This window comes from Prionailurus viverrinus, chromosome A2 (genome assembly GCF_022837055.1).
Source record: "Prionailurus viverrinus isolate Anna chromosome A2, UM_Priviv_1.0, whole genome shotgun sequence".
In the NCBI taxonomy this organism is placed as follows: domain Eukaryota; kingdom Metazoa; phylum Chordata; class Mammalia; order Carnivora; family Felidae; genus Prionailurus; species Prionailurus viverrinus.
This window is the reverse complement of record NC_062562.1, coordinates 64,616,809-64,688,491: the sequence shown is the minus strand read 5'-3', so window position 1 is coordinate 64,688,491 and position 71,683 is coordinate 64,616,809. Positions and strand designations below refer to the sequence as shown.

Here is a 71,683-nt window from a genome sequence, read left to right as displayed (position 1 = left end):
TCCCATTCTATAGCTTGCCTTTTTCACTCTGTCCATCACGTCTTTTGAGGCACAGAAGTTTTTTATGTTGCTATGGTCCCACTTATCCACTTTTAATGTATTTTTTTTTTGCCCGTATTTTAGTGTTCAGTCCAAGGAATCATTGCCAAATCCAATGTCGTGAGGTGTTTTCTTCTAAAAGTTTTCTAGCTTAGATTTTATATTTAGGTGGCTCATCCATCTGTGGTAACTTTTTAAATACGATGCAAAGTCAGGGTTCAGCTTCTCTCATAGCGGATGTTCTGTGCTAACAAGCGGTAATCGTTATTTTATTTTATGTTTTCATTTACAAGATTTCATTTACAGCTTAAAGGAGAGGAAAGTTTAAAGATGAGATGGATGTCCTGAGGGACAAAGACCGTCTCACCCTGCCATATTTGTATCCACCAACACCCAGCTAAACAAACCTTCGTACAGAGTACAGATCGAAGTTGAGTACAGATCGATATGGGGCTGAAGAGAAACGCATGTGGTGTGTTTGTAACATAGTCTACTCTGCTCGAATGCCTTGCATTTGGACCAGAAACTTGCTCCTTAGCAGGTATTTCTGCTGGGTAAACACTCCCATCAACCTCGTGGGGCCGGGGCATGAGGGGGGAGTGCCCTTTTCCAGAAGGTCTGAAATGGGTGACCAGACTCAGTGAACCCAAGCCAAAGTCCTTGAGACTTGGAGAGGGTTGATGTGAGTTGCTGGTCCACAGCATAGCAGTGAGACCGGAAACAGGAGGGGGCCTGAGAGTGGACAGCTGTGAAGAAGCAGGAGCCCATCAGAACAGGCCAAGTGGTTGTATGCTGACTGCCGGAAAGCCCATTAATGCTGCGCCCTCGTTGGGCACCTCTCCAGGAAGGCGATGGGCACCAAGCCCTTGGATCCTGGGAAAGATGGCAGGGGCAGCTCCAGGGATCAGAGATCTGACCAAACTGGGCTCCAGGTCTGGGCACGGGTTCTCGAGAACCGCTGGCATGTAAACACGGCTGAAGCTGACTGCATACCCCCACTTTTCTCTCGGCCGTCCCGCTCCCACTCCTCAAATCCCCACTCAGTGACCCATTGGGTGGGGTTTGGGCACCCTTAAGATCATGACCTACGCCCTGAGGATGTATGAAACTGACATCCAAGTTCAGTGAAACTCTGTGGCCCAGCTTCGTAGCCAGCGTGCTGCCTGTGAACTCCTCCTGCATGATTCTGCTTCGGGAAGTAGATGAGTAATCAGAAACAGGACAGACATCAAAGTAATCATTGGCCACATGTATCTATAAGCCCGACAGGCACCTGAAGCAGGCCATATAATCCTTACCGGTGCTTCCTTACAGAGTGGCTGTTATGGTCAGGGTGGATATAGATACTGACGGTATCCTCAACATAGAGATGGGCAAGAACTTCGAAAATCCTTGAAATCGCACCCTCAATCTGCACAGGGCAACTGAAGCCCGGAGGTGCCCGGCGACTTGCTTGAGATCATGCAGCTGGCTGATGGCGGATGTCGCTGACCTGGGCCATCTTTTCTATGTCGTTTGTACTCCTGTGATTCCTTATAAGCCAACTAACTGGCAAGATGTAAGAATTTCTGAGGCCACTATAAAAAAAAAAAAAAAAGCATGCTTATGATAACAAACGCTCTGCTTAAATAATTGTGTGCTATTTACCTAAGTTGTAATTATTTAATCGACTTTAAAGCATTTTAACGGGGGAGGGGGCGCCTGGGTGGCTCAGTTGGGTAAGCGTCCGACTTCGGCTCAGGTCACGATCTCACGGTTCATGGATTCGAGCTGTCATGTGCTGACAGCTCGGAGCCTGGAGCCTGCTTCAGATTCTGTGCCTCCCTCTCTCTCTGCCCCTCCCCTGCTCATGCTCTGTCTCTCTCTATCTCTCAAAAATAAGCAAACATTTCTCCACAGCTAACTTGATGATAAATTATCTACCTATATAATAAAAAAAGAAAAAAATGGAACTGGAAGATACATGTCTCAAAAGTGAAAGACTGCCCAAGTGCCTAGAACAGTAAATAAAATATGTAAAACTAAAATAAATAAACAAACATTAGAAAATTAGAAAAAAAAAACCATTTTAACGGGATGGCTAGGCACACAAAGTACTCCATTGTTCTGCAGCCAAGCTACTAACAGAGAAGCACAAAGTGTCTTCAAAGTGAACTCCAGAATGGTCTAGAATGTTCAGAAGGGCTCTTGCCTATGACAGGAAATCAAGGGAGCTGGTTTGCAACTAATGACTGCAAGATGGGACTCTTCTTTTGAGTTAGAATAGCAGAAAAACAGCTGTATATGGAAGGATATGGATGGATATGCCAAATTCTCCCACCTGAACCACCCATGAGCTGTATGTGAGAAAGTGACCCTTGGTGGCGATACGAATTCTTGGGGCATACAGCTGGTATCTAGTCACGAAATCCAATTTCCCCAGCAGCGCACAGCATCTGAAACCAAATACATTATATTTTGATTGGCTTCCTCTCCTGACCAGCTCTCTCTGCCAGACTCAAAGGGGAAACTCCTCTATTTTATTCTAAAATAAGCTAAAGCAGGGGTGTCTGGGTGGCTCGGTTGGTTAAGTGTCTGACTCTTGATTTCGGCTCAGGTCACGATCTCACAGTTTGTGAGTGCGAGCCCCACGTGTGGCTCTGCACTGACAGCATGGAGCCTGCTTGGGATTCTCTCTCTCTCTCTCTCTCTCTCTCTCTCTGCCCCTCCCCCGCTCACATGTGCACTCTCTCTCTCAAAAATAAATAAACTTTAAAAAATAAAAAAATCAAAATTAAAATAAGCTAAAACAGCAGTTACGGTCGGACAGATTTCACAACCGCCCTGCTTGTGACCCTCTATCCACGGACAGCCCATCCCTTCCCTGTTTACACCTTCTTGAGCACCTTCAACGTGTAAACGTCGACAATTCAGTACACAATTGTCCATTCCACGCAAAATCCTCACATGCCTGCATATATGGCCCCAGGTCAGCCTTCTTTCTAGCCACGGCATGTCTCAGGGCTCATTCTGTCTGGGTAAAGAATATGGGGCAATTTTTCCAGGCGACTGTGGGTTTTTAATAAGTGTTTCCTGAAGTAGTGACAGATTGAAGGAAATGCATTTGTAGCGTTTTCCACTCATCTTCAATGTCCTAGGGAATCACGTCAGATAAGATGGTGGAGGTGTAAATGGATCCCTCCTTCTATCTTTCATGCCTACGAACTTCAGTTGACTATTTCTAACATGGGTTGTGTTCCCAATATGTGTCAGGCAATGTTTATACCCTTATGGGACATAGTGTCCAGACTTATGGGCAAACAGGTGTACAGATAAACAATTATGAAACAATTCATTAGGTAGATAGCTATAGGTACCAAGTGCAATAAAAATGACAAGGTCAGAAGAGTTAATTCCCAAGGGGGTTAGGGAGACCTGGGATATTACCATTGGCTCTTTAGGGTTACGGTGAGGGATTTGGCAGGAAGGGCAAGAGAGCCTGTGAAAAAGTGTGGAATGAAGGCTGGCAGCCTGCAGGGCAGCAGTGTGGGATGGCTTGGTGGCGGGCAGAAGATGAGCCTGGAAAGAAGGACAGGAGCCATGCCGTGCATGAGCTCCGCTGAGGGCGAAGGACTTCTTCTGGGGCTTCCGGGGCTCTCTCTGAAGGTAGAAGGATTTCTAGCAAAAAGTTTCATGGGCAGATGTGTATTTTAGGGCCAGCTTCTAGCACCACTGAGGAAGATGAATTTGCATCGGGCAGAAGGAGAGCAGGAGAGTGGGTGAGAGAAACATCAGAGGACCGTTACAAAAGCGCCAAGAAGCGATTGATGGCCTGGGCTGGAGGCAGATGAGAGGTGGGAGTGGACGGAAAAAAAGACACTGAGAGACATTAGGAAATGCACTCAGTGGAACCCGGGGCAGCCTTCGCATGAGTGTCAGTGTCCCGGGAGCAGAGGCGGGGGTTTGGAATGTAGGACCGTGCTCAGGTAGCCAGCCTAGGCGACTCCGTGCAGGATGACACGAGCACCCTCCACCTGCAAAGTCAGGGACAGAAGCCGATTTGAGAAGAGCGGGGATTGGGAGGATATCAGGCCAGAATATGCAGAGTTGAGTGGCGTGCATGACAGCCAAGTGGAGTCGTCCAGCTCAAGTCAGGAGAGAGACCCCGGGCCCCGACTAGCAGATTGGATCCCTGTTTTTGTGGCTCACGGGATGTCTATTCAAAGCATCCTGTACCCCAGTTCAAGGGAATCTTATAACACACATTTGTTCACAACACTGCCTCTGTGATACAGGGAAAAGTCCCACGTCCTTATGCCTGCCCACTACGGGCCCTCGGGAAGGACAAGGCAGCGCTACAGAATGGCCATTGCCCTCCTCCTGCCTCTAACTCTGGGGAGAAAATTTCCTTTATAGCCCATCCTAAGAGGACACATTCAGGGAGAGGAGTTGACAAAATAGGAGACAGACCAACAAGCAAGTTCCGCACTGTCAGCTCAGAGCCTAGCTCGGGGCTCGATCCCATAAACCGCAAGCCCGTGACCTGAGCTGAAATCAAGAGCCGGACACTTAACCAACTAAGCCACCCAGGTGCCAGAACCCTGCAACTGATCTCAAAGAAACTACCACTCATGGATTTTTAATAGTGAGTCAATGAAAAATAGCACAATGTTCTAAAAAGTCTGTTAAAACAGTCTCCTTACCAAATATCTATCTTCACAACTTTCCTGTACTTCAACCAAAGACACCTATTCCCACAGATTTGCAATGCAGAAGTAGATGCAAGAATCCAGCTCTCTTTTAGCAAGCTGGACACTAATGAGATTTGCAAAAATTAAAACAATAAAACACATTATTTTTTGGTTTTTTGAAAGATATAGTTACTTTTCATAAAAAGTGGGTTATTTGTGTTCATGTCTAATGGCTTTATTTCTGTGGTTTTAAAGTGAATTGGGGGCACCTGGGTGGCTCAGTCAGTTAAGCGTCTGACTCTTGATTTTGGCTCAAGTCATGATCTCATGGTTCGTGGGATTGAACCCCACATTGGGCTGGGTGCTGATGGCAAGGAGCCTGCTTGGGATTCTGTCTCCCTCTCTCTCTGCCCCTCTCTCATCTCTCTCTCTCAAAATAAATAAAAATAAAAACTTTAAAAAAATAAAATAAAATGTATTAGTGGGCACCTGGGTGGCTCAGTCGGTTAAGTGTCCAACTCTTGATCTCAGCTCAGGTCTTGATCTCAGAGTTGTGAGTTTAAGCCCTGTGTTGGCCTTCATGTTGGGTGCAAAGCACACTTAAAAAAATTTTTTTTTTACTTAAAAGTAAAAACAATGAATGAATACAGATTTTTAAATTTCTCACTTTTAATTTCTAATACAATAAATATCAATGACTTAACCCATGTGAATAAATACAGAACCTTAATCATTTTCAAGAGTATCAAGGAGTCCTGAGACTACCGTTCTGGAGAACCGCCAGGCCACACAATGGAGGAAGTCATCAGTTTGGGTCTCCAGTCCAGCCACATATGTTCCTCCCTTGCTCCGGCTCCCATGTTGCCTAGAAGGTTCTCCCCTCTCTCCCTTTAGCGAATTTCATGGCATTCTTCAGGGCTCAGCTCAAGGTCATGATCCCTGGAAGCACTGTCTACTCTCTCCTCTGTTAGAGCTCCTTAGTTACACCTTGTTGCATCTAGAACCCTGTCTCGCCTAATGCTGTTTATCTCTACAACTGGGACATATCACACCCTCCCCCCGCAGGAACCCAGCTGTGCTGGAATGAGCCCCTGCAGGTGTGTTAACTGAGTAACCAACCGGACCAGTTGGCACTGTGCCCTCAGATCTGTGCTAAACCCTGAGACACGCACTGGAGCTTGATTAAAGACAAAGATGGTGGATGTTCATAAATTCAGGCTGGAGGAGCTTACTCTCAGAAAAGCAGGCTGAGGACAGTCATTTTTCCTGAGATGGAACACACAGAGTAAGAGGTTGCTGTTTGGAAGGACTTCGGCAGTTCCGTCTGACTTAGGAGAAATCTGAACTGTAAGGTATCTTCACAGAAATGGTTTATTCTCTTTCAGTTGTGTTTAAAATGAGTGTATTTGATTAAATATAGTTCATAGTAATTTGCAATCAGAATCTCAATTATCTGAGCCTGGTTGGAGGCAGCCAACCACAGAGGCCAACGGTTCTGAGGAAGTCCCACCTCGGCTACAGTCTTCATCCTCCATGAGTTAGTGTGCAACCCTGGGCACCTGTCTGAATTCCAGTTCCTCATCTGTAAACCATACAAAAGAATACATACCCTGTAGGGTAGCTGGAGCGATCAGATGAAATATTACTTTGACCTCATGCACAGGGATGTTAAAAAGGTTTCGGCTTCCTCGCTTCCCTTCCCTTCTGTCTGGCCAGCCCCTCATTGAAATTGAAGTCTCTAATTAGTGGGTTCTGCATGCACTTGTGATGTTGTTTGAATCTTCACTTGGCAAATTCAGAGGAAGTGTAACAAAATGATTCAAGGATCCTGAGAATTGGGCCCAAATAGTGAGACTGTACTGGACACGAAAAGAAAATCTTTAGAAATTGACTTTGGAGAACTTTTTGTATTTTTTTTTTTATTTTGAGAGAAAGAGAGCAAATGGAGAAGGGGCAGAGACAGAGAGAGAGAGAGGGAGACAGAAACCCAAGCAGGCTCTGTGCTGCCAGCACAGAGCCGGATGCAGGGCTGAGACTCATGAATCGTGAGATCATGACCTGAGCTGAAATCAAGAGTTGGGTGCTTAACCCACTGAGCCACCCAGGCACCCCAACCTGTTTCTGTTTTCATTCAGGTTTTAACTCCACATCTTCATCTTACACAGTCTCTCCCAGCTTCCCTGATCTACAAGTTTCTTTATTTTCTCTGAGGCTCTAAAATGTGTACAGTCTATACTACACAATTTATCCCTTAGTGGGATATCGTCTCATTGACAACCAAGATTCTTCAACTAAAGTAGAAGAATGTGATGTGTTCTGTGTCCCAGTAGAATGCATGTGTACATGGAAAAATGCGTGTGAACCATTATCCATCCAGCTATCCATGTGTCCATTTGTCCACCCATCCACTCATCCATCCATCCATCCATTTGTGTGTCTATCCAACCATCCATCCATCCATCCATCCATCCATCCATCCATCCATGTGTCTATCTATCTATCCATCCTTCCATTCATTCATTATACAGATATTTTTAAATAGCACCTAATAGGTGCCTAGCTAGGTATAGGACTCTGGCTGATATTAAGATAAATAAAACATGATTCCAGACTACAAGGAATGAGAAAGAAACTATATAAATGGATCTTCTCATCACAAAAAGATAATTGCTATAATATTTTACATTAAAAAACAAACTAAGGCAATATCAGGAGTCACAGAAGTAAGGGGACTTATTTGACAGCTATATTGATAGAGAGACAAAGTAGAATCCAAAGTAGATGTAGGATGACTCTCAGCTTCTGGCCTTGTCACATGGGTGAGTCATGGTGTCACTGGCTCATCAAGACTGACTGAGGTTGAACAGGGTCAGAGGCCATAGGACACAGGGCACAGGTGCCTATTACATGGATAGCACATACAGCAGAAGAAGGGGAGCCATGATCTGTTTCAGAGGAATGTTATTTTTAATAATAATGGTGTCATTACGTATTGAGTGTCTCTAATGTGTCCGGTATTTATGTATGTTCTCTCCTTGAACGTCCTCAACAACCCAACATTTTTCTAATATGAAATGGGAGAGCATCAAGGGCATAAATCTCCTGCCATAAGTCAAGGTAAGTGCGGGAGCCTGTGTACCTCCCCAACCTGCACTTGAGGGGACACTGACTTCAACATAAGCCCATGAGTTGGCTACAAGAGTAGGGCCAAAGCATACAACCCCCCTTTCTAAGGGAAGAGGTCACAGTCTTCATGGGACATCCATGTGACTTTAGAAAGTTAGAGAATTAGGAAGATAAATATTCCAAATGAGGAGAAAGCTTTGACCAAGAGTAATCAAATACCCTGGTCCCACATTCAGCGGCCAGACCCCAGAAAGGGCAGTGGTGGGAATTCGGGGTCCCTCCATACACAAACGGCTTCTCCCTGTTTACCCCTGTGAAGTCCCTGTCCTGCCTCTCCCTGTAACCCTCTGCTTCAGCACCCACTGCTTTCTCCTCAGGCAGGAAGTTGAAGTGAGCAACTTCCTCCCAAGAGGTGCTTCTGATGGAAAGGCCACATCTCTAGAGGGCCTGGGAGGAAGGAAGGGGGCTGAAGCTTTCTCTGAAGAGTAGAACCTTCTTCCAGGAGCCCAAGACTCCAGGCACCCTCAAGGACAAACCATAAAGAAATCAAAGGAGCTATGGTCAAGCCACAGTCCACATGAACAGCATCACTCCCCACCTTAGCTAGTGTCACCTTTTAAGCAAAAGAGGCATAGGGCTTTGCAAAGATCCCCATGCTTTGGAAAAATACCAGGAGGTCTCACCTCCATGGTACAATGATGTCTACTCCTGAGCTCTTGGTTCCTTCTCCAGGGACATCCTGGCATTTGGGGGCATGGCGAAGCCTCCCACACAGGACTTTATAGACCCCAGGCTCTGGTTGGAGGGGCTGGAGGGCTCCCCCACTGTTCTGTAGAGCCATGAGCTGACTTCACTGCACAAAAGATCAGAGCCACCCAAACAGGCAGTGGCCAGACCTCCCTGGGTGACATGGAGCCCCATCTGTGTCTGCTGACAGGAATCACATGTGGGGGGTGTCTCCGCCAGACTTCCCCTCCAGAACACGGGGAGTAGGGCACACCACACACCTGCTAACCTGCCATGCACCTTGCAAGCTCTTCTTCCTCACATGCTCCTTTAGGAAACGAGTTTGCCGTGTCCCTGGGCTGTGAGTAAGGTCCAGATCATTTGGGGCCACTGCTTACCCCCCAGGGTGTGTGGACATCACTCACCTGTCCCCTTGTTCTCAGAAGCCTCCTTGAAAGTCCACAGTCCCTGTGTGTATTTCACTGCTATGTGTATAAAGCTGACTCCAGAGAGGTCCTTTTATTTCTCAACTGGTAAATTCATTATGAAATAATCCTTGGAGAGATACAGGCCACTGGTTTTCTGCAATTTGCAACACCACACTTTAACTTATGTTGAAAGCTGAGCCTTTTGGTCCTCTTGTCTTAGAAGTATATTAATATTTCCGTGACCTTTACTAGATGGCAGTTGAGACATATTCTTTTAAATAGCAAAACCCAGAAAACCAATAACCTAAAATACATATTACTGACCCTCATTTGATGAGCAAATTAGGAGACATAAGTCTTTTCCTAAAGTAAAGAGAAAGTCAAGGGAACCTGTAAAGTTTAAGTAGAATGATTATAGATACATGGATGGAATGGATGGATGGATGGATGGGTAGGTGATAGATTAGACAGCTAGTAGATAGATAGATAGATAGATAGATAGATAGATAGACGCACTTATGGATGGATGGATGGATGGATGGATGGATGGATAGATAAACAGACAGATGGGTAGGTGGATGGATGGATGGATGGATGGATGGATGGATGGATGGATAAACAGATGGATGCATGGATAGATAGATAGATAGATAGATAGATAGATAGATAGATAGATAGATGATAGATGCACTTATGGGTGGATGGATGGATGGATGGATGGATGGATAGATGGGTAGGTGACAGATTAGACAGCTAGTAGATAGATACATAGATACATAGATAGATGATAGATGCACTTATGGATGGATGGATGGGTAGGTGAGAGATTAGATAGCTAGTAGATAGATAGATAGATGATAGACAGATGCACTTATGGATGGATGGATGGATGGATGAATGGATGGATGGATGGACAGATAAACAGACAGATGGGTGGGTGGATGGATGGATGGATGGATGGATGGATGGATGGATAAATGGACGGATGCATGGATAGATAGATAGATAGATAGATAGATAGATAGATAGATACCAATATTTTCAGACAAGGATTCAGATTCTGATTTGCTGTAGCACTTTAAATACCTTTAAATTCTAGATTACTTTAGGTAATTTACTTGAGTTTTTAAAGGATTATACATTTAGTGTGTATCTAGATGACAATAAAGGTGAGAGCAGAAAGCCATCTGTCAGAGTGCCGGGCAGCTGTATTGCCATGGGGCATGCTAGCTTGAGCATGTCACTGACTTTGAGGCTGAATGCCCCTCCATTTGCATTGGTGTTGGTCATGGCGGTTAGTACCTCATAGGTCCAAATCTGCCCTTGAAACATGGTCGATGTTTAGAACCGTGAACCTCCTCCCAAGTCGTTGAGTGCCAGCATTTTCTCCCACCAGGTCCACGTTGTGGGCAGAGTCCAGTGTAAAGTGGATGGAAGCCCCTAGAGCTGAGCCCAAGTGGAGGCCACACCACCCAGAATAATGGAGAGCAGAGAGGACAGAAGGACTGTTGTTCCCTTAGAAACCAGTCTGCATCCTCCCCCTCTGGCATCTAAAGCAGTTGTGGATCTTGCCCTCTTAGTCTTGCTCCAATGCCTGAATGCGGCATCTGCCATGGCTCACAGTGGCCTCATAGCCATCTCAGGAAGGACCCACAAGACCCCTGGCTCGAAGCGCAGTGACTTAGTAACCCTCTCAGGGAAGACTTTTGCTGCCTTTGTCATCTTAAGTAATTGAGTATATTCAAGTGGCCCCAAACCATTAAATGCTGGGGGTGTTTACCCAACATGCCAGTTTGGGTTTGGACTCTCTGATCTGCAGAAATTATGCCACACGGTTCCAGGACCTCCTCTTTCCAGTTCGTCTGACTGGGTTTTCCCTGGCCCTGCTTTGACCTGCCCGGAAGCTCCCAACCCTGCCTGGGGGCCTGCCTAGACCTGGATCACCCCCCCTCCCAACATCGATCTTCCCTGCAGACCCCCTGGACACTAGGAAGTGTCCAAGGACCTTACGACCCTGGGGACCCCGCACCGGCCCCCTCTGAGCCCCCCAGCACATTGACGAGCCTCCTCTATGTTGTATCTTGTGGCGCTGCCCACAAAAGACACATGAAAATGGTCTGCCTACACTGGAAACATAGATTTCTACTGACACTTTATGGCTTTTATGTCCAAAGTGTGAAAGTGAGGCGGTAAAGCTGTTTTCATTTACGGTTGACAAAGTAGAAGCCGTGGGGTTTGCCCCAGAGACCCACTCTGGGTGGGCGGCACAGGAAAGCAGCCTCTTCCTGTTCATCATGACCAGCGGGTCCCGTGAACAGGGCGGCACGACCTTTCAGTGGTGGTTTTCACTAGAGTGTGAGGAACCAGCTTTGAAAGATGGGAGGTGCTCTGCAGAGGGCACTTGTGAGCGCATTCAAAACCAGCCAGAAGGAAAACATACAAGTGCTTCGAGAAGACCGCAGTAGAGCATCTAGATAGAAAGCACAAGGATTTGCTGTGAACACAAAGTCAGGAAAATGGGTCTGTCGGGCTGCTGTCCTTTTCTTCTCAGAAGCTGTGTCTCGGGGCAGGGAGGGGTCACCTGGAGAGTGTGGGAGCCGAGACTTGGAGCCCATTCAGGCTGATTCTGAAACCCCTCTTCGCTGAGACTAGAAATGAGAAAACACCACCTTCGAAGCAGATGTTTAGAAAATTGATGCTGGGGCGCCTGGGTGGCTCAGTTGGTTAAGCTCAGGTCATGATCTCACGGTTTGTGAGTTCAAGCCACAAGTCGAGCTTTGCGCTGGCAGCGAGGACCCTGCTTGGGATTCTCTCTCTTTCTCTCTCTCTCTCTCTCTCTCTCTCTCCCTGCCCTTCCCCACACACTCTCTCAAGATAAATAAATTAACTTTAAAAAACAAATTAATTAAAATTAAAATTGAAAATTGATCCTGAAAATACGTTTTGCAGAGAAACACACTGGTCCCTTAGTTAATTGTAGCTATTTATTTATTTACTTTTTTAATATGTGTATTTTAAGAGAGAGACAGAGTGTGAGTGGGGGAGGGGCAGAGAGAGAGGGAGACACAGAATCCAAAGCAGGCTCCAAGCTCTGATCTCCGAGCCCGACACGGGGCCAGACCCCATGGTCTGAGAGATCATAACCTGAGCCCAAGACCGGCGCTTAACCTACTGAGCCACCCAGGCGCCCCAGTTAATTGTAACTATTTAGCAGGTTTCTTCTTTAGCGGTGTATTGATTATAATGCAGAACTCTGTGATTCCCAGAGATGAGAATAATTCGGTCTGGCCTAGACTAAAGGGAACAAGTAGAGCTCATTTAGAAAATTTTCATTTAGGGGTGCCTGGGTGGCTCAGTCAGTTACGCATTCAGCTCTTGGTCTCGGCTCAGGTCATGATCTCTTGGTTTTGTGGCTTCCAGCCCCACATCAGGCTCCTCCGGGCTGACATCGCGGAGCCTGCCTGGGATTCTCTCTCTCCCTCTCTCTCTCTGCCCCTCCCCCCCCCCCCACTCGCACTGTCTCTGTCTCTCTCAAAATACATAAATAAACTTAAAAATGTTTTTAAAAAGAAAAATTTCATTTATTACAGCATAATCCTGGGTGGTCAGTTTAGGCCTCCACCAGGTAATCGGCACCTCTCCTGGTGACAACCTCCTCCCAGCAGCATCAGGGCGGGAGGGTGATGGACCACGAAGACAGTGGGGTAGTTTGCACTGCACTGCCCAGGCGTGGGTTTTCCTTCCATGGGTCAGTGCTCCCTCTGGTGCGGGGAAACACTAACGAGAAACACGTTAAGCATGTCTAATGTGATCTGTGACCTATCGATTTCCCCCAAGGGTTAGGCATCTCCTAATATCAGGGGGATCTTATATTCGAAACAGGAAAATCTGAAACTCTGTGGCGAGGGGAAAAAGCAGGTACGGAGTCAGGTTCTCAGACGGCAGCACGTCCCAGAATGACTCAGGAGGCTCCTTCGGCTCTCGGTTTTGAACGTGGAACCCTGACTTGAGTTTGTCAGCATCTCTGAGTTAATCTACTGATTGAATTCGGCCTTGGGCTTCCTGGCAGACATGGGAAAATGGAAGCACTTTCCATTTTAGCATTTTCCATTTAGGGTAACTATGTAATTTCACACCTACCTATATGACAAACCACCAAATTTTAGAAAAGGTTGAGGTAGGTGGCTTACATAATTCTCCTACTCGGACACCAGTTCTGCAGGAGGGACAAATATCTTCCTGGTACTAAATTCATAAAGGAAAAATTCTCGCAGTTTCTGTTTTAAGGGGTTTTGGAGAGTTTTAGGGATAGGGTCTTACAACTTTTCAAATTTTCCAGTTTTCAAGAAACACATGTCACTACAACAGTATAAAAATACAGAATTACTACTGTGTTTTACATCTCCCCACATTATTCCGCATAGCCATTTAAAATGAAAATGAGATAAATATGTACTATTGTAAAATATGCTTTTAAAATTATTTATTACTGTTTATTTATGAGAGAGAGAGAGCGTGAGCGGGGGAGAGGCAGAGAGAAAGAGAGAGAGAGAGAGAGAGAGAGAGAGAGAATACAAGCAGGCTCCAAGCTGTCAGCACAAAGCCCAACGTGGGGCTCAGACCATGGGCCGCAAGACCATGACCTGAACTGAAATCAAGTGTCGGACGCTTAAACGACCGAGCCACCCAGGCACCCTTCTGTAAAATCTGCTTTTTACAGGTACCAATAATTGCATGTATATCTTTCCAGGATAATATAGACGTCCACTGTCTTTTTAACACATATATTTAGTTTATTCATGTAGCACAATTTATTAAATTTTCTCTCAATTGGCATGAAGTTGTTTCTAATTCTTCTCTGTCATAAGTTGCCACACTTTCAATTTCTTTATATAAACATATTTGCTCACTGGCGTAATTACTTGCTTGACAAAATCCTAAAAGGAAAATTGCTGAGTTTGAACCTTGGCCACTTGGAAAACTCTGGAAACATCTTGCCGAGGGCCCTCTGGAGAGGGGCTTAGCTTTGTCAAATCCTACTTACAGAAAGCAAAGCTATGGGTCTTTTCTTACCAGTACTGATCCGTGGGTGGAAAATGAAATACCACATTTCTCTAACACTCCTGAAGTGTCAATATTTCTTTGCCCATTGGCCATTTATGTTTCTTTTCTTCTTAGTGTTTACTTATTTTGAGAGGGAGAGAGAGTGTGTGAGCAGGAGAGGGGCAGAGAGAGAGGGAGAGAGAGAATCCCAAGCAGGCTCCGTTCTGTCAGCGCAGAGCCTGTCGTGGGGCTCAATCCCACAAACTGTGAGATCATGACCTGAGCCAAAATCAAGAGTCTGACGCTTGGTTGACTGAGCCACCCAGGCACCCTGCCATTTATAGTTCTTATTTTTTAATGTACTTGTTAATGTCTTTTGCCTTGGTTGCCTGGTTTCTATTGGTGTAGTCTTTCTCGTTCCCCAAACATGGACTGTTTTTACAGTGAGGATATGAAATTTTGTCTGACATATTTTGTCAACAAGTTTTTCTTGAAAAGATTTTGGTGGTGTTTTTTTAAGTTAAAGTAGTTATTTTTTTTCTTCATAATTTCTGGCTTCAGTGGTCTTTGGAAAAATTTTCCTCCACCTAATAAACCAATTCTCCTGAAATTCCAGGCTGTAAATTACCCATTTGAAGCTCTATTTTTGATTTATGGGCACAACTTACTTTTGACTTATGGGTGGGACCTGGATGGATCTATTTTTCTGTTTTGATTCTATATAGTTGTCTCAATATCATCTATCCAAACAAATCTATCCTGTACTCGGGGGGTTAACATAATTTCTTTATCCATTTGTTTCTAGATTTCCTCTCCTCTATCATGGGTATCATACCCTCTATCATGGGTATCATACTTTTCATATTATCGAGCTTGAGTAATGCATTTATAATATTTTATAATTGTCATACCCTTTTCTTCTAAAATGGGCATTGTAGCATGCATTTTCTGTTATGGGTGAAAGATTTAAAATTTTTGAACATTCTCTGCCACCTAAGTTTTATGGAAACTTCGAGGTTCTCTGCGTTTGGTCCATCCCTGGGGATAGATAAAAGCCAAGAGAGTAATGTAGGGCATCCTGTGCTGTAAGGAAGGGAGCCAAGGGAAATGGCTCATCTAAGCAGGTGTAGATATGTTGGCTCCCAGTGCATCAGAATAATCCAAGACCAGAGTTCAGATCTTGAAGAGCAGGTGACTATCCCTGAAGCCATTGCCCTTGATTTTTATGAGTTTCCACTGAACTCTGACCAGGGAAACCCAAATAATACAACTTACCCTCACAAGCACAGGCTAGGAGTTTCTAGCAGCTGGTATTTCTATGTTGGCCTGGGATTCTAGATCTGTGGTGAGCAGGATTTTAATTGTCTTCATGAGAAAGCAGACTGAGCTAGTTTTTGTGCAAACAGAAGTGCTTCCTCGTCTCTCGTGCTGGCTGTTGCCTGAAGATGCTGCGGACAAAGCCAGCATCGTTCTAGAAGCAGCTTGGAAGGTGCTGGGCGCTCTGATAGGTGTCCGGTTACCTGCACTGTAGAGGATGGAAATGGTTATCGTAGCCTGCAGAATGCCAAGATCAGGTGCCACTGGTGCTCTGCCATAGAAAGGCCCAGAAGAACAAACAGGTGCCTCAGACTTTGAGCGATAACACCTCCTGACAAAGTGGCCTGCCAGGGATGTTTACTACAAAACATAATCTCTGGTACCTGCATTAATCTATTTCCTGGACAGGGCTAATCCTTCCCATTTGTGTTTGGGTGAGAATCTTCCAGAGATGAAGATTTCTGTTTTGGTCTGATTTTTTTTTTTTTCGAACATAATTGCTTGTTCTGAGAATAATTAGGCCACGAGATTAGGTTCAGGTGAAGTCATTCCTTTTCTGTGAAAGCAAGTCAACTTCCCAGGACAAATGGAGGCATGCCTTCCTGCCTGTTCTGGAAGGAACGGCAGCTCATACAGAGGGTCTGGGGAGCCAACATCCAGATCTGTGGAGGTCGACTGAGGCAATACCCCGTCCCCAAACAAAAACAGCCAATTTTGCCCTTTTTCAAAGGAATGAGCAGAGCTTATACACGTTTGCTTGACGTGCTGTCTCTTAGAAGCTCTTGGAAGAAGAAAGCAGGAAGAAACCCTGAAAAATCCTTCTGAAAAGCCTAGGAACATAGGGTGAACTCCCCCCCACCCACGCCCCACCTTTTTTCTGTTTCTGTTTGTTTCATCAAGTAGCAAGATATTTGTAAAATGCCTGCTGCGGGGGGTTGGGGGGTCAAATGAGCTAAGATTTGAGAGAGCACGTTATAAACTCTTGATAGGACCTATGGATATGGGTAGGCAGATATAAATAAACTTTACATGTATACCAATAAAACTACATTTGGGAGGCTGGAGGGGTCCTGTATGGCCCACATTCACTCTTGAGTGATTCTGGAGCTGGTGCTCTGTCTGGCCAAGGTCCACACACTGACCCTAAAGTGGATGGGACTGGTCACTGCTGTCCCTTGGGCCTCATGGAGCCTGCGGGGATGCTTTTTTTCTTTTTCTTTTTCTTTATAAATTTTTTTTTTGCATTTTATTTATTTTTGATAGAGAGAGACAGAGCACAAGTTGGGGAGGGCAGAGAGAGAGGGAGACACAGAATCGGACGCAGGCTCCAGGCTCTGAGCTGTCAGCACAGAGCATGACGTGGGGCTCGAACTCACAAACTACGAGATCATGACCTGAGCCGAAGTCAGACGCTCAACCGACTGAGCCACCCAGGCGCCCCTGCTTTTTTTTTCCTGAAAGAGAAATACAACAGCCAGGCAAGGGATGGTTTTGTCCTTTATCCTAGATCTTGTCCCCGTGTGATGCCCTCTATGGAAGGAACACCCCCACTTTCTCTCCCAGCCACTCAGTTTTCCCATTCAGAACATATGGGGTTTTGATTGGATAGTCTATGGTAACCAACTTTGTGATCTATGCTCTACAGTTACAATCACTGCATTAACTTGGTCAAGACATGAACCCTCTAGGTAGGCCTGGCATTCCAACTCTAAAGAGGAATCTTCTAGAAATAGAACCATTGCTACTGATGGCTTCCCGAAAACCTTGGCTGCCATCATGGAGTGGTGGCATTCCAAGCCCCGGTCAGGCAAGGAACTGAGGTTGGGGTCCAGGACACTCTGCCTCAGGCAGAAAAGAACACCAGACTTCATCAGACCTCTACAGACACACCCAGAACATGCCTGGATTTTTTTATTTCCCCATTGCACCATGCACAGTGCCTCCCCAAGGCTGAAGATTGTAAGTCCCATTCAGAGGGCAGGCATTTGTCAGTAGCCTACACTTTCCTTGTCCTTCTTATTGAAGGGATTGTAGGGTTTTACAGTTGTGACCATTCGAGACAGCGGTGCCTGGTGACGGAAGAGGTCAACTGCCATTTCTTTCCGTAAGATGCTGTGACAGGGTGGCAGGGGGAAAAAAAAGAAAGAAAATGACCTATACGATAAACATAAAAACACATAACCTTATCTATTTTCCAGTGAGACACATGTTCAGGGTGGAGAATGAGGGTCAGGAGAGCACACGGAGACTGGGAATGATTTATCCTTGTGTGCATCATTTCGTTTATTTCCTTTATTTGCCTTCGGTTTCATTTATTGCATTCTGTGCGTAACATTGCAATCAGTTTCATCGACTGAAAGTCTACTCTGTGCCTAGAATTACAGTAGGCACTAAGAATATAGAAAATGTAGTCAAAAGGAAGTAATCAAAAGTTACAACACGAAGCTTCTGTGCGGGTGAGGCTGGGACAACAGGAACAGAGAGGAAGAGTCACCTCTATGGGCTGGGGAAGGAAGTCCTCCCCACCTTCCCCTCCCACAGTCTATGTCAGGGAGGAGTTAAGTGGGTTGTGATGAAAGCAGGTTGGTGATGAAGAAGGGGTACAGGGAGAGTGGCGTGGGAGGGCACAGGGCTCGTGGGGAGAGGCTCAGGGCGGGGGTGGGACCGGCCACATGCAGGGCTGGGACTCGGTTTCCCCCTGCCAGCGGGGTTAAGCTGACTGCTCTCACAGGACATGCTCAACCTCACATGTGTCTTCGTTGGCTCATTTACCCAGCGGGGAAAAATGCTCTCTGTGTTGCAAGAATTGAAAGAAGATAACTAAATACGTACAACGCTACACAAACAACGCTTTCCCAATCAGTGTTCATGCCCAGAGGTGGTCTTCCCAGGGTGGACACAGGCCACGCCAACTCTCTTGAACGACTGCATACAGCCGGGGTCACTTTTGCTGCCGCTTGAATCACACACACACACACACACACACACACACACACACACAGAATGCGGTGTTCATACGTGGCAAAAGTTACGGAGCGCACAGCAACTCAACCCAAAGTGGCTTTTTTTTTTTTTTCAACGTTTATTTATTTTTGGGACAGAGAGAGACAGAGCATGAACGGGGGAGGGGCAGAGAGACAGAGGGAGACACAGAATCAGAAACAGGCTCCAGGCTCTGAGCCATCAGCCCAGAGCCTGACACGGGTCTCGAATTCCCGGACCGCGAGATTGTGACCTGGCTGAAGTCGGATGCTTAACCGACTGCGCCACCCAGGCGCCCCTTTAATTTTTTTTTCAACGTTTATTTATTTTTGGGACAGAGAGAGACAGAGCATGAATGGGGGAGGGGCAGAGAGAGAGGGAGACACAGAATCGGAAACAGGCTCCAGGCTCTGAGCCATCAGCCCAGAGCCCGACGTGGGGCTCGAACTCACGGACCGCGAGATCGTGACCTGGCTGAAGTCGGACACTTAACCGACTGCGCCACCCAGGCGCCCCCCAAAGTGGCTTTTTAAAACACGCTATGATTATCGTGAAGTCATGGTTTTTTATTGTGTCGTGGAAAATGGCTGCTGGGGTGCAAACTCAAGCTTCTGTGAAGGTGGCCTTGCGGCATGAGGGAACACACAGGGGACGCTGCCCTGTGACGGAAGCGGCAGGCAGGAGAAGCCCCTATGTACGTTCTCATGCTCTCCGAATGGGAGATTCACAACCCCCGTCTCATCCACCCCTGCGCTCTCCCGCACTTGAGTCTCGTCCACTCCTCTCCCTCCTTGCTGTTCTGCATCTCATCTCAATATCACTCTAAAATGCAGCTGGGGGCCTGTACACCTGGCTCAAAACCTGTTACCGGGACCACATGGACGTCAGCCCCTTGGCATTGGCATTCAAGGCCTAGCTCACTTAATCCCAACCTGGCACAATGGTCTCCCACTGGGAACTCTGCACCACGAGGGGTGCATGGCCCCTCCTCTCCTGGTGGTCTTAACCAGCCTGCCGTCAGGGGGCAGGTGCATTTTGGTTGACTGGTGATGTCTGCATGCAGACTGCAGGAGCGTGAGGGAGAGTGGGTGGGGAGGGTGCGGGAGGCAGACTGGAAAGGGAGACTGGGTGTTTCCCTCTGAAAGAAGCTTAGAAGGGAGAGGAAGGAGGGCAGAGAAATGCCTGCTCAGAGAGGACATCTTTGATTTCTATAGCACAGAGGTGGCTGGGGTGGGGCGGGGGTGGGGGGAGGGGGTGAGAGGGTGGAGGGAGGAGCTGGGGTGGGGAGCGGTGGCTGGGTTTCTCCCCAAGCAAGAGTGGGGGGGGCAGGCTAGAGAGGACCAAGCACTCTGAGGGAAAGATGAAGCTTTTGGAAGAAAGAACTCGTCTTGGTGGGGGGAAGGAGATGGAGGCCCTGGTGGGAGAAAAGGCTCTGACGCGGGAGTGGGGGAGAGGCCAGGGGACCGGCTCGCCTGGGGGTGGGCTGCAGGCGCCCATGGGGCAGCGGCAGAGGTGGGCTCCAGGCCGGCAGGGAGGGTGCATGCCGGAGCCCGGGTCCAGGAGTGCCCGGCACGTGCCCGTGTGCACGCGGCCTCTCAGAAACAGCAGAAAAGACGCAGAGGGTCAGGCAGACGCTGTCAGGAGGAAGTCAGCTCACTCAGTTCTCAAGATACTCATCAGAGACCCGACCCGGACTCGCACTTCCACAAGAAAGTTCTAGCAAAGTTACAGGACATATGGTGTCACAAAATTGAGAGGACATATTTCATGACGGAGAATCTCCAAGGTTCGTTTTTCTCTGATCACGGGTGCCTCCTCATGTTACAGAATGCTTTCTATCTTCATTTATTTATTTTTATTTTTTCAATGCTTATTTATTTATTTTGAGAGGGGGGGAAGGGGGGGAGAGAGAGAGAGAAAGAGAGACAGAGAAAGAGAGAATCCCGAGCAGGCTCTACACTGTCAGTGCAGAGCCCAACATGGGGCTTGAACAGAGATCAAGAGTCAGATGCTTAACCCACTGAGCCACCCGGCACCCCAGAGAGTGCTTTGTAAAATCTGAGCACCCCACCATGCTTCCACACTGCCAAGCCCCAGTGCCTGCAGGTACAGCCATTAGGGGTGGACACAGGGATGGAGATTTGGGCACCTGGCCCAACAGGGGTTGGTCGCTTCCTTGTCACCCTTGGGTGCTGCCACTGTGTCTCCAGAGCCTCTGTGCACCCCAAGAATAAGAACCCCAGAGAAGCTGCCTCGGAGGGTCCTCGGTCCCCACTCTGAGACAGCAAGATGACAGTGGTGTGTGTGCAGGATATGAGGGGCGAGTATGGGGGCTTCCCGGGGGGGTCAGCAAGGGGCCTAAACCTGGGCTGGAGGGTGTGGCCGAAGACTCAAGTTCTTTTCTCAAGTAGGAATAGCAGTAGTAACATTAGCAACAGCAGTAGTGACATTAGTAACAGCAGGAGCAGCACTGGTAACACTAGAAATAGTCATAACAGTAGCAGTAACAGTGGAGGATGGTTTTCCACTTAGAAATACAGGCTTCAGGGCACCTGGGTGGCTCAGTCGGTTAAGTGTCTGACTTCAGCTTGGGTCATGATCTCCTAGTTTGTGAGTTCGAGCCCCACGTCATGCTCTGTGCTGACAGCTCAGAGCCTGGAGCCTGCTTCCGATTCTGTGTCTCCGTCTCTGTCTGCCCCTCCCCTGCTCATGCTCTGTGTCTCTCTGTCTCTCAATGGTAAATAAACATTTAAAAAAAATAAAAAAAGAAATACAGACTTCTTTGGGACATAGTAGAACACTGGACAGCTAGAACCTGTGGCTGTGGAAACATGCTATACCAACAGGGCGTCAGGGATGCGGCCCGAGATGTTTGGGTAGAGAATGTTGGGTAGAGATGTTTGGGTGGATCCTGAAGGAAGAAGGCCAGAGATGAGGAAGGTTGGCATTGCCCTGGGAGAACATCATCAGGCCTCTCCTCCGTCATTAACCGCTCAGACACGGTGTGTTTTCCAGCCTTCTGGGAGCTACGTCTTTACGACAGACATTTGGATGCATTTAATTGCGCCATTGCTTCCTTGGGCCCTTCAGTGAAATAAAATTACACTAATTGTCTCAATTTCTGTCAGTCCTGCCTTTGCCACTGGACCTGTGACCTTTGAAAATGTGTCTTGAGAGAAAACTGGTTGGATGCAAAACACTAGCCTAGAAAGCCAATGTCCTCCTTCAAAATGCATCTCGTCAGATGGCCCAGAGCCTAAGCAATCAGCAAACCCAGAATTTAGATCAGTTGAGGAAGCCCTGTGTCAGCAGGCACGTCCCCCACTTGGTCTCTGCCTGAGGAACCGGGTCCTGTGCACAGGGTGTGGAATGATCTGGGTGCCTCAGACACAGGGCCACACGAGGCTCTCCTGTGGTCCATGGTTGTGTAGTGAGGGCCTTCGTGTGTGGGATCCCTGGAGGAAGCCAGCCTTGCCACACACAGCCTGGCCCCCCAAACATCTATGAGACCAAGGGCCCTCGTCCAAAGTAACCCTTCCTCCATGAAGCCTTCCCAGAATTCGCCTAGAACCTTGTGTCTGCCTCCCTTTCCTCACCCATAAAACGGGAAAACAAGAGCATCTTCCTCACAGGCTTTCTGGGTTGGGGAGGTGGGTCAGTTAAGCACAAAGCACTTGGGTAGCCCGGTGGAGAGGAAGAGCTCACCCACGTCAGGGACACGATTGTGGTGACACTTGTCATCCTCGGACTCCAGCAGTGTGTTTCTTGCTCACCACTAGCCAGTGAGCTCCATGCAAACTGGGTCTAACTCCTGTGACTTCCTGGGGACTAGCACACAGCCATACCAACTGCCCACCTGGGCCCAGGAGTCCCTTTACCCTTGCTGCCTTTCAGAACAGGTAAGAAACCCGGGAGGACTCCCACCTGAGGGTCACCTCCCCAGAAAGCCCTCTCTGACCGCCGAGCTAAATCAGCACCCTGTCCAGGCACTGGCTACGGCGTCTCCCCGCTTTTTCTCCTTCACTGCACTCGCTGAACTCATCTTATTCCCTCAGTGACTTGTGGGCATCTGTGCCCTCCATCGGTCACACCGGCACATAAGGTCCTGAAAGCGAGCCTCGTGTCTGTTCAGCCCATGCGCTCAGCGCCTCGAACAGCGCCTGGGCCCAGAGCAGATGCCCAATAAATGTTTGCTAAGACCAAAAGGAGAAAAGGCACCTTCTGGGGGGGTAGCGAGGGAGCACCACCTCCCTCCGCCTCCAGGGCACACAGGGACCTACTGGGGTAGTTTATTTCTTTGCGGGAGCCAGCGACTGGACCTGGTTAAGACCTCTGAGTTTGCATTTTTCAAAACCGTCATCTTGTTTGCAAGGCCGGGACTTCCATCAAATGTTTTCAAATTTGAGTCATAACGAGCAGCAGCGCGCAGCTCCTCTCAGGCAGCTCCGAACGACGGGGTCGGCGATAACCTTCCATCTAACATCTCCGGCTTTCAATTTGCGAAACGGTGTTTAAAACTGTATGTCGACTTTCAACAGAATGTTGTCTCTTCTGAAACAGAAGGCAGCGATTCGGGGGAAGCGAACGTGCGTCTCACGGGGTGTGTTCCATGCACCCAGGCGTGTTCCGGTGTTGATGCAGGAGGGTCGTGTGTGTGCAAAGCTGTGAGTCCAAGAGGCAGGCTTGCTGTTTACCTAACGTGGCGGGAGTGTCTTCCTACAGGGCTCCTTTTTGCCACCACAGCAGGGAAATGAACTCTTCTGTCTTTTGGATTTGACACCCTGATGTAAATTTGCTCTTTGTAGTTAATTGTTCTTTAGCGGAACGACCATAATGAGGACCCTCCCCCGCCCCGCCCGGAGTATCTGAACGCCCTGAGTGATGGGACTTAATACTCACCGGTACACTTCTGAGTCTGGCGATGGGGCCGTTGATGGAATATCAGAATTTGCTGGGTGGCTGGCTGTGAAATGAACCTTACTGGTGTATCCTGGAATATTGGCAGAGCTGAAGGAAAGAGTTAAAAGGGAGGGGGAGAGAGGGAATGAAAACAGGCATTTGTGAACGAGTCCTTGTCACCAGCACCCACGTAGAAAGGTGCAAAGGAAGGTGCTGGAAATCGGGCCGGCAAACAGGAAATGCTGACTTGGAGATGCCCTGATAGTGGCCCTACTCTAGGACCGCAGAAACTTCTTTCCAGCCCGTGTTTTCCTAGTCTTTGAACTTTGCATGTATTTTACAGACGTGATTCGTGGCCGAGCTGTCTCCCGTTGAAGGCAGACGTTGGTTCTTTGCAGGACAGCCGACCTGTGCCCCACACGTGACTCTGTCGTGCTGACTCCAGCACTAGGAGACACATGACCGTGATTTGAAAATAATATGTTCTTGTCGCTATTATACTGCATTCCTGATTTCATGTAATTTCGTTTTCTTTAATTTATTTTGAGAGAGAGGGTGAGTGAGCAGGGGAGGGGCAGAGAGAAAGGGAGAGAGAGAATCCCAGGCAGGCTCTGAGCTGCCAGCGCAGAGCCTGATGTGGGGCTTGAACCCACGAACCCTGACTTCATGACCTGAGCTGAAGTCAGACGCTTAACCGGCCGGGCCACCCAGGTGCCCCTGCACACAAGTGCCTTTAAGTAAATTATTTGCTGAGGGAGAGGTGAGGCTGGAGCGGGGCTGTGTGGGTGTAGTTCCCCCTTGCTGCTTAAGACCTGTGGCCTTGGCCTCAGGAGCGAGGGACAATAGGGAATTTAAACTGTATTTCAAGGGGGTGCCTGGGTGGCTCAGTTGGTTAAGCATCCAACTTCAGCTCAGGTCATGGTCTCACGGTTCATGAGTTCGAGCCCCGCGTCAGGCTCTGTGCTGTCAGTCTGTACTTAGGCTCAGTCTGTACTGAGTCTGTACTTAGATCCTCTGTCCCTCTCTCTCTGCCCCTCCTCCACTTGTGTTCTTTCTCTCAAAAATAAATAAAACATTTGAAAAATAAGTACATAAACTGTATTTCAAGGAGCAAGAACCTACTGTGTGCAAACCTTGGCTCTCACTCAAACAGGACATGATCTTTGTGGACTCGAGTTCCGAGCATCCTTTCAGGGCTTAAAGGGAGGGAGGAAGATCACCACCGCTGATGTGCCGGGAGCAGGGACAGGGCCAGACAACAGGTTGCCCTTCTGCTCACTCGGCTTTCCCATCCCCGGGCCACTCTTTTGAGAGTGTGACATGACATTGGCGCGGTCCCTCATTCTAGATGGATGCACAGACGCAATGCAATGCCGAGCCTCTGTCCCGGTCAAGGGAGAGGTTCCTCCGGGTGCATTGCTTGCATCTGGGGCCTTCCCACAAACCCAATCAACCAAAGGAGATGTCCAGGAACCATTTGCCTGAGGAGAAATTTTCAAAGCACGGGCCTTCAGGGACGTTGTTTCTTACAGTGGCAGGGGAGGGGGCAGACGGCGGAGAGGGGGCGGCGACGCAGGTGTGTGCCCGAGAGTCAGGGCCCAGATTCGAACCCGGGGAATCGGCCCATCAGCTCGCAGGTCTGGACCGGAGACGTGATCTCTCGGAGCCTTACTGCCTCCGCCACGAGAGGGGGTGAGGATGCCAGCTATGGACGTGTTTGGTGGGGAAAAGGTAGCAGTTCCCAGTGCAGATGCTGGGTGTCCCCCCCCGGAACCCCTGGACATGGGTCGTGGTGTGGCCCCTTGGTATCTCCCCTCTAACAGAGTGAAGGGAATTTACGTCGATGGCAATAGCAGAAGAAACCGTACACGTTACTGGTTCCTGGGAGACTAGGTAAATGAGGTGACGGAAAAGCACGGGGACCCAGGCCTCCCTTCCAAGCCTGACGTGCCCCTTAACCAACTGTGAGTTTTTCCTCCAGCGAGGGAAGCCCTCTGGGCCTCAGCCCAGTCACCTGCAGCAGGGATAGGACACTATTCACCTCTTTAAGGCTCCTCCGGGATTCAAGGGATTCAATGAATGTGAAAGCAACCAGAGGATCTTCAGCACTTAGGTGGGGCTCAACTCATTTCAGTTGAAATACAAGATTTTAAAGCAATGAGAAATTTCTAAAATAGGAGCCCGGTAGGTGGAGCCTATGAGGTTTATCCAGCAGAGGCCAGCTATATAGATGTTCAGACAGTGGTTTCCAAATGTCCCCACATACTGGAAACTCACGGGGATTTTTCAAAGGTACCCATGCCTGACTCCCAGCCCCCAGACGTTCTGATTTCACTGGTGCGGGGTGGAGGGGGAGGGTGGGAGGTGACTTGGGAATCGGGATCTTCAAAATCTGTCTAGATAATTCTAGACAAGCTGTGCATGGAGGTTTGGAAATCCCTATTTCAGAGTTGCATTTTCAGGTCTGTTGGAGGGACTCGGGTGATCAAATCAGTGTTGCCAAATTCTAGGAAGTGCCCTTTAGGATTTGCTGGAATTTTCTTCACGGGTAGCTGTATGTCAGGGAGAGGTAGCAAAAACCGAGGCAGAATTATTCATGCGTACGTCTTTCCCCCAAACCTTCTTTAAAGCTTCCATGCATGTTACAGAGGAAATCCCCTTCCTCTGTGTGAGATGTTTTTTTCCACTGCCCCTAAAAACACCTGCAGAATTGAAATGGCTCTAAAGTCATAGCCCTTCCATTAGAGCAGTTAAGAAGTCAAAGATGGAAGGGAACGGTTTTGTCAATCGAAAGAAGAACTTGATAGAAAACATCATACAGCTATGTGCCTCGTGGCGCACGGGTTATTGACGCCAAGTGGTATTAGACATTACATTATAATAATGACATAATGTTACGTTACATCACATCCACTAACAACAAACCATGAGCCAGGAGGCTAAATTAAAGAGAAGCCACTTAGGCTTAAGAAAAGAATTCAGCTGCTCAATACACTGCCAAATATTTGAAAACGAAAGTCCTCACCCACGCCGCTTCTAAATCTGCTCAAATTGCCCCTTTTCAGGGATATCACAAGGGGACTTTTTTCCCACCTTGAGTGCCACATGTTGACCTTCTGGCAAGAAGAGAGTCGCCTCCGGGGGACCCGGCCCTGCTGCTGACAGGTGACATGATTATCTAGGGGCAGGAGACATCTGTTCAAGGTGCTACACTATGCAGGCTTTCGCGTGGACTTCTGGGTTGGTTCCACGTTCAAAGACCCCCTTCTGCCACTTAGGGAAAGCAGAGAAAAGCAGGAACTCATTTAAAAATAAGAGAAGTAGAGGGGCGCCTGGGGGGCTCAGGTCATGATCTCACAGTTCGTGAATTCGAGCCCCGCGTCGGGCCCTGTGCTGACGGCTTGGAGCCTGGAGCCTGCTTCGGATTCTATGTCTCCCTCTCTCTCTCTGCCCCTCCCGCCTTGTGCTCTGTCTCTCTCTCTCGCTCTTAAAACTAAATAAACATTTTAAAAAAATCAAAAAAGAATAAAAATAAGAGAAGTCTTCATTTTTTTTGTCTTTCTCCACAACTTCTGGTCCTTTAAACACCTTCTTCCATACCCCGGAATAAGCCTGGATTTTGTCCATTAACGGGCACATGTGAAGAAATTATTGCCTAAGTTTGCAACTAACTGCTTTGGCTCAACCTGGCATGATAAAATACAAATTAAATAATTTTAGAACGTAAGGAATTTAGTGAGCCTCTTAGAAAAGGAAGCACGGATGGTGTGTAATTAAAAGTTAAACAGGAAATAAAGAAAACACAGGGACAGCATGCTGTATGTGGCACACAGGCAGGGTGTATGTGGGTTGGGATTTCAGCGCGCAGACAGCTTCTTCCCCGTCCACAGACAGGACCAAAGCCCTGTGAGCGTGCGCTGTGTCCCAGCCACTGTTTTAAACGCTTGTGCAAACGGACTTAATTCTCACCAGACCCTGCATTGTGGATCCTAAGGATCATGCCTATCGTATGGATGCTGAAAGTGAGGTTTTAGAGAAAGTCTAAGTCCTGTGTCGTAGCAGGTGGCAGAACCGGCTGGACCCAGGAGCCCCGGACGGATTGCTGGGAGATGCCCCTGTGCCCTCCCACCCAGGGCCCCCAGCCCAGGTGGGAGAGCTCAGCTACCTTCCGCTGCTGGGCATTTATTCAGGGTGTGGGTGCACGTTCAAGTTCAAATCGATCCGACAATCTTGCCCTGAGAGCCGTTCTGTGTCAGGCACACATCCAGGCAGAAATCAACCAGGCCCATTCCTGGCGGCTTTCGCATCAATGAGAACACTTTTAATGCACATGTAGAGGTTGGAAAAACCCGAGTGGGGCAAAGACCACCGATGAAAAGTAAGGCAGGGGTGGGGGTGCATGTGAGAGGGAGACAGAAGGCAGCACAGGGTCAGAGGTCAGAGAGGCTGGCCGTGAACTTCGGGGCCGCCCCTCCCAGCCATGTGACCTTGGACCACTGAACTGAAGCTCTCTGAGCCACACTGTGCTGTGGTCAGGGGACTGTAGCTCCCCTGTAGGGGGCGGGGCACGGTGCAGCGGGAGGGGCGGGGGCTGGGCAGGGTCAAGGCTGGGCCCTCAGGGAGGGCTGAGAGAAGGCGGCTGCAGGACCAGGATCCTTTTGGTCACGGGGCCGTGTTTCTCAGAGCGTAACACGTCATGGCCCCAAGATCTGTTCAGCAACTGTAGTTTTATCATTATCCTCATTAAGTGCCTATACTTATTCTTTCTCTGGTCTTCGAATCTCTCCAAATGGAAGCGGACACAGAAACAGCCGGAAGGCTTGGTTTGTCCGCAGGCTGGAGCCCCGGAACCGCTACTTCCCTGGAGGCAGAGGGCGTGTCCTTGTGGGAAGAAGGCCCCCCCACCAGCTCGCCCCGGGGGTGGGGGTGGGGGCTGAGAAGGATCTGCTCTTGGCCCCTCCCGAGATGACTGACCTGCGGCTTTGTCACATCCTGCACTCAGGCCTCGGCCTCCTCATCTGTGAAATGGGGAGAGAACCTGTTGGCACACCTCTGGCCTCCCCACACTAGTTTGAAAATCAAATGAGAGCATAGACGGGAAAGCCCTCCAAAAAGGCAGAAGTGTCGGCCGGCCAGCGTAAGGAACTACTATTCATAGCCCCATTCTCTAACCTGGATTGTGGTAAGGCTTTGGGGGTTTTTTGTTTGTTAAAGGTGCCACACGCCACGGCAACAGGCAGGAAGGCACCACCCGCCCCCCCCCCCCCACCCTCTTCCATGTCAGACCTTGGCCAGCACCTGCCTGGGGATCCATTTTGGACAAGTGCTCGTTATTTGCAAAGGCTTCATCGCAGGGATGATTGGGTGAAGGCACAGTAAATGTGAAACCCTGCAAAGTTCTGAAATGAAGGATTACAACCTAGTGGAAGACAGCCCAGTCGGGGTGCGGTGGGGGGTGCCTGGCTGCTTTAGGAAAATAGGCCCGCGGTGTCCGGAAAGCATCAGGCGTGGGGGCGGAAGGCACGGGTTCATGGCCAGCTCGTCTCCAGTGGGCTCTCCCGCCAGGGCACGCGTGTCCCCTCCCCTGCGCCTCAGTTTCCTTGTTGGTAAGACAAGGGGCTGGACCAGGTGAGATGCAGGACAGGGTACCCCAGGAGCTCCAACAGCTGGTCCACTGCAAACCCATTTCCAGCCGCTCTCTCCATTTTCTCAGGAAAGGGCAGGATTTTGGATTTTGGATCCTGACTTCGCACAGATAGGCTGTTCCATAGCACGCCCATAGTTATGTGCTTCGAGTATGCTTTTATAAGACAGTTTGGTCCTATTTTTTATCATCACTAATTTTTCTGTATTTTTTTTTTTTCTGTAATGATCAGATCTGGTTCTACAATAGCTTTAAGCTTTTTTTTTTTTTTTTTTTTTTTTTTTTTTTTTTTTTTTAACGATGAGTACAATCACCAGCAATTTGAAAACCCCGGCCATGTCAGACGGCTTGGTAGCCAGGAAACAAAATCAATTAATGAGGGAAGTTTGACAAACCTTTGCTCTTTTCTGGGAGACTGGTGATGCCAGCAATGGAACCACCTGAACTAGGAGTCGGTGGCCTTGACTGTCTGAAACGTGGTTTCATATTTCCACCATGACTAAGTATCACGAATTGTGGGGAGAATCAAAAAAATAATATCAGGAAGACATTTTTCTTTAAGAAAGTTTATGATGAGAAAGTAAAGGAAGAGTGATACTTGCTTTTGAATAGGATGGCGCTTCCATATCCTCTACTTAGCACAAAGTTAGTAAGTTTATGTGTTTCTGGGTTTTGGATTTTATGCAAATGGCATCATATTGAATTGCCTTTCGGCTCAATGCGGTATTGTAACATCAATAAAATGTTTTATGGGGCACCTGGGTGGCTCAGTCGGTTAGGTATCTGACTCTTGATCTTGGCTTAGGTCATGATCTCAGGGTTCGTGAGTTCAAGCCCCGTGTCAGGATCCGTGCTGACAGTGGGATTCTCCATGTCCCTCTTTCTGCCCCTCCCTTGCATGGTGTCTCTCTCTCTCTCTCTCTCAAAATAAATAAATAAAACTTAAAGAAATATATTTTGTTTAGACATCTACATGTATGTAGTAAAACTAAAAAACAAAGTAAGGAAAAGCACAAAGACTCGTGGCTTCTGGGTTGGGAAGCGAGATCTGGGTGGTGAGGCTGGGAGGCACCCACACATGGCTTAGAAGACATTAGTAAAGTACTAAAACAGTCAAATACTATTTCTTTAGCAAGGCAGGAAAACACAGACTTTTATTTGTTATTTCACTTTATATGTTACCTATGACACTACATATTTATGTATCTATTAATATTTCATAATAAAAGTGAAAACCATTTCTTTGTGTTAAAAGGTTAAGAGGACCTTAAACATGGAAACCGGATTCGAAACAAACTTTGCGAGCCTGGTGGCCCTCTAGTGGCCAAATTGGACAAGTGCAACCAACGTCTTCAATTTCTTTTCCGGGAGCCACGCATAATTTCACTTCCTCAGAAACAGAAATCCACAGCAAGCCGAGGTAGACCGGCCCAAAGTTATTCAGGCTAAATAGGATGTTTTACATCAAATTCTTACAATACTTGCCAAACCCCTCTTCATTCTCTTGGAGGAATGACCCAAGAGAATATGTTTGGATTCTTTGGCCAGCATGTCTCATAAAATGTTGCAAAAGTTAAAGGCACATTTCAAAAGAAAAAAAACAAAATAAATCTTTAGACCTGTAGGATATTTTTAAGGTGGTTTCATCTTCATATCCTTTTAAAATCTTTAGAATTACTATGTTTAATAGCAGTAACTCCCTTGCAAAATTTATGGAAGAATCACACCAACTGATCCTTCCTCAAGACTCAGCTCAGACGTCACACGCATCCCGTATGTCTCATGAGTGAAAGTGACCTCTCTGTGCTACTGAGCTTCGAAAACACTAAGCTAACTTTTGGGGGGACTTCTTTCATCCTGCTTTTTATCGTAATTATTTGTGTACAGCATTTATCTGCCCTTCAGATTCTTAAGCTACGTGAGGGCCAAGTCTTTGTCTTTTGTATCTTTATGTTACCACAGTTCTTAACACAGTGCCTGGAGCATTTTACAGGCTCCTTTGCCTTTTCCTTTGGGTGTGTTATGTAGAGAGTTAAGTGAGATAAGTTACACAACTATATTTTAACACCAAAGTTAGATTCGAAACATACTTCATAGTTTGCCCAAGTGGTCAAAAACTTTACATAGTCCGAAAAGGTAACAGGGAAATTTAAGACCATTGTGGGAGACGGCATTGCTTAAATTTAACCTGCAACAGAGTAAGTTCGAAGGACAGCTGATGCGAAATGCAACTTGTCTCATGGGCGCAACTGATGTTCAAAAAACAAACAAGGAATCAATTAACATTGAAAATACTGTGGTAGTTCACACTTTGGCTTTGCATGAAATCTGCAAGTTTGTCTGTGTCTCCCGGCAGAAACTGCTGGGATAATATCCATGGCAGTCAGCAACTCAGTGGCTCATGAAAAGAGCACAGGATTTCAACTTCCAGCTGTATCTGGTGAGTCCTAGGGAAGTGACTGACCTCTGAGCCCCCATATTCCCATTGGTGAAAGCAAATATATATGTATCTATATATATCTAGATATAGATACATATATCTATATATATCTAGATATATATCTATATCTATATAATATATATATACATAAACATATTATATATATAGCTTAAAATAGTACACATTAAATGTAGTTATATATTATATATTAAATATATTTTGTATTTATTTTATATAAGATATATACTATGTACAATATATTATATAATATGATATATGTTTTATATATAAAGTTATATGTCATCTTATATATTTCATATATAATATATTATAAATTATAAGTTATACATTATAACTTTATGTTATATTATATCCTTATGTATAATATATTGTATATCGTAAACTGTAAGTTATACATTATCACTTTTAAATTATATCATATCAAATTATATTTTTATATATAATATATATTACATGTTATAAGTTATATATTATATAAGTATATTATATAGAAAAATATATTGTATATATTATCTGTATATTATAAAATATAGATGATATAATATACTTATACCATATATAATATTTTATATATTATGAAATATATAAATTTTAAATATACAAAATATTTAAAATATATAAAGTATATAAAATTTATTTTTATAAAATATATAAATTTTATAATATATGAAATGTCTTTATAGTTTATGTGAATATATTTTTTACATGCATGCAAAACATGGAATATAAGATATATTACATTATTGTGCATCAAGGCACCCCAGTCCGTCAGTGCACAGAATTATGATCTCGTTTGTGGGGAGCTACATTTCTTTTGGGACAGCAGGCGTCTTTCTTCTTAAACTACATTCGATGGCAAGCCATCTTGTATTCCCTCATTTATGATAAAGCCCATCACCGTGTTTCACCCCAAATGGCACTACAAGGGGAGTAATTACAAGTGGAACTCACCGACTTGTGTTTGTATAAAGAATCCTGGAGCCCCGAGGCTTGGCGAGAGATGTGATGTCTCCAAAGGGGTTGTCAACATCATCGGCATTTGTAGACTGCACACAACCCCTGTTTGCGTGACAAGAAAAGAAAACGTGTGTTTCTTCATAAGAAAAACAGAAGAAGAGGTAAACAGTGCCCTAACATTCAAAGGGAATCTTATTTACTAAAATCGATGAAAAACTGAAACAACAACAACAGCAACAACAATAATAATAACCATGATGATAGAACAATTTGCCTTAAAAAACTAAGAAAAGAGATTTCCTCTTTTACAGAGTAACACCTGCCAGGCTCTCGTGATCTGAAGTTTGGGCCAGCATGAGAGGAACAGGTGGGTTGTGTTTTTGTGCAAAGAAAGAAGCTGTTTGTGCAGCCCAGGGAGGCTCCTTCACCGGAGGCTGGCCCCGGGGGGCAAGGCAGGGACTGGCATCCGCCAGAACCAACCGGGCTCCTGTTGGAGATGGGAACCTGGGCAGGTGCCCGGGAATCTGGGGCGCCCAGCCATGTGCCTTCAGGGCCCTGAGACAAGGCGGAGGTGCTGTCAGCCAGAGGGCGTAGTGTCCTTGTCCCATTGCTGGGGCCACTAGTTGGAAAGAGTAGTCAGCTCCATCGTAGGGCAGAAGAGGCCACAGTAATGGCGGCAGCAAGGGCAAAGATTAAAGGCCCAGGGCCTCCATTTTCTTGGATTTACTCTGTTCCAAGGCACCATGACCTGAATGTTTATGCTCCTCCCGTATTCCTGTGTTGAAATCCTAATGTCCAAAGGTGACGGGAGCAGGAGGTGTGAGGAGCTCAGGTCACGAGGGCGAAGCCATCGGAGTGGGATTAGGGGGCCCACACAGCCCTACTACTGTGAGGACACAGTGAGAAGTCTTGTGACTTCTCCATGGAGAGCCACATTTAAACTCAGAAGAAAAAGGAGACACATTTTCCCGTACTTAGTGTTAGGGAGCACGTCGTATCTTCCGCATCGAGTATAAAAGCCTTTCTGGTTGACAACACCCAATATTAGGAGCATCCAGGGTATTTTACTTCATAAAATAACCAATTTGGGGAAACAGAAAAAATGCCGCTCCCCCTTTCTTTCTTTTATCATAATCTTTAACAAATCTGTGATGAAAGTCCTGACATTAAGCAGGCTCTGGGCTGGCAAAACGTTAGAACTCTGTTCGAAAGTATAAATTGTCTTAAACAATAAATTACAGACATGACTGAGCTGAAAGCAATTACAATTTAGATGTAAATCTAGTAATTTTTAAAACATTAAGAAACGGTATCACTTACGTATAAAGAGGGATGTATTTGCTTCTGGAACTTGGACTCACACTGAGAGAAAGAGAAAATGTGCACAATGGAGTTAGTGATGTTCACTTAATAAGCATCCAAGGGTTACAGTATTTCTCTTATTGATACCTCCTGGGATTTAATCTCTTTGGAGATGCCTCCTGGGAATTAACCTCTAAAAGTTTGTAATGTAGGGGCTCCTGGGTGGATCAGTCAGATAAGCATCCGACTCGGGATTTTGGCTCAAGTCATGATTCCACAGTTGTGAGTTCAAACCCCATGTTGGGTTCTGTGTTGGCAGTGTGGAGTCTGCTTGGGATTCTCTCTCTTCCTCTCGGCCCCTCCCTAGCTCTCTCTCTCTCTCTCTAAGTAAATAAATAAACTTAAAATAAAATAAAATAAAATAAAATAAAATAAAATAAAATAAAAAATAATAACATAAAAGTTTGCAATGGTAAACAGAGGTGATTTAAAGATGTAGTTTTAAGTGAAAAGCCAAAGCAGAATAAACTGACTCCAAGTGTCATGGACACACATGTCTTTGCTTGCTTTCTCTTTTTTTTTTTTTTTTCAATCTTTATTTTTGAGAGAGAGAGACAGCATGTGAGCAGGGGAGGAGCAGATAGAGAGGGAGACACAGAATCCGAAGCAGGCTCCAGGCTCTGAGCCATCAGCACAGAGCCCGACGCAGGGCTTGAACTCACGAACTGCGAGATCATGACCTGAGCCAAAGTCAGACACTCAACCGACTGAGCCACCCAGGCGCCCCTTTGCTTGCTCTCTTTAGCCCTATTTCAGAGCCTCCCCTCTTGGGTTACCCCCACCCCCTATTTTTTAAGGAGGCTTCACGCCTAGCACAGAGCCCAACATGGGGCTTCAGCTCATGACCCTGAGATCAATGCCTGAGCTGAGATCAAGAGTCAGACACTTGGGGCGCCTGGGTGGCGCAGTCGGTTAAGCGTCCGACTTCAGCCAGGTCACGATCTCGCGGTCCGTGAGTTCGAGCCCCGCGTCAGGCTCTGGGCTGATGGCTCAGAGCCTGGAGCCTGTTTCCGATTCTGTGTCTCCCTCTCTCTCTGCCCCTCCCCCGTTCATGCTCTGTCTCTCTCTGTCCCAAAAGTAAATAAACGTTGAAAAAAAAAAAAAATTAAAAAAAAAAAAAAAAAGAGTCAGACACTTAACCGCTTAACCGACTGAGCCACCCAGGCGCCCCCTAGGTTTCCCTTTTGCTGCACACCTCCTTAGTGATTGGTGGGGCAATATTTGGCAAAGCCCCTGGTTTGCTGAGACACAGAATCTTCATGTTGAGTGGATCCTACTGACCATCCAGTCTAATCCTCCATGGTGGAGATGAAATGGCCATAGCACGGAGTGCAGTGACTTGCACAAGATCCCCGTTATTTACAACCTCACAAGGAACTCCAGGTCTATTTTGTATTTTCCCCACACCCACCCCAGAATCAGCCATTTCTCCAAGGGTCTCACAATTTCTTTGATCGGAGAATGGTGATTCAAAGCCAGCATGTGGGTGCTAGATATGGTTGTGGCTGCTGGGGTGTCCCTGCTCCCGGGTCCTCTGAGCAGACAGAGCTAGGGATGGGTGGATGTGTAGGAGTCTGTGTATACCCGCATATTTATGTCTATTTCTGTATCTGCTATCTGTATTAAAGTAAACGTGAGTTCACAGGATACGTCCTGATCATCTCTTAGCCTTTCTCCCCTACTTACCCGTATTTCCTCCTGACAGCGTGAAACTTGCTTCCTGTTACCCACCAAAAGTTTCATTTTGTTCAACCCTATATGTCAGAAGTATTAGAATCACCAACCCACTTCCCTGCGGGAACACACCCTGCGGGTACACACGTACCACCTGGAGTATAGCGCTTATATGCCATGCATTCCTTTTGTCTTTAGCCTTACATTTTTCGGTCAAAATACTATTTCCAGATTTATTAGGGCCCAGCCTTTTTTAAAACCACCCGGTTTTGCCCCCATCCACTCAAGTGTAGTCATGTCATTTATTTGTAGCACAGATTCATTTGTCACAATCTGCATTCCATCCTGGATTCCCCCAGCACCCTGGGCAGGAATGTATGTAGATACGTATTGGTGTTTCCATGTATGTACTTAGTTCACGTTGCCTTCAGTAAACTTTGTTCTTTGTGGTGGTTAGTTCTCTGGGTTTCACAAACACAAAGAGTCATGTGGCCACCATCACAGAACCATACAGAACAGTTCATGACCCTAATGTTCCCCTTATAGGCTCTCCATGCACATCCCTTTCCCCCTTCCCAACTCCTGGCCGCCATTTTTCTATCCCCTTCCTGTGGTTTTGCCTTTTCCAAATGTCATATAAATGGAGTCATACAATATGTGACCTTTTGGGTGTGGCTATTTTCACTGAGCAAAATGCATTTAAGATTCACACACACCGGGGCGCCTGGGTGGCTCAGTCGGTTGAGTTCGACTCAGGTCATGATCTCACGGTCCATGAGTTCGAGCCCGACGTAGGGCTCTATGCCGACAGCTCGGAGCCTGGAGCCTCGTTCAGATTCTGTGTCTCCCTCTCTCTGGCCCTCCCTTGCTTGTGCTCTGTCTCTGTATCATAACTCTCTCTCTATTAAGAACAAATAAACATTAAAACATTGGTTGTATACTCATGTATATGTTTATCCACTGTATACTTTTCCACTGGCCTGTTGAAAGATACCTTTGTTGTTTCTAGGTTTTGGCACTCTGAGTACAGCCGCAGAAACATTCCCATACAGGTTTTAGTGTGGGATCCTCAGTGCAACCTTTGCATAGACGAAGGTTGCAGGATGAGCGGCATTCTTGAAAGTTCGGAGATGTGGCCTACTGACGAAGACATAAAGCTTTTCATTCATTGGATGGTTTCTTATTTAAAAAATGCAACGATTCGTACAAACTGGAATACAAATTTTTATCATCTGCGTGAGTTATCTGCCATTTCACCACGTGATGTAAATAAGATACTAATAAGGTATTTTTGTTAGCGCTCATGTAATGTAAGAACGGGTACCAATGCCTTCCATCTTTATTCTTTTAAAAGATATTTGAATATGATCACAGTGACATCAGCTTGCTTTGTTTTCGAGAGTCTTATATTTTTTGAGTGTCATACTCTTTTTTAAAAAAATGATTGCCGTTCAACATATATGCTGGAATCTATTTTTTATATTGGGATGTTTTACACATTGGCAAAACATATTTTAAACAATCCTTATCAAGAAAATTACACATTATTTTTAGAATATGGCTCGGCAAAATCTAAGTTTGCTGACAAGATAACATTTTTCTCAATATTGTCACTATTTGTAACAGTAGACGTGGCAGTTCAACTCGATTATAATTTGGCACATTTTCACCTCATCTTTTTTTTTTTTTACTGATATAAAAATTCATTTTTAAAGGACAATTTATTTTTAAATAGTTGTGGCATATCTCATAGTCTAAATTTTAAGGAGGTGTAAGAAAAGGCAGGCAGGCATCGCTGAGCAACTGAGACAGATTTGGGTTCTCTTTCCTGTCCCAGGGATGGAAGTTTGAGGTCTCTGGAATATTCTCTAGAGGATACGCCCCTCAGCCCCTCTCTCACCCGTGGGCTGGAGCACCAGACATATTTTTTTTTTAATTTTTTTAAATATTTATTTTTGAGACAGAGAGAGACAGAGCATGAGCAGAGGAGGGGCAGAGAGAGAGGAAGACACAGAATCTGAAACAGGCTCCAGGCTCTGAGCTGTCAGCACAGAGCCCGACGCGGGGCTCAAACTCGCAGACCATAAGATCATGACCTGAGCCGAAGTGGGACGCTCAATCGACTGAGCCACCCAGGCACCCCATGGAGCACCAGATATATTAATGACAAAGATGTTTTAGTGAAAAATTTAGTAACGAGATCATGAGGAGATAAAACTTACAAAGTCACTGGCTTGATGGGTGCCAAGAAAGATCTTGTTTGAAATCTGTCCCAGAGTCCACCAACCATCTAAAATCGGCATCAAAATGAAGGACATAGTTAATGAACAAGTTACCGTAAATTCTCGTATATAATCTCTAGCGCTCTTAACAGTCCCCAGCGCATCAATGGTAAGCCCCAGGCTCCCAACAGAACGCACTCCCCAAGCATCCTTAACACTTCGGGGGTTTGCCCCAGAGCCCCTCTGGTCTCTGCTCTGCTCTCAGACCCACAGTTTCCCAGTTTGTTTTCCCACAGCTGGAATCTGCCTCATCATCCAACTCCTTTGGATTGAAGTCCTGACAAAGGTCTCATTTTTTTGTTTTTGACATTTTAATTTATTTTTGAAAGAGAGAGAGATAGAGCATGAGTGGGGAGGGGGCAGAGAGAGAGAGAGAGAGAGACACAGAATCCGAAGCAGGCTCCAGGCTCTGAGCTGTCAGCACAGAGCCCGATGGGGGGGGGGGGGGCTCGAACCCCCAAACTGTGAGATCGTGACCTGAGCCGAAGTCGGATGTTTAACCAACCGAGCCACCCATGTGCCCCAGAAAAGGTCTCATTTTTTTCATCCCAGAGATTATGTTTCACTTGGATCCACCTAGGTTCACTCTCTGCAGCCCCAGGCTGGTCTCCCCTTTTCAGTCCTGCCCAGACCCTGAGCTTTGAACCTCATCTTGCTGGGGAGAACTTTGGATCCTGGTATGATTAATTAAATGCCAAAGATAGGTTGAAAAAGTGACCAATTTTCAAAAGATGTAAAAACATTTTAAAATAGGTGAGAGATTCTTAAAAACAGCCGTAAGAATCAAGGCACGTGCAAATCCCGGGCCGAGACTTTATATTATTGTAGTCATGTTTTTCCTCTCTCGCTGCCATTTTTCTCTATAAAAGCCAAAAAAGTTTTTCAAAATAATGTGGGCTTCTCACCCTGTGGTTCATGAACCTCTTAAGAGCCCCTGGTTAGAACCGTATGTCAATAGAATAATCTTCCTCTTTAGCACTATGTTATTTTACATCGCAAAGAGCTACATTATGAGAGGTGGCCCCAGTGCTTGTCAGACTTCTGCAGGGCGAGGAACAGAACCACAGGAAGAGAGGTCAATGGAAGGAGGAGCTAGATGCTTTGCAGGCAGAGAGCAGGGACATCTAATCCAGGGTTGGAAAGGTAAAAGTGAGGTCCAAGATAACACCTGAAAGATTCACGGGATTTGGCCTGGAAAAAATGGAATACTGAAGGCAACAGAGCCCTGTTTCCAAAACAACATGGTGTGTTGAGGAAGAGTATGGCCCATGAGGACTCCACTGAGGTTCCGCGTAGAAAGTGATGCAGTAGAGCACGGTGTGGGGGTGGGGCTGGAGAAGCAAGAGGAACACAATGTCGGGGGCGGGGCAGGGGGGGGAAGAGGGGAGGCTGAGTGGGGGCAAATAACAGAACTGGAGACATGGCCTGTCAAGGAGCGTGGCTTTCACTTCATAAAAGTGATGCGTTGGCTCAGTTGGTTGAGCATCCAAGTCCTTGATCTCGACTGAGGTCATGATCTCACAGTTTGTGAGATCAAGCCCTGTGTCTGGCTCCGCACTGTCGTGGAGCCTGCTTGGGATTCTCTCTCTCTCTCTCTCTCTCTGCCCCTCCCTCGCTTGTGCCCATGTGCTCTTTCTCTTTCTCAAAATAAATAAACTTTAGAAAAAAGTCCAACATAGACAATGTTAAAATATTAAAACAGGGAACTTAGTTCCATAAGTGTACATATTTATGCGTGCTTTCCATATTTCTTACAATAGAATGAGTATTAAAGTTTTGGACTTCAGCTTAGAAATAAATGCATGGTTGCGAAAATGCAACTTTATATATAGGAAAAGGAATGATGCCTGTGCAATTAAGGTCCCTGGTCACTGACCTGGGTTATTGCTGGTACCCCTTCATATCTTTTCCGTGTAAAGCACTGTGAAATCGGGTCAGCAGCTTTTTCCACTGTTGTTTCTTCTGGATCGAGTTTCGGTGGTAGCATCTTATCCCAAGGAACAACTTCATAAGCTCTGTGAAATTAAATAATGATATTTTATAAAAAATGCATATTGCAATTGGTATGAATCATCGTGGTCTCATGGCAGGCAGGTAATTCTAAGGTGTCCCCCAAGATTCCTGCCCCCTAGGGGTACATGTCATATATAACTACCTCCCGTCTGGCGTGGGCAGAGCGGGTAAGTATGACAAGAGGTCACTCCTGCGATACTCTGTATGGCAACTTTATATGGCAAAGGGATTGTGCCCATGTGATTAAGTCCCCTAACTGGTTGACTTTGAGTGAATCCAAAGGTGGGCTTTCCTAAGTAGGTCTGACCTAAACAGGTGCCTCCTAAAAAGAGACAATAACACATCAGACACTCTTCAGCTGTCCTTGAAGACACATCTCACGAGCCCAGCAGCTGGAACGAATGGAATTCTGCCAACAATCTCAGTGCTCCTGGGAGACAAGGATCCAGCCCCCGCTGACTCTCCAATTCTAGCCTGAGAAACCCCAAGTCTTGAACCCCATTGGGGCACGCTTACATTCTGACCACAGTCTTGTGGTCTAAAGCTGATATATGTGTGGTCATCTGCTACACAGCAGTGGAAAACCAATGCACCTATTTATATACATCTTATAGTTGACACAAAAGAAAAATCATTTGACCTTCACAGCAGGGCCAAAAGACCATTAACTGACAAATAAACAAACGATGGCTTAGAGAATGGAATTTGTTTGCTTAAGGTCGCTCAGCTACTGGTGGTGGATGTCAGGATGCAAATGCAAATTATCCGCCTCTGAAGAGGGAGCCACGTTCCCGTTGTCCCACCACACCAATGGTACAAGGAGTCCAGCCATCTTAGTAAGTGCGAGGATTGTATACGTAGGATTTGTATCTAAAGGTACCATCTTTAAATGGTATTTCAAGTTTTGAAAGTTCTGCTCTTTTTGACAGATATACATGACCGATGCAGTGAAATAGACTCCAAACAAATATTTATTTGGAAATTACTATATTTCAAGCACTGTGCTAGGTGCTTGGGATAAAGGAGCAGATAAGAAACAACATACAGGGGCTCCTGGGTGGCTCAGTCTGTTAAGTGTCTGACTCCGGCTCAGGTTATGATCTCACAGTTCATGGGTTCAAGCCCCATGTCAGGCTCTGTGCTGACAGCTCAGAGCCTGGAGCCTGCTTCGGATTCTGTGTCCCCCTCTCTCTCTGCCCCTCCCCTGCTCATGCTCTGTCTCTCTCTCTCTCTCAAAAATAAACATTAAAAAACTTTTTTTAAAAAAATACACAACATACAAATTATATTTGCCACCTAGGAATGATGTGAGGATTCAATAAATTAATATCTGTGAAGTCAGACAGCACAGTGATGGCTCCACAGTGTGTTTGTCGGCGTGTATGTTTTCAACTCACTCAGTCCGAAAATTCCCGAAGGAAAGCTAACTCTCATGAAATATTTTTAATTGTAGCAAAAGCTTAAATGGTGCACTTTTCTGACACAATATCTGGATAGTGTAGTCAGAAATTAACCTGAGTTGAATTGAGTCTTCAAAGATGCATCTCGGTTTGAGCCTCTGATACATTTCATGAATACTTTATGGAGTTTTCCATACAGGGTACAAAAGTTTTTTCCCTAAGAAAACTTTTATATGATATATTTTGTTCCTTTTATTTTTTAAATGTTTATTTATTTTGAGAGAGAGAGTGCAGGAGGGAGTGGGGGAGGGGCAGAGAGAGAGAGAGAGAGAGAGAGAGAGAGAGAGAGAGGCAGAATCCCAAGCAGGCTCTGGACTGTCAGCGCAGAGCCTGATGTAGGGCTCGATCTCATCAACTGTGAGACTATGACCTAAGCTGAAATCAAGAGTTGGATGCCCAACCAACTGAGCCACCCAGGCGCCCCCAATATATTTTAAAAGAGATTATCAAATAGAATGATTTAAAAACAAAAGAAAGAAACAAACATAAAAAAAATTCTGAATAAAGCATCACAAATTTAGCCAAATCATTAACTGTTTCTCAAATGACCACTGGAACTTTTTCTGATAGAAACCAAGATGAGAATACAGTAAGGGAAGGGCGCCTGGGTGGCTCAGTTGGTAGAGCAGGTGAGCATCAGACTTTGGGTCAGGTCACGATCTCTTGGTCTGTGAGTTCAAGCCCCGCGTTGGGCTCTGTGCTGACAGCTCAGAGCCTGGAGCTTGCTTCGAATTCTGTGTCTCCCTCTCTCTCTGCCCCTACCCGCCCCCCTCAAAAATAAATAAACATTCAAAAAAATACAATAGGGGATAAAATCAAAATCCAGAGAGGAAATCAGAGGCCATTTAGTTATAATCCTTCATTTTTAAGATGAGAAACTTGAGGGCCCAAAAGAGTGCAGGCTGCCAAAGCCCCAGAGATGGCAGGTAGAACCGGGGATCTCACCACCGGCTCCCAGGCTGTCGACATCTTCTCCAGAGCTCTTTTCTCAACTTGCTCTATGGTTCCGGAATCCAGCTCCATATCATGTATTTCTTCTTTTTTTCAATGTCAATGAAGTTTATTTGGCTTTTTTGAGTAGTGCTCTTAAAGCATCGCAGCTTGGTAAACAGTATAAATTAGTACAGGCATCTTCATTAGAACAGTCATACAAATTAGTACAGTCATTTGTTTTCTCATGAGTTGCTAAAAAGATGCAGCCTATTTTTTTTAACGTTTATTTTAATTTTGGGAGGCTGAGAGAGAGAGAGAGAGAGAAAATGAACGGGGGAGGGGCAGAGAGAGAGGAGACACAGAATCCTAAGCAAGCTCCAGCCTCTGAGCTGTCAGCACAGAGCCCGACATGGGGCTTGAACCCACGGACCGTGAGATCATGACCTGAGCCGAAGTCAGACACTTGACCGACCAAGCCACCCAGGTGCCCCAAGATGCAGCCTATTCTAACAGGATAAATATTTTTACCACTTGGCGTTAATGAAGGCTCACACACGAACAACGTTCTTCGTAAGGAATAAAAGAAGCTGTGGCCGAGACCCCAATGAAAAGAACTGTGTGGAAATGAAGGTTCCCATACTTTTTGAAGCCGTTTTACAATGGGGAGACAATGCACGCGATCTTGTTGCAAACTTGCCATACAGACTTGTAGCGATTTTGCTGACTCATTATCTGTTGTAGGCTGAAATAGGGGTTAGAACGAAAATCATCCCTAATTAAAAGCTGGCACTGTTCACAGAAAAAAAAAAAAAAAGTAGGATTTTGCCTTTGAATCTGCAAGTGTATGTTCAAATCGAATTTGCCTCTCCTTCCCCCAGCTCAGCCGCAAAATGGGCTTGAAGTAACATTCTTTACAAAGCCTTCATTTTCAACTCGATGCAAGCTAAGCAAAGATGATTGAAACCCAAGCTTGCACAACGGACGGGCATCTCCCAGAACATTTCTTAGGCACAAAACACACAAGAGGAAGGGCTGCTCGGTGACATTTTCATGAACAAAATGGCACCATGTTCGTCAACAAATACCCGATGCTGTTTTCTTCTGCTAACAAGAGTTGCAGAGAAAGAGAGAGAGAGAGAGAGAGAGAGCATGATTCTGATTTTGATCCCACGTTTCTTATATACTCTTTATATTTTTATAAGCCGCCTGGGAAAATATCCGATCATATGTATATTTCATGAACTTGTTGGGTGCTGGGTGTGCCATCGGTAGGAAAGAAAACCACGAAGCTGGAATCTGCAGCACGTCAGTGGGGTTCAGCACAGTGTTGGGAGGGAGGGGTTGGGGGGGTGGGTGCTTTGCCGGGTGCACACACATCCTTATCGGTTCTCCACTCTCTGTGGCCCTGCTGACTTCAAAAAGCCCACTGGGCAATTGCAATCACCCCTTCCCAGTGCCCATCGTACTTGGCCATTTGCGGTTTCACTCCCTACACCCTTTGCGTGCCTGCCAGTTCACACCTGTCTCTAGGACATGACCCCCCCCCCAACACACACACACACACACACACACACACACACACACACACACACACTTATTTCTCTAGCTTGGACCTTTCTCCCAAACCCCAGACCCGCACACCCCACTGCCTACTTGCCATAGCCACTTGGATGTCTCATGAACATCTTTATATTCAGCTCTTCTAAAATGCGCTTCTGACCTTTCCCTCCGAACCCGCTCCCCTGCTTCCAACCGTGTTGAAGGAATGGCAATCAATCTCATCTCCATCCGGCTGCTTAGCCCGAAGCCTTGGAATTGTTCTTGACTCCTATTTCCCTGACACTCACGACCTCCAATGTGGACATTGTGTCGGCTCTACTTTTAAAACACATCCAGGAGCCAGCCACGGCTGACACCTTCCTACCACCTTCCCAATGAGCCGCCCTTACCCGACCTCTAGAGATGCCTCCCAATTCTCCCTGACCCAATCAGTTGGCTGGGGACACAGCGGCCACCATGTTGCTTTCCTATGCAAGTCTGATCTTGCCGCTTCTCTGCTAGACCTTCACTTCCCTCACAGATAAAGCCCTGGTGTTTACAGTTGGTTAAAATGTTGGGGCGCCTGGCTGGCTCAGTCGGTTAAGCATCCGACTTCAGCTCAGGTCATGATCTCACAGTCTGTGAGTTTGAGCCCCAGGTCAGGCTCTGTGCTGAAAGCTCAGAGCCTGGAACCTGCTTTGGATTCTGTGTCTGCCCCTCCCCTGCTCATGTTCTGTCTCTCTCTGTCTCAAAAATAAATAAAAACATTAAAAATTAAAAAAAAAATGCCCCTGGACATCAGCTTCTGGGCACTCCCTGCTTTTTGCCATCTTCTCTTCCTAATGTCCCCCTTACTCTGTTCCAGGTACCCTAGCCCCCCTCTCTTCCCTGACCCTATGCACATTTCCGACACAGGCTTTCCAAACGGCTGTATATTCCCTCTGCCTGGAAAATGCTCGTTCCAGACATCTGCAAGTCAGTCCCTTAGGTCTTCTGAGCTGCTCTCAAACCCCATCACTTAAGGAGCCCCCCCTCCCCACATCCTATTCACTACGGAAGCCTACCGTCCATACACAGGACGCTCCAGATGCTTCTTCCCAGTCTACCTTTTCTCTTCTATGTTTCCACGTCTTCTAGGATATGAGCTATTTATGTGTTATGTCTGTCCTTATTGTCCGTCTGCCTTTAGAATGAGAGCTCTTTGAGAGCAGAGATCTCCGTCCGCCTTATTCCCTGACGAACCTCACAGCCTAAGGCACAGACACATCGCAAAAGCTGAATATGGTTTTTGACTGCGTGAATGAACCCCTTCAGGCTTTCTCTGCTCTTGTTTTCTATGATGCTGTACTCTTATCTCCTCCTCTCACTGACCATTTCTTTTATGTTTTGGTTTTATGCTTCTATTACCCGTAGATTTTCTTTAAGACTCTCCCTTGACCTGTTTTATTTCAGCCATCAGTGTGAGTAAATATCTGTGTCTGATGTTTTCTGAATTACTCACAGCATCCAGGACATTGTGGACACAAAGGGGGATGTGTCACAAAAGATGAAAGAAATACCTTATTTTTAATTTTAATTTTGTTATTTTAGAGAGAGAGAGTAGGGGGAGGGGCACAGGGAGAGAGAGAGAGAAAGAGAGAATCCCAAGCAGGCTCTGTGCTGAGCGCAGGGCCTGACTCGGGGCTCGATCCTACAACCCTGGGATCATGACCTGAGCCAAAATCAAGAGTCAGGCACTCAACCGACTGAGCCACCCAGGTGCCCCAGAAGAAATACATTTTTAAATCAAAACTCTACTGGGAAAAATGCTTACTTTTGTGTTGAGGACCTGTAAAATGAGTCCTTCGCGTTATATTTCCTGTTTGGCTGTAAAAGTGATTCTCCATCCTCCTAGAAGGTGTGAATAATAAGTGAAAGGAGATCAGATACACATGGGAATTGCTAATGTTTTCTACAAACATGCTTTCTTTTTTCCTTGTTCTCCATTTTTCTCCTTTCATAGCACCCCTTCCACAGACCAGGCTTAATGCTTCCCTATTTTCTTCAATTGTCTTGGAAACTTACTTTCTATGTATGGTCTCCTAAGTGATTAAGTTAAAATTTACAACATGTGTATTCAAGTTAATGGAAAGTCACATTTTTATGAGAAAGCTCTTGAATTTTAAATGCTGGCAAATGATGTTTTTAGCACCATGTAAATAAAACATCTTAAAAAGTCTAGGGGCGCCTGGGTGGCTCAGTCAGTTAAGCGTCTGACTTCGGCTCTGGTCATGATGCCACAATTCATGAGTTTGAGCCCCATGTCGGGCTCTGTGCTGACAGCTCAGAGCCCAAAGCTTGCTTTGGATTCTGTGTCTCCCCCTCTCCCTGTGCTCTGTCTCTCTCAAAAATAAACATTTAAAAAAAACTTTTTTAAGTCTTGTGTGACTTGTCTTTTAACAATAGGACATTAGCTCTGATACACTTCCCCTTTCCTACCTTTCATCTTATTTCATTGAAATTAGTTGATTATTATAATTATTAATATTAATTATATAATATATTATTATATTTTAATAATATATTATATATGTAATTAAATATATATTATTATTATATTCTAATTGTCATTAGAATCTTTAAGTATTACTATTCATTTAAATTTTCCACAGTATTTTGCCAGTGGTTCTTTGTCTACTTCTGCTACTGGTACCCAATTTGTTCTTTCCTGGTTCCACTCTCTTTGGCTGGAGTTCAATTTTCAGTAATTCTTTCAAGGATACAAACTTCTAGCTTTGTTTCTGAACTAACTCATCCTCACTTTTTAATACTGTTCCAGGTGAATTTAGAATTCTAGTTTAATGGCTATGATTCTTTGGTAACCTACATACACCTCATTGGCTTCTGGATGGTTATTGTTGCTTTGGAAGTACACGGAATATAATTGTCTGCAAGTATTCTGCATCCCCGTCCCCACCCTCTGGCAATATTTAGGATATTCGTCTTGATTTTCCCACGGAGAAAATGTGTTTAGGAGAAGGTATATTTTTTCATCTGGCTAAAGACTCGTTATGTTTCTTTAATCTCAGAATGCATAACTTCCCCCAATTTGGACAAATCTCCATTGTTACCCTTTTATTGCCAATGGATTCTCTTTATTCTCTTCTTAAGAAGTTCCCATCAGGCAAATACTAGACTTTCTCATTCTGTCTGCCATCTTTACCTTCCATGCTACCACTGTCCACTTTCCTGTTCACAACACTTCCTCCTTCCCCTATTTCTAGTCTCTGTTTAAACCTGTTTGTTGTATTTCTTTAAATTTCATTAAAGCTGCATCTAGTGAGGGGCGCCTGGGTGGCTCAGTCGGTTAAGCGGCTGACTTCGGCTCAGGTCACGATGTCGCGGTCCGTGGGTTCAAGCCCTGCGTTGGGCTCTGTGCTGACAGCTCAGAGCCTGGAGCCTGTTTCAGATTCTGTGTCTCCCTCTTTCTCTGACCCTCCCCTGTTCATGCTCTCTCTCTCTCTCTCTCTCTCTCTCTCTCTCTCTGTCTCAAAAATAAGTAAACGTTAAAAAAAAATTTAAAAAAAAAGCTACATCTAGTGAAATCATGTAATTGTTCTGTTGCTAGGCTGAATTCTATATATAGTTTTTTTCATTTAGAAAATTTTTTTAATTTTAATATTTTAGTAATTTTGCTGTGGAAAATAAAATTCCATCTTGGAAGAAAGAGAAAACTCCTCTGGCATCTTTATTTATGTATTACAGTGGGCCAGCCAGTGAAAATCCTGGGCCTTCCATGTGGCTCATGGCTTAGTCATGATATTGATAGAAGAGGGTTTAGTTGTGTCTGCCACGCTCTGGCTCAGTGATTTTTGGAGTTCTTCTGGCGCTTGTACAAGATACCCTTTGCCTCTAAAAAACACAGTTATAACTCGCTTATAATGTGAGTTTGGCAGAAGACAGACTGGAGGGGCCACTGTAGTAGCATCTCCAAATATTAACATTTCGTTCCAAGCGTCTGCGTCGACACTTTGACAAGTTCCATTGTGAATCACCACCAAAGGTACGAATGGCAAGTTGTGCCTGCAGATGGTTTCCACTTGGGTGCAGAAGACCCCAATACACCGTCTCCTTCCACGCAGAAGACCCACTGCCCTGGGCTCTATCTTGGCCAACGTAGAGGCTGCAATGGCCAATCCCAAACCAGCTCCCATCGTTCCCAAGGTGCCAGCAGCAAGCCTGTAACGAGGAAGGGCATTTGGAAGCAGGGTGCGTCCAGCGTCCATTATATTTGCTCCTTCACGTACCACAAAACAGTCTCTGTGTACCTGTTCTTGCGCATGGGAGAAGGCTGTGTAATCACCCACAGGCAGGGATTTGGGAGAAGCTAATTCCTGTGCTATTTTGGCCCGTTGGAGGTTATACCCAGCATGGAGGAGGCGGCCCCCTACATTCCTCTACCAGACAAGACAGGCAGATTCCTTCCATCCTACACTAACACATTTCTTGGAAGGATCTTCCCTGCTCTTCATTTTTTTTTTCCCTCCCAGAGTTTTCCACCACTTGCTCTCTGGAAGACACTGCCCTGGTGTTTCTATCAAATGGTTCTAAAAGCTGTTTGGTGAACATTGGTGACTCCCGGCAAAGTCACAGCAGGCCTTACCTTACCCCCCAATTCTTCTGTACAGGTATCAACCATGTGATTTCACTCACAAGTGGAATTTAAGAAGCAAAACAAACGAGCAAAGGGGGGAAAAAAGAGGCAAACCAAGAAACAGACTCTTAACTATAGAGAACATACTGATGGTTACCAGTAGGATGAATTATTACTGATTGAGTTTTGAACGTTAAGGAAATATTTTCACTCTTGACATAAACCTCCTTTGATCATAATATACTGACCTTTTTATATATCACTGGTTTTGATATGTTAATACTTGGTAATAATTTTTGTGTCTCTGTACATGAAGAATATTAGTCTGTAATTTCCTCTTTTTTTAATTTTTGTAATGTCTTTGTCTGGTTCAGGAATATTAGTTAAGTCAGACCTCTAAAACTAGTTGCAAAGTGTGCCTTCTATTTTCTGAAATAACTTACATTAGACTGATGTGATTTCTTCCTAGGATGTTGGACAAAATTCAGCAACGAAATCATCTTATCCTAGGGTTTTCAGTGTGGGAAGATTTTTGATCAGAAAATTAAATTCCTTTAATAAATCGGGGGCATTCATTTCATAATCAATCGGGGGTGTTCCATTTTATTTAGTATCAATTTTGGTAAATTGTATTTGTAACGAAATTTGTTCATTTAACCTAAAATGCTAAACGAATTGGCAAACTATATAGTTTAGGATATTTTCTTATTTTGCTTTCAGGATCAGTAGTAATAAACTCTTTAATTTCCTATGTTGCTAATATATGTTCTCTCTCTTTTTCTTGATCGTACTAATAAAATGTCTTTTATTGATCTCTTTCCTTGATCTTTCTAAAGAAACAGCTTTTGGTTTAAAGTTTTCTCTCATGTAGCTTTTCTCTTTTCCATTGATCTCTACTCTTTAATTCTCTTTCTTTTTTAAAAAAATTGTTTAAATTTTTTTTTTTTTGAGAGAGAGAGAGAGAGAGAGAGAGAGAGAGAGCACAAGGTGGGGAGGGGCAGAGAGAGAGGGAGACACAGAATCCGAAGCAGGCTCCGGGCTCCGAGCTGTCAGCACAGAGTCCGACAAGGGGCTCGAATTCACAAACCATGATATCATGACCTGAGCCAAAGTCAGACGTTCAGCTGACTGAAACACCCAGGCTCCCCTCTTTCTTCTTGTTTAATTTAACAATTCTTGTGTCTTAATTATTAATTACTAATTTTCAGAACCTCCTTGTTTTCTAATATAAGGATAAAAGGCTAATATTGTTCTTTTCAGCAGTGTTTACTGCATCATACAAGATTTAATAGGTTATAGTTTCATCATTGTTCAGTTTAAAACATTTTCTAATTTTTCTGGTGATTTTTTTCTTTGGCCCATGGATAGTTCAGAATTGTGATGTTTAATTTTAAAACATTTGATGCTTTCCTGAACATCTTATGGTGAATTATTTTTAATTTAACTCTGTGGTGGTTTGAGAAAACAAGTAGAATTATTTCAATACATTTAAACATATGAAGATTTGTTTTATGCTACAACATACGATTACAGTGAATATGTCACGTGCATCTAATATGCTTTCTATTCACTTACTTTCAGCTGATCTGTATCTTCATACTGAAAGCGTACCTCTTGTAAATAGCATATAGTTGTGTCTTGCTTTTTTAATCCATTCTGATCATCTCTGCCTTTCAGTTGAAATGTTTAGTATATCACCATTTTTTTTTTTTTTTTAAGTAACCTTCACCACAGTGTGGAGCCCAACGCAGGGCTTGAACTCATAGTCCTGACATTAAGACCTGGGCTGAGATCAGGAGTGCGACGCTTAGCCAACTGAGACACCCAGGCCTCCTTGACACATTCTTTAAAAATCAAATGACAATGTAGTAGATGGCTCCGTTTCTGGACACTGTTTTCCATTGCTGGGTTTGCCAATCACTTTGCCAATTGGTGCTGATTATTTCAACTTCACAGTCAAACCTAAAATCAGAGAGCACAAATCCTCCAACTTTATTTTTACTCAAAATTGTTTTAGCTTAATTTTAGGCTTTTCATGTCATAGAAATTTTATAATCCATCTGGTCAATTTCCACAAAACATCTTCTCAGGATTTTTATAGGGTCTGCATTGAATCTAGAGATCAATCGGGGAAGTTTTAATAAATTAACAAGCCTTCCAGCCAAAGAACCTGGCTTACTTTCCGTTTATTTGTGTCTTCGTTGTTTATTTCACTCAGTAACATACTATAGTGTTCAGTGAAAAAATGCACGTGTTTTATTATTTATTAAATCCTATGCGGTTTTTGGTACTGTTGTCAGTGGAATCTTCTAAACTTTCATTTTCCAGTTGTTTGCTTATGATACTTAACATTACAATTGACTTTTGCATATTAACCATAAGCCTATGCCTCCCATGAAATTAAAGATTACATCCAGCAGTTGGTTTGAAGATTTCTGACAATATTTTTTTATAAATACCATCATGTCATCTCTACCCAGAGATGGATTTATTTCTATTTCTTTTTTTGTTTTGTTTTTTGCTTTTCTGCAATAGCTCTCTCCTCCACTAAATGGAAGATGATAGTGGTAAGAGCAGACACTTTTGTCTTATTCCTGATATTAAGGGAAAAGCATTCAGTCTTACATCATCATTGCGTTAGCCTCAGGGTTTTCACAGATGCTTTATCGCAGATTGAGGAAGGTCCCCTCTAAGTCTCCAAGTTTGCTGAGAGTTTTGATCCTGAGAGAGTATTGATTTTTTTTCCCCTTTTGTTAGTAACAGTCTTGGTCATTTCTGATCCTTTGCTTTTCTGTATCCTTTTTATAAAGCACTTCTCAAACTCCACGTGGATACAGACAGGATATTGATTTGGATGGCACTGAGACCGCAAAAAAACTTAGTAAGAAAACGCGCATGGTAGATATTTTCCCATCCCACACTCCTATCTATTTCTATTTACTGTGGTTTTCTTGTAGTCAGCATATAGTTGGGTATTGATTATTTTATCCAACATAAACATGTCTGACTTTCTATTTCTATTTACCATGGTTTTCTTGTAGTCAGCATATAGTTGGGTATTGATTTTTTTTATCCAACATAAAAATGTCTGACTTTCTATTTCCTTACATTAAATTTATCTAATATAACATTTGACATAATTTGGTTCCAATATGGCTTTGTTTACTGTTGGTTTCATCTCCTCCTTTTCCTTTTCTGTTACTTTCTTTTGTATTATTTGAGTTTTTTTTTTCTTTGTAGAATTTCATTTTGTCTCCCCCTATTAGCTTATTGCCTATGATTGATTGATTGGCTTCTGTTATTACTGTCACTCTAAGACTTTATACGTCTTTAATTCTAAGATTTAAAGTATAATATTACACCACTTCATGAATAGTGTAAAAACTTACAATATCACACGCCTATTTTCATCCTGACCTCCCGGGTGCTATTGTTATATGATGGACTTCTACATGTGCTGTATGCCCCAAATACATTGCGACTGTTGTTGCTTTAAACATTCGATGATATTTTGGGGGCACCTGGGTGGCTCAGTCCGGTAAGTGTCCGACTCTTGGCTTCAGCTCAGGTCATGATCTCACAGTTCGTGAGTTCGAGCCCCGCATCAGGCTCTGTACTGTTAGTGGGATTCTGTCTCTCTCCTTCTCTCTGTCCCTCCCTTGCTTGTTCTCTCTCTCACGCGCACTCAAAATAAATAAACTTAAAAAAATATTAAAGGATATTTTGCAGTATTTCAAAATGGAGAATAGCATTTTCTATTTACAACACATTTACCGTGTCTCTTGACCTCAATTTCATTCCATTGAACAAACTCAAATTTCCACCTGCACTATATTCTTTTGTCTGAAGAACCTCCTTAGGTCGGTTGGCAGTAGATGCCTCAGGTTTCTTTTTCTGAAAATATCTACTCTGCCTTCCTTTTTGAAATTTGTTGTTGCTGATGAATGTGTTCTTAATGAACTTCTTTTGACATTGCAAACATGTGTCCATTTTCTTCTAGTGAGCACAGATTCAGACAAGAGCCTGCTGTCATTCTTACCTGTGCTCCTCTGTGTATAATGGACTTTTTTCCTCTAACCGCTTCAAGATGTCCTTTGTATCCCCGTTTTCCAGCAATTTAACTTAGGTGCACAGTGTCCTTTATCTTTCTACAGCTTGGCCCTTGTTCAGTTTCTTGGGTCTGTAGATTTAAATCATGAGGAACAACACTGGCCACTGTTGGCCCAACTATTTCCCCCATTTTCCATTCTTTTCTGCAATGCCAGTTACACGCGTGTTAAACGGCCTGCTATCATCCCCAAGCTAACTGGTGTTTTACTTATACGTTTTCTGTTTTACTTTGGATAGTTTCTGTTGCTACATTTTCAACCTCGCTGATCTTTTAGCCTGCAGTGTCTGATCTGCTTTGAAACGTGTATCCATTTATCTTTCATTGTATCGTGTTTTTCATGTCTAAATGGCCTCTTGAATCCTGTTTACACCATGCATTTTCCTCACCTCCGTGGTTGTGGTTTCCTTCACCATCTGAATGTATGGAACATGTGTGTAATAGCTGTGTTTGCACACGTCCTTGTCTGCTTGCTCCTTCCTGTCCACCACTTCCAGGTCCCGTGTTCTTGATTGACCGTTCCTCCTGAGTATGGGAACCAGTCCCCTACTTCTTGGCATGAAAATTAATTTCTATTGAGTACCTATTTTAAACGTTGGGTTGTTGGTTGCTAACACTTGTTTTATTCTTTGTTTTTAATGTTGATGTATTAATTTTTGAGGGAGAGAGAGGATGCACAAGCAGGGGAGGGTCAGAGAGAGAGAGAGAGAGAAGGAGACACAGAATCTGAAGCAGGATCCAGGCTCTGAGCTGTCAGCACAGAGCCTGATGCAGAGCTCGGACCCACAAACTATGAGATCATGACTTGAGCTGAAGTTGGACGCTTAACCAACTGAACCACCCAGGCGCCCCATAACTTGTTTTATTCTTTTTTTTTAATATTATTGTTTTTAAATTTACATCCAAATTAGTTAGCATATGTGCAACAATGCTAGCATTAGTTAGGATTAGTTCAATAATGATTACAGGAGTAGATTCCTTAATGGCCCTTACCCATTTAGCCCATCCCCCCTCCCGCAACCCCTCCAGTAACCTCTTGTTTGTTCTCCATATTTAAGAGTCTCTTATGTTTTGTCCCTCTCCCTGTTTTTATATTATTTTTGTTTCCCTTCCCTTCTGTTCATCTGTTTTGTCTCTTAAAGTCCTCACATGCATGAAGTCATATGATATTTGTCTTTCTCTGACTAATTTCACTTAGCATAATACCCTCCAGTTCCATCCATGTAGTTGCAAATGGCAAGATTTCATTCTTTTTGATTGCCAAGTAATACTCCAGTGTGTGTGTGTGTGTGTGTGTGTGTGTGTGTGTGTGTGTATACATACATATATATATATATATATATGTATATATATATATATATATATATATATATATATACCACATCTTCTTTATCCATTCATCCATCGATGACATTTAGGCTCTTTCCATACTTTGGCTATTGTTGATAGTGCTGCTATAAACATGCGGATGCATGTGTCCCTTTGAAACAGCACACCTGTATCCTGTGGATAAATACCTAGTAGTGCAATTGCTGGGTCATAGGGTAGTTCTATTTTTAATTTTTTGAGGAAACTCCATACTGTTTTCCAGAGTGGCTACACCAGTTTGCATTCCCACCAGCAATGCAAAAGAGATACTCTTTCTCCGCATCCTCACCGACATCTGTTGTTGCCTGAGTTGTTAACATTAGCCATTCTGACAGGTGTGAGGTGGTGTCTCATTGTGGTTTTGATTTGTATTTCCCTGATGATGAGTGATGTGGAGCATTTTTTCATGTGTCGGTTGGCCATCTGGATGTCTTCTTTGGAGAAATGTCTATTCATGTCTTTTGCCCATTTCTTCACTGGATGATTTGATTTTTGGGTGTTGAGGTTGATAAATTCTTTATAGATTTTGGATACTAACCCTTTATCTGGTATGTCATTTGCAAATATCTTCTCCCATTCTGTCTGTTGCCTTTTAGTTTTGCTGATTGTTTCCTACCCTTCGCTGTGCAGGAGCTTTTTATCTTGATGAGGTCCCAGTAGTTCATTTTTGCTTTTGTTTCCCTTTCCTCTGGAGACGTGTTGAGTGTAAGTTGCCGTGGCCAAGATCAGAGAGGTTTTTGCCTGCTTTCTCCTCAAGGATTTTGATAGCTTCCTGTCTTACATTTAGGTCTTTCATCCATTTTGACTATTTTTGTGTATGGTGTGAGAAAGTGGTCCAGGCTCATTCTTCTGTGTGTCGCTGTCCAGTTTTCCCAGCACCACTTGCTGAAGAGACTGTCTTTATTCCATTGAATATTCTTTCCTGCTTTGTCAAAGATGAGTTGGCCATACGTTTGTGGGTCCATTTCTGGGTTCTCTATTAACTTTTTTATTCTTAAGTAGTGTTAGAATATGTTCCAGCACAAAGTTAAGTACTGGAAGTCCATGGATGTTTTTGAGGGTTGCCTTTAACCTGTCAGAGCAGGTCCATGGGAACCTTTGGAGTAGGGCTAAGAAACCCTGACTACAAAAGTGACATCCTTCTGAAGATCCTGCCTGACGTCCTGTGTCCTCCAAGGTATCTTCATTCCAGTTTTGCGGGCACTTGAACCATCCCCTGCGCTGTTGACGTTTCAGAGAATCATCATGCAGTTCTCTACAGCAGGTCTGGTCTTTCCCAAGTTCCAGTACTTTCCTCTTGTCAGTGCACAGATCAGTGCTCACAGGCCTGCACATTCTCCTCCCCAGCTCTCCAGTGCACTGTCTCTGCAGCCCCCTCCTCTCTGGTGCCCTGGTCCACAAACTTTGGATGCCTGGGTCCCCCAGAGCCCCAATCTCTGTCTCCTCAGCTCAACAAGAGTCTAAAGGTGTGTATGGACTTCCCTTCCCTTGACTGTTGCTCAGAAGCTGCCTCCAGGGAGTAACCTGGTGAAATCGGAAGGTTCACATATTTTCCCTTCCTTAGAGATTGCAATCCGTCACTGCCTTTTCTCTAGTGTTTGCAAACTATTATTTCTCATACTGTGGCCAATTTTCTCTATGTTTAAGGCAGAAAAGTAAAGGCAACAGCTGCTATTCCATTTCATCTACACTTCATTCATGTTCTTTTCTTATCTTTTAAAATATCTTGTTGTACTTTCTTTTGGGTTACGTAGCTGTTCATTTTCTAACTTTGGAGAAAGGATTTTCTTTTTTTTAATGTTTATTTATTTATTTTGAGAGAGAGAGAGTGCACACGAGCGGGGAGGAGTAGAGAGAGGGAGAGAGAGAATCCCAAGCAGGCTCCGAGCTGTCAGCACAGAGCCCGACCTGGGGCTCGAACTCACGAACCGTGAGATCACGACCTGAGTTGAAATCAAGAGTTGGGTGCTTAACCCAAATGAAGAGTTGGGTGCTTAACCACTGAACCACCTAGGTGCCCCTCAGTCAATTTTTAACTGATTCTTCATCTCCGGTTTTCTCTTGGGTGATTCCCTGCCTTTCTTCGGTGTCCCTTCTTAAATTTTTATTTGAATATCTTTTCCTTTGGGCATAGTGCGATCCTTAGCTTCTGAATGAATTTTCCATTTCTTTCATTTTTTTTCACTGTCAATTTTATTTGTATTTAAGTTTCAAATATCTGTATCAAGACAGCTTTTCATATCCTCGGATGCTTGTTTGAAACACGTAACTCAGTTTGGAGTGTTACAATACAGTTTTCTTCTGTTTTATAGTTGATTTGGTATGTTGTATTCTTACTAAGGTATTTTGGTTCTTATTTCGATTCTTCTTTTGTTATAGTTTCTTCGAATAGATTTATCGCATTTTCTTTCATTCACTTGATGGAGTTGGGGTGGTTCGCGATATTCTTAGTTCAATGCTGCCCTCTTCTGTCCGTGTGGCAAAGTACAGCACTTTCTCTAATAAAGTTGTTTCCTCCTGGAAGGGATTTGTTTTTTGTTTTTTTGTTTAAATGTTTATTTATTTCTGAGACAGAGAGAGACAGAGCATGAGCGGGGGAGGGGCAGAGAGAGAGGGAGACACAGAATCCGAAGCAGGCTCCAGGCTCTGAGCTGTCAGCACAGAGCCTGACGCGGGGCTCGAACTCACAAACTGTGAGATCATGACCTGAGCTGAAGTCGGTGGCTCAACCTACTGAGCCACCCAGGCGTCCCGGGAGATTGTTATCAAAGGGGTTATCTCACCTCCACTCAATTCATTCTTTGCCTTTCAAAATACTAACTTTCCCTCTTTCCCTTTTTCCTTTTCATCACTCAACCTCCAAAGGGCGACTCTCTTTTAAACAATTAATGCCTTTCAAAGACTGCCACCTCAAGTCGTGTATGCTTGTAAATTCCTTCTCTGCAGACGGAGTCTATCTTTCTAGCGGTGGTTGTTAGATCAGGAGTAGGCCGGCTTCTCTCTACCACACATTTTCCAAGACTGTCCTCATTTACTGAATAAAAGGCTTCTGTTAAGTGCTTGAAGCATGACTTATTAGGATTTTATGTTTTCTTTTTTTTTTTTAACTTGCAGTCATTCAAAATTTAGTATTTCTCTGTGTCCTAGACATGTTGAAGGTGCAGGGTTTGTACATTATAAAAAAAAATGGATTTTGCCATGTTTTACTAGTTTGCTCAGTTTTTGAATTTTCAGGTTTTCTTCTGTTGTTACATAACCATCAAAGATTATATATTTTCCTCTAGGCATTATTATAGTTAATTCCCACACATTTTGCTATGATATTGCTATTATCATTCAGTTCAAGACATTTTCCATTTTCCATTTTCCTTATGTTTTTCCTTTGGCCCATGACTCATGTCCATAAATATATTTTTACATTTCCAAACGCATGATTTTCTAGGGTTTTTGATCTATTATAATGGTCTTGTGGTCAAAGAACATACTCTGTGTGATTTAAAATATTTGAGGGGCACCTGGGTGGCTCAGTCGGTTAAGTGTCCAACATCAGCTCAGGTCATGATCTCACGGTTCGTGAGTTCAAGCCCCGCATCGGGCTCTGTGCCGACATTTCAGAGCCTGGAGCCTGCTTCAGATTCTGTGTCTCCCTCTCTCTCTGCCTCTCTCATGCTCTGTCTCTCTCTTTCTCTCAAAAAGAAATAAACATTAAAAAATAAAATAAAATATTTGAGTAACGTAAGGAGTTATTGAATCACTATATTGTACACCTGAAACTAATACAACACTGTGTGTTAATAATAGTGAAATTAAAAAAAAAAACATCTAAGCCAAAAAATTTAAAAATTAAATATTTGAAAATTTCCAGGTTGTTTTATGATACGTGGTAATTTTACGAATGGTCCTTGCAAGAAGGTATACTTGTGTGTGTGTGTGTGTGTGTGTATTATTACTAACAAGTTGCCCCAGTATATTTATATTTATATTTATATTTATATTTATATTTATATTTATATTTATATTTATTAACTAACTGTGCTGCCTTATTCGACTATATGAGTTTTGTCTATACTAAATCCCCCAATATCCTGTTGTCCTATTAATTGCCACACAGTTTATAATGACTCTTATCAGCAAGAGTCACGAACAGATATTTCAGTGTCTTTACAGATTAAAAAAAAAATCTATGTTTAACATAGAGGTCATCCAAGTAAGTCAACCTACCATTGTTAATGTTGTACACTAATATGTATTGGATCTTTGCCAAATCAACTGTTGCTATATCATTGATGTAATTTCTATGTCTCTCTTGAAAATCACATGTAAACCTTGATAAGAATAAGAGCTGTGTTACAGGCAGAACAAACAAGCACGTAAAAACAATGGCTCTCCTGGCAAAAAGAAGGCATGTGGGAAGGCAAAAATCATATCAAGTTTTTTACTTCTAAAAAGTCCACTAAATTAGAATTGGCCACGGTTCATTTAAAATATCTTTTATCGTGAACTTCGCAGAGTTCACGAGGTCTGTCACAATCACCTGTGTCCCGTGGGTCATGTCTTGATAAGGTTGGTGTGTAATGTGTGGGTAAGATTGGTCCTCCCCTTGAAGGGGCCAAGATTCTGAAATCTGTGCTCTCTTCGAGTTCTTCAGCATTTTGGTATATCATTGATACCATGGTATCATCTTTCATTGGAATCTGGATTTTTCTCTAAAACCCATCGCTTCCAGTTCCTGATAAGTCTTATAAGCTGCCATTTCTATATGTTATATATCTTTAATTTTTTTATGAAACGTTTGCAGATCCTGAAGTTTATGGTTTACACGGTTTCTCAAATCTTTCTTTTTTAATTTTATTAATGTTTATTTATTTTTGATAGAGAGAGAGACAGAGCACAAGTTGGGGAGGGGCAGAGAGAGAGGGAGACAGAATCCGAGGCAGGCTCCAGGCTCTGAGCTGTCAGCACAGAGCCCGGCGCGGGGCTCGAACTCATGGACCATGAGATCATGACTTGAGCTGAAGTCCGATGCTCAACCGACTGAGCCACCCAGGCGCCCGTCAAAGCAAATCTTTATAGGAGCTTTTCTCTTGCTGGCGAATCTTCTATTTCTATTCTCTGCATGTTTTGTGTGTACTGTTTCGTAAGGAAGGGACTACATTTCCTATTTGAATTCATCAGTGTTCTTGAAGTCTGACTCTGGAAATTTCTCTACAAATGCTAGATATTTCTTAGGTTCTATGACAAGACATTGAAGGAGATGTTCCTTTATGTCCTAATACTTCAGCATTGTTCATCCGCATTAAGATCCTTCATCACTGTCAACATCATAAATGCCTCAACTTCCTAGAATTTCTTCAAATTTCACAAGAGCTAACAAAAAAGGGCTGCTGAGGTCCATGTTCTGAGCAATGCAATTACCATAAACAATGCGAACAAAATTTTCAGGAATTTTCTATTTCTTTCCATTCTTGTGTCTTCCATGTTTTGGATCTCTCTCTCTTGAAAATTGGGCTGCCATTTGCCGTGGTGCTGGGAGGAACACTGACAAGCTGTTGCTGTGGGATCTGGTGCTTGTGTGGGGCCATAACTCTCCATGTACAGCAGGGAACGTGAGGGCACCCTCTAGGAACCGCCCAGAAATGGGCACACGGTAGATAAGTAGTTACATCTCCACATACTGCTTCTGTCCTATTCATCTATACATTTGGGATTTCAAATAAATACACGTTCCTCTTTTTCACTGTTTCCTATATGTTTCTTACTCTCACTTCGTATTTTCCATTTTTTTGTGCATTTTTGCTTTATCATGAATGGTGTCTCCTTATTTACCTACTAGCTCTCCAATTCTCTCCACCAGCGTCAGATCAGCTACTGTGCTCACTTGCTCTGTTCTTTGTTTATGATATTTTTCAGTTCTGGAACTCCTTTCCCCTCAATTTCCTAATTTCCCATTTCGTAATTTTTAATTTCTTTACAAAAATTCTGAACTCACCTTTTCTCTCCTTGCACATTTTCAGTGTCTAGAATCAATGTGTGTCTTTCTGTTTTCTTTCATTCTGCTGATTCTAATTCACGGTGCCCTTTCTCTTTACGTGTTTGGTTACTATTGATTGTATGCTGGACATTTTATTTTAAAACATTATTGATGGAAATAATTTAAGGCTTAGTCACATATTATCTTTCTCCAGAGAAGTCTTGTTTCTGTCTGCCTGCATCCTGGGAATGATAAGAATCTAAGGTCACCTCGATACCAGTTCAAGACTTAGAGTTTTCTCATTTACTCGGACCAAGCCAGGCTTTAGTCTGGTTAAGGGCTTTTTCCTATTGATGTATCCTTTTTCTAAGAAACCAGCCTCCAGGTATTCCTTCCAAAGCAGTGGATTGTTTTCAGAGATCAGTTCCAACTTTTGATCTTTTATTATACTTCTGAGACCACCAAAGATCCGGCTCAGAGTTTTAGCTTTCCCTTCTAGAATGGCAAATTCCTGTATGGCCAAAGTGGCCTTGAGTGCTAGGCTTACATTTTAAAGTTTCCATCCTTTCGCTGACCCAATCACTTCTACCTTATTAGCTTTTTGATATTTTAATAAAAGCGAAATATTAATCTAGTTGTTTCCCATTAGAAGTATTGCCCCATGTTACCTGGTTAGTTTCTACTACTGGAAATAAAATATCCAGATTTATTTTCTGCGAGAAGAAGTCTAAACTTATTTTGAATTTAAATAAAGATGCTAATAAGCCTTTACATGACAAGCACTTACTTCAGTAGTCTAATTCTAAAATAGATAACTAGATAAAACATGGAGACTTGCCATGAATTTGCAGCTTAAATGAAAAACAAAAGGCACCAATGCCTTTCATTTCTTAAAATGTTTACTTTGATTTGCTCTCAAAGGACTTACCTACAGGAGCAATGGATTCTTTGAAAAGTCTGGAGATGGAATGAGTGAAACTAGTAAGTACAAGTTTTCTTTCTCCTTTCAACCACATTCTGCATTTTATCTGAATTTAGAATGGCTCAAAACAGGCCAAATTACCCCCATTTCTTTTTTTTTAAATGTTTATTTATTTTTGACAGAGAGAGAGAGAAAAAGAGAGAGACAGAGCATGAGTGGGGGAGGGGCAGACAGAGAGGGAGACAGAATCTGAAGCAGGCTCCAGGCTCTGCCCTATCAGCACAGAGCCCGATGCAGGGCTCGAACTCATAAGCTGCGAGATCATGACCTGAGCTGAAGTCAGACGCTCAACCAACTGAGCCACCCAGGCGCCCCTACCCCCATTTCTAAGGGCAAGATCTTCTTATAAAGAAAACTCTGTAGACAAGGAAAAGCAGGAAGTCCGGCATGGCTGGATGGCATCTAGATAAAGGAGGCACTGATGATACAGATTTTGAGGGACCCTTTTGGTTCCTTCGCCACTCATTGTGTACAACTGGCAGTTGTGGGACGTGTGCCCCAATCCCCTCTGTGGTCGAATCAGTCTGCGCAATCGTGAAGGAAGACATGGGAAAAGTAGAACTAAATCTAACACGACAGTTACAGATAAATCCACAAGCAGAGATCAATTGTGGAAAGGAATACATATGGGGGTCATGGAAATGGACACTGATTCCTTAGAAGTATTCACATCTTTACTTCTAATGGCTATGGGGTTTCCTTCTGGGGAGATGAAAATGTTCTAGAATTAGATTGTGGTGACGTTGCTCCATTTCGTGAGCACCTTTAAAAACACATCAGTCACTTTAGGGCACCTGGGTGGCTCAGTTGGTTAAGTGTCCAAGTTCAGCTCAGGTCATGATTTCATGGTTCGTGGGTTCAAGTCCCACATCAGGCTCTGGTGCTGACAGTGCGGAGCCTGCTTGGGATTCTTTCTCTTTCCCTTTCTCTCTGTCCCTCCCCCACTCACACTTTCTCTCTCTCTCTCTCAAAACTAAACTTAATTTTTAAAAATGTAAAAAAAAACATTGAACACTTTAAATGGATGGCTTTTGTGGTATATGAAATATGTCTCAATAGAGCTGGGGTTTTTTCTTAATTTTTTTCTTAACGTTTATTTATATTTGAGAGAGACAGAGACAGAGCATGAGCAGGAGAGGGGCAGAGAAAGAGGGAGACACAGAATCCAAAGCAGGCTCCAGGTTCTGAGCTGTCAGCACAGAGACCGATGCAGGGCTCAAACCCAAGAACTGTGAGATCATGACCTGAGCCGAAGTCGGATGTTTAACCAATTAAGTCCCCCAGATGCCCCAAGCTATTTTTTTAAAAAAAGAAAAATCCTTGAGCTGTCTGTATATCCCTTGGGTAGTCTTCCAGTCATTTAAATAGCAAGAGTTTAGAGCCAATAAAATCCACATAGAAAAATGATTAATAACATAATCATTAAATTCAGAAAGATACCCAGGTTTAAACTTTGGTTTCATACTTAGTGTGCAGTTAAAATAAGAGACTCTTTTTTTTTATATAAATTTTTTTTAACATTTTATTTATTTTTGAGATAGGAAGAGACAGAGCATGAACAGGGGAGGATCAGAGAGAAGGAGACACAGAATCTGAAACAGGCTCCAGGCTCTGAGCTGGCAGCACAGAGCCCGACGTGGGGCTCGAACTCACGGACCGTGAGATCATGACCTGAGCCGAAGTCGGCCGCTTAACCGACTGAGCCACCCAGGCGCCCCAGTAAGTGACTCTTTAATACAGAGAACAAACTGAGGGTTCCTTGAGGGGAGGCAGGTGGGGGGATGGGTTAAATGGATGACAGGCATTAAAAGGAGGGCACTTTTCAGGGTGAACACTGGGTGTCATAGGTAAGAGATGAATCCCTGGGTTCTACTCCTAAAGCCAAGACTACACTGTACGTTAACGAACTTGAAATTAAATTAAAAAATCAGTTATGTAACATCACTGGTCATTAGCTTTCTCAAGTAAGGTGGGGATAACAATACTGCCTTGTCCAGAAGCAGGGATGGAAGCAAGATTTTCACTCAAGTAATACACTGTTGGAGCACCCTAGGGGACAGGAGGTTAGTGAGAATGTGGACCCTGCTTAGTTTCAGGTGTGTTTCCTCTAGGAAGTCAGTCAGCCATTGGCCAAAGTCTGAGGAGACCGTGTAGGAGGGCGCGGTCTTCCAGGCTGGTGGCCGTCAGGCATTTGGTGGCCACCACTCATGGCTACTGGAGGAGGGTGCCCTTGCCAGGAAAGGGCATCTGGGTTGGGCACTATCAGCATTTCCTGCTCTCTCCTCCCCCACAGTATTGCTACAGGACGACAAACGATAACACATGACACACAATCATTGTGAAGGGCTGCATGGTGCCTGGCACGTAAGAAGTACTTTCTAAACAGTAGCTATTTTTTTTTTCCAGGGCATAAAATATCAAATACACAGACAATGAAATGAATTGCAAATATTGTGTAACCCCATCCCATAAGACAATCTTACCGTGCATGTTGGTTCTTCATCAAATACATATGTGTGATTTATTGAGCACACTTCGTGATGAGGTGGTAAAGGAGTAACTTTCAGTGGGCTTGTCCAACCTGAAAAAAAAATAAGTTTTTAAAGATGTACTAGAGATCTTTTCTTCTGCCAGAAGTATTTCCTATTAGAAATGACGTTAATTGACGTTTCGGTGGAATACCTAACAACTTTTCTCAGCAGTGAGAGCTGAATTTCCATCTTAGGGTAATTATAACGATGTGGAATTACTTGGTATGTATCACTCATTACTAGAAGAGGCCTGTTGGGTACCATGAATCTGCAGATGAGTGTGCGGTTGGGGACGGTGGCCACACAAAGGAGTCTAGTTACCATGTAGATAACTTACCTAACTGATAGAAGTTCTAAGACCCTATCAAATACACACACAGACTTCAACAAATATCTACTGCGCCGTAAGTGGAAATAGATACGCGGAGACGGAAGAGGGGGTTCCTGGTTTTGAGGTGCTCCTGAACAAAGAGCAACGACAGTCGTGTAAGTAGATCGTTGCAGTGTCGTGTAGCAACCATAAGGATAGTTGGGCTCTGAGCTCTGTGGGGGTGTGGAGGAAGGATACTGGCCCAGCCAGACTGTGGGGAGTTGAGACTATCTCCCCGAAGACAACTCTTGATCTAACGTTGACAAAGGGGAAGTCAGAAAGATTAGAGTCTGAGAAGGCCTGGACACACCACTGCTGACTTAGAAGACAGAGGAGGCCTCGTGAGGAGGAGCACAGGTAGCCTGAGGGAGCAGAGTGTCCCTGGCTGTGACAGCTCTGATGCCCGGAACCGGAATCTGCACAAACTGAATGATCCTGAAGTCGATTTTCCCTGGACACTGTAGGCTTTAGCAGTTAGATCCTGAATAAAAAACCCAGTTGAGGGGCACCTGGGTGGCTCAGTCAGTTACGCATCCAACTTCGGCTCGGGTCATGATCTCACTGTTCATGGGTTCGAGTCCCACGTCCAGGCTCTGTGCTGACAGCTCAGAGCCAGGAGCCTGCTTTGGATTCTGTGTCTCTGTCTCTTTTTGCCCCTCCCCTGCTCTCTCTCTCTCTCAAAAATAAACATTAAAAAAAATAATTTAAAAAATTGAAAAATTAAAAAGAAAGAAAACCCAGTTGAGCCTGCCTAGACTTTCTCACAAAACTGGGTGCTAATAAATGGGTTTCATGTCAGGCTGCTAAGTTTGCAGCACTTTGTCACCACAGGAAGAGAAAATACAGAGGCAGAGGCAGAGGCAGAGGCAGGAGGTCAAGGCCAAGTGAGAAAGGTCGTGCTGAAGCCCATGGTTATTTCCATTTTGAGAACAAGGATAATTCTGTCGGTGACACCCAGCTGGCCAAAGGAAACCCTCCAGAAGACCGTTGTGCCCACCGCAGCAGGATGGCACTCTGTGGTGTCCTTCTGATTTGCTGTCATTGACCAAAGAGGAAAGTAGGAAAACAACAAAACCTAAAATGTGATTTTTAAGGCAGAGTAGGAGACAGGAAACGGGACAATGAATCTCAGCTGTGCACGTCAGGGTCGCTACGCTCACATCTAAGTAAGACGATGGCATTGCCGTTACCTTGTTTCACACTCTGCGGCTGCAGAAGAAACCACTCCAAAACCTAGTGTCTTAAACCAACCATTCATCATCTCTCGGGACTCTGAGGCCAGGCAGGGGTTGTATGTCATGTGGCGTAGCTTGGGAGAGCTTATGAGGTCCCAAATCATCTCCCTCACATGGCTGGCCAGTGGGAGCTCAGCTAGGCCTGCTGACCAGTGCCTTGTTTGTTTGTTTGTTTGTTTGTTTGTTTGTTTTTCCTACGGGCCCATGCTGGATTTGTCACAAAATAGTCACTGAGAATCCAGAGGAAGAATCCCAAGAGGACTAATCCCAATGTGCAAGTCCTGAAGTCAGGCTCCACTTACATCATGGTTGCTAATGATGTCTTGTAGGCTAGAGCCCAGAGACAACGTGGGCAAGGAACAGACCTCATGCCCTGGTGCGGGAAAGGGCAGACACACACTGAAAGCGGTGAGCTGCCAATGGCCACATTCAGGAGCAGCGATCACACACCTTTTCTTCATTACGCATAGTCTCATTTCACCACTTTCATGCCACCAAACAAGTATCAAGTCCCTTGTCAAGGAAAATGTTGTATTAGTTCTTCCCTTGTTAGAGATGGGACATGTCTGCGACTGTGATATGTTCATTGTGAGTTTTGTGCAACACATGAAAGTGTATGAGTTTGGAGGGGTCTGCCACAAATGGTGTTTTTCCATAGGACCTATCATTTTTATCATAAAATACTTCTATAATGTGATGGTTTTAAAGAAACAAAACCTTAAATTTTTCTTAATGTTTATTTATTTTTGAGAGAGAGAGAGACAGAGACAGAGCATAAGCATGAGCAGGGGAGGGGCAGAGAGAGAGAGAGGGAGACACAGAATCCAAAGCAGCCTCCAGGCTCTGAGCTGTCAGCACAGAGCCTGATGCGGGGCTCGAACTCACCATCGCGAGATCATGACCTGAGCCGAAGTTGGACACTTAACCGACTGAGCCTACCCAGGCACCCCAAGAAACAAAACCTTAAAAGAAATATTTAAGGAGTATTCTCTGTATATTTTTTATCTTTTTTTTCTTGGAAATATTTATTCAGTTATTTTGAGAGACAGAGTGTGCAAATGAGTGAGGGGGTGGTGAGAGAGAGAGAGAGAGAGAGAGAGAAAGAAAGAGAGAAAGAGAGAAAGAGAGAGAGAGAATCCCAAGCAGGCTCCATGCTTAGGATGGAGCCCAACTTGGGGCTCTATCTCATGACCGTGAGATAATGATCTGAGCTGAAACCAAGAGTCGGACACTCAACTGACTGAGTCATCCAGGCACCCCTGTATATTTTCTTATTCATGTGTTTTCCTCCTCTAATGGCTAGAGATATGTTTCTTCAACATCTAAAATATCCTTGGTAGTGGTCTCTCTGAATTTTCTTTCTCAACATAGCTAAAGGTAGGTCAATTTTGTCATTCTCAAAGAACCAATTTAAGGTTTAGTTGATTTTTCCTGTTCTTGTGTTTTCTACTTTATACTCTATTTATATGCATCCAACATCAGACCTTCCAAGTACGTGGGCAAATACTGACAGAATCGAAGGCAGAAATAACTCTATAATAATAGTTGGGGACTCCAACATTCAACTTTAAATAATGGGGAGAACAACTAGACAATGATCAATAAGGAAACAGAGCACTCAAACAGTAACAATTTGACCCAAAAGACATATACAGAACACGCCAACAGAATACCCAAGCAGAACACACATTTTTCTCAAGTGCACATGGATATTCTATACAACGGATTATATTGTAGGCCACGAAACAAGTGTTCATAAATTTTAAAAGACCAAAATCATACAAAGGTATATTTTCTGGAGTAGCCAGATTCTGAGACAGAAAGAAAAATGGTGATTGCCAGGGGCTGGGAGGAGAGGAGGAGATAAGAAGTTAATATTTAATGGGTACAGAGTTTCAGGGTTTTTAAAAAATTTTTTTTAATGTTTATTTATTTTTGAGAGAAAGAGAGGGAGGGAGAGAGAGGGTGGGAGGGAAAGACAGAGAGAGGGTGACACAGAATCAGAATCCAAAGCAGGCTCCAGGCTCTGAGCTGTCAGCACAGAGACCGATACAGGGCTCAAACCCAAGAACTGTGAGATCATGACCTGAGCTGAAGTTGGATGCTTGACCGACTAAGCCACCCAAGAGCCCCCAGAGTTTCAGGTTTTTAAGAAGAAAAGACTTAAGGAGATGAATGGTGGTGTAGGTTTCATAATAATGTACTTAATGCCAATAAACCATGCACTTAAAAATGGTTGATTGTTATAGAGCAAAGGTTTGCATGCCCCCCAAATTCACATGTTGAAACTTTTACCCCCAGTGTGATGGTATTTGAAGGTTGGGCCTTTGGGGGGTAATCAGGTTTAGATAAGGTCTCGAAGGTGTGGTTCCCATAATAGGATTACTATCCTTATAAAAAAAAAAAAAAGAGGAAGAGAGACCAGAGCTGTCTCTCTCTCTCTGCCAAATGAGGAAACAGGAAGAAGCATGTCCTCTGCAAGCCAGAAAAAGGGATCTCACCAGGAACCAAATTAGCTGGCACCTCTATCCTCGACTTCCCAGCCCTCAGAACTATGAGAAGTAAACATGTCTTGTTTAAGCCACACATCCTATGGTATTTTCTTTTAGTAGCTTGAGCTAAGCCAGTGGCTAAAAAAAGTAATAAGATATACAAGGAGTTAGAAGTATTGATATTAGGAAGCTGAATGTAGGAAAGTCAAAGATGTGATACAGGCAACCTCTATTTTCTCTGTGATAAGGAAGATGTGTCATCTGTTGTAATTAGAGTCAAAAAGACCAATGAAGGGTTTGAATATAATTAGGATAAGTTTAGAATACCTGACTGGTATATGATAAAGAAAGCCAGCTAGGAACAAAAAAGTATTGAACCCAGTTAAATGTCTAGACAAAGTCGGAATAGGGCAAGAAATTGGCAATATAATCTTTTACGATATTGTCTTGGTATTTATGAACGCCCACTGAAAAGCGTACTGGTGTGTGATATAATTAATTCTACAAATGTGTCCTTTATCAGAATGTATTCTACATTATGTGTATTTGGGTTTGCTAAAAACTGAAAGTACTTACTATTGATAATTAATGATTATTTCCAAGATCTACAAAATCATTGAAAATTTGGACAAATTATATCGAACCCAGTCCACAGCTGGCCGGTATTACTCCTTGAAACTCTAATAGCCAATATTAACAGCTACTATCAACTGAATGCTTGAACTGGGTTCCAGGAATTTTGTTTCGTGCTCTACATGTCTTAATTCATTTAATCCTAATGATTTTATAAGAGAAGTACTCTTATTGCCAAGGAATTGAAAATTCTGGACTTTGTAAGAGCTAACATTTATTCGTCCATTCCTTCATGTCAGATATCTTTATGTGAATTATATTAAATAGTCCTCATTATTACCTTATTAAATAATACTAGTATGTGAATTTATATGTATATCCACAGGCATAAACAGATTAGCAACTATTCCCAGATGATAGGGCAAGTAAGCCTTCTCTTAGGATTCAAGCCTAGACAGACAATTGAACTCTGTTGTACTGATTCGGGCAGTGAGTTCTATACTTGGTTCTGAACTGTTGGTGCAAAGTCCGTCAACCCTATTTTAGTTTTAAGTTAGCTTCGATGAATTATTTCTTCAACGTGTAATTTGTTGGAATAATGTTCTGAGAGTCCAAGCTTAGAAAAACCTAACGAAACAAACCAAAAATACGGCTCTTGAAACTTACACTAGGCTGGGGTTTACTGCTTGTAAACAAAGTGGTATACTTGTCTAAAATAGGACTCTTATAAACAACTTCAATTCCTTTAAACATATTCTTAACAATGACTATTATTTTACACGGAAGCATCAGCAAAAGATTGAGCTCAAGCTCTTTTCTTGACAGAGTCGAAAAATAGTCACTAGCTCTGAATCAGTGAGATGTCCTCTGTCTGCACAACAGACCCGAACTCATCAACGGTTCAGGGCAAATTACGTTAGCTTCCAGTCTAGATGGCATTTCAAGTGGATTGTAAAACACTTACTTCTTAAAATAGATTGCTGGAACCTCATTCACATTCTTTACTTTATTCACTCATATTCTTCATGTGGAAATGCCAAACTAGAGAATTCCCCCAAGCCCGCCTGCTGAGTCCACAGCTGAAGCACACGTGAAAAAGCCTAGCTCTTATCGTCTGCTTCTCTCTCTCCGAACTGCTCTTTCTTACTCCGTGTGCCTTTGCTTTGCAAGTGTTTCTCACCATTTCTGCACCAAGCCTGTGACACTGTCTGCGAGTTCTTACAGAGAAACCATAAAGTGTAGAGCTATTAGTAAGGGGTCAGTTCTGTATCCAGGGCTACGGAAGGGTTGTTTCTTACCAGACCCCCAAATCGACTTCCAACTACCTTCCCATTTCATTTTGGTTCTTGGGACCTCTTTCATAACCATCAGCAGACGTTTCTCAAGGGAGAGAGACAGATAAGGAGGTATGCTATACAATCATCCAAACTAAACATACATTCCCTTGTGGAAAAATTAGGTTATCTACATGTCTAGAATAAATTCTCTGATACACACTTTGTGTTGGCCACTTATCCTAATTAAGGCACGTTTTAAAAGCCATTTTTTTAGGGGCACCTGGGTGACTCAGTCGATTAAGCATCCAACTCTTGATTTCGGCTCAGGTCATGATCTCACAGTTCGTGGGATCAAGCCCTGTGTCAGGCTCTGTGCTGACAGCATGGAGCCTGCTTGGGATTCTCTCTCCCTCTCTCTCTGCCCCTCCACTTCCCACACATGCACTCTCAGTCAAAAATATATTTAAAAATACATTTTCTTACAAATAGATTTATAAAAGGCTTATCAATCTTACTATCTTCTCCTTACCATCTATAATTTTAAAAAATAAGAATTCCTTATTCTGTATAATTTTAAGTTTAAAATACTGAATCTTATATCCATGCTCTTCTCTCTCGTTCGAATGTTTAAAAATTATAAAGCCCAGGGGCACCTGGGGGGCTCAGTCGGTTGAGCACCGACTCTTGATTTCAGCTCAGGTCATGATCTCATGGTTTGTGGGATCGAGCCGCAGGTCAGGGCTCTGTGCTGACAGTACAGAGCCTGCTTGAGATTCTCTCTCTCTCTCTCTCTCTCTCTGCCCCTGCCCTGCTGTCTCTCTCAAAATAAATAAGTAAACATTAAAAAAATTATAAAGCCCATGCCACTTTATTTACCTCCAAGTCTTGCTCTGATGGAAATGTCCGGTGTTGCCCTGGAATCCCATCTCCTGTCTTGTTTTAGTTCTTCTAATAAAATTGTTTGCCTTTTCAGTGTTGTTTGAAATCCTGTGTCTGGCCTGGGAACTCGATGCTGCGGTTTCACGTCACTGAAATCCACCAGGTTTGGTATGGTCCTGCCAATGCCAGGTTTTAAATCAGCATCACCACCAGGACTCAAAAACCCTGAACAGGGATCACCCAAGGGCACATCATCCCGAAGTGGAAATAGTGGATAATCTTGCCCATATGGCGGGGGATAAGGATAGTGTAAATGATAGTCTGGCATGACTGAAGGGGGATAAGGGTGAAACTTAAGAAAAGTAGGATTGCATTTCTTTTCAATTCTGCCATGGTCATGTCTATCCTCAACGCCTTTCACAAAAGGCATGTTCATTTTTCTTAAGAGATTGCAGTAGTGCGGGTAATCCACGTTCTCAACAGCCTTTGCTCCTGGAAGGATGGACCTTTCAGAAATACTGATCTTTCCGGGTGTGCACTGTGAATCCATATCCACGCTCTTTAGAATTTTGGCTGACTGTAAATGAAGCTCTTCTGATGACGCCTTTCTCTTTTACTATAAAACTTACTATTTCCAATAATTGAGGATTGGTTAATCTAACCTAAAGTTGTTGATTTGGTTTTCTAAATGTTGATAGAGTAGGTTTTCTTCTTCTTTTTTTTTTTTTAAGGTAGATATTTTTTCCCTACCAAAAGAAGTAGATAGGGCAGTAAGGGATGAGGACAGAAAATAATAGAACAAAAGAGAGTCCTTGTTGCTTGGCAACAGCTAGAACTGTAACACATTGGACCAGTTAGTGTATATGTCACAATTTAATTCTTAGGAAAGACAAAAATGGCCTTGTTAGTAGTGTTTTCATGATAGTTTCCTCCCCACTGCTCAGGAAAATGGTGCTCAGTTGTCACTTATTTCTAAATTTTTTCATAAGTTGACATTTTATGGGTAAATGATATTCAATAAAGAGTATAAAGCAGCTAATCAACTGACAATACATTTTTAAAGTCTATATCTAACTAAAATTTTTACCTTATAGACCTAATAAATTATAAAACTCACTACCTGAATAAATGTAAATGTAAAGCAAAAAATGAACATGTATTATATCATAGGTAACTCAGTGCACATAATTTTTAAGAAACATAAGTAAAGTCAAAGCACAAGTTCATCATTAAAATATCTAATTTTTTGGGAGAGCACCAGCAGGGGAGGGGAGGGAGAGGGGGACAGAGGATCTGAAGCAGGCTCTGTGCTGACAGGCTGACAGCAGTGAGCCCGATGTGGGGCTCGAACTCACGAACCACAAGATCATGACCTGAGCCAATGCTCAACTGACTTGAGCCACCCTGGTGCCCCACAAGTTCATCTTTAAAATACACTTAATTGGGGCGCCTGGGTGGCTTGGTCGGTTAAGCGTCCGACTTCGGCTCAGGTCATGATCTCACAGTCCGTGAGTTCAAGCCCCGCATGGGGCTCTGTGCTGACAGCTCAGAGCCTGGAGCCTGTTTCAGATTCTGTGTCTCCTTCTCTCTCTGCCCCTCCCCTGTTCATGCTCTCTGTCTCAAAAATAAATAAACGTTAAAAAAAAATTTTAAATACACTAAATTATTTTACATTTTTGCTACCAATGTACAGAATAGGAACAATGGAA

General features: G+C 44.0%; 1 protein-coding gene, 1 long non-coding RNA gene and 1 pseudogene across 6 annotated transcripts; 1 reads left to right on the top strand and 2 right to left on the bottom strand.

Moving 5' to 3' along the window:
* Nucleotides 1–17,257: 17,257 nt before the first annotated feature.
* SPATA48 (spermatogenesis associated 48) lies at nucleotides 17,258–70,747 on the bottom strand. 5 transcript variants are annotated; one of them, XR_007150202.1, is made up of 10 exons: nucleotides 69,972–70,747; nucleotides 63,101–63,198; nucleotides 45,369–45,445; nucleotides 39,487–39,625; nucleotides 37,551–37,618; nucleotides 33,613–33,654; nucleotides 32,287–32,394; nucleotides 28,205–28,248; nucleotides 23,231–23,338; nucleotides 17,452–17,461 (listed from the first exon to the last, which is right to left on the bottom strand). XR_007150202.1 is itself a non-coding variant. In XM_047849131.1 (9 exons), the coding sequence occupies exons 1-9, from the start codon at nucleotides 70,522–70,524 to the stop codon at nucleotides 17,338–17,340; spliced, it is 1,317 nt and encodes a 438-aa protein (XP_047705087.1). In that variant the 5' UTR covers nucleotides 70,525–70,747; the 3' UTR covers nucleotides 17,258–17,337. The 5 variants fall into 5 exon arrangements, 4 of the variants coding, with proteins under 4 accessions (XP_047705087.1, XP_047705089.1, XP_047705088.1 ...); XM_047849131.1 differs by lacking the exon at nucleotides 28,205–28,248 and having other exon boundaries at nucleotides 17,258–17,461; XM_047849132.1 differs by lacking the exons at nucleotides 17,452–17,461; nucleotides 28,205–28,248 and adding an exon at nucleotides 22,791–22,882.
* On the top strand, nucleotides 28,282–32,444 carry LOC125160303 (uncharacterized). The gene is made up of 3 exons (XR_007150203.1): nucleotides 28,282–28,412; nucleotides 30,130–31,314; nucleotides 32,307–32,444. It is a non-coding gene; the product is annotated as an uncharacterized LOC125160303 (long non-coding RNA).
* LOC125161104 (2-hydroxyacyl-CoA lyase 1-like) lies at nucleotides 47,287–48,233 on the bottom strand (annotated as a pseudogene).
* Nucleotides 70,748–71,683: the final 936 nt, after the last annotated feature.

Bases quoted from the DNA above. Each gene is read 5' to 3' on its own strand.
- SPATA48 (XM_047849131.1), bottom strand. From the start codon at position 70,524: ATGGATTCACAGTGCACACCCGGAAAGATCAGTATTTCTGAAAGGTCC. The intron at 63,199-69,971 runs GTAAATAAAGTG...TTTTTTTTTCAG, and splicing joins CATCAGAGCAAGACTTGGAG to GTTGGACAAGCCCACTGAAA. The intron at 39,626-45,368 runs GTAAGCATTTTT...TTAATTTCACAG, and splicing joins TACAGGTCCTCAACACAAAA to AGCTTATGAAGTTGTTCCTT.